Genomic DNA, 70008 nt, shown 5'->3' on the forward strand with positions numbered 1-70008 from the left:
GACAATAAGCCTGAATACTTAAGGTGAAGAAAAAAAAAAGCCTGAGCTAGAATTAGAAAATGATGATGGGAAAGGAAATTGAAAAAGAATAGGAGATCGAGGTCTTAAATGTTAATGTCAATTAATATGTTTTTTCTTTTTAGTATAACAATTCGGAGATATAGGGAATTGAATTTCAGATCTCGAGGGAAGGAGTACATGCAAATTAAAGTTGAACTATGCTCAGGTTTGTATGTCAATGAAAATGTTGGTGGAATTATTGGTAAAATATTAATATCAGTGGATATTTCTAGCAAAATTATAAAAAATGAAAAATTATTAACAAATATGAAAGGAACAAATAGCATTTCACACTTTTTAAAGAAATTAAAATTATTAATATTAATATTTTGTCAATACGTTTTAGTTTCAGTGATATTATGTTGGTATTTTTTATATTTTGTCGAGTTTGTGCGAACTATATAAACATATCATTCGCTATTTTTGTTGATGCTGAATCATTTACATATGAAAATGCCGATAAACAATATCAACATATCAACAAAAATTTAATAGCCGGGAGACTACCAACCTTTTTTCACCACATAAGAAAACAATAGATTGAGTAAAGCTAAATTTATAACAAATATTTTTTATAAAAATTAATAGTTTCCACAGCACCATTAAATGTTTGACAATTAAGATACAGAAGTGCAAAAACAAATACTTTTCATAAAAGTCAATGACCTATCAATTTTTTAACGGCGATTTGGTCCTCACCGTTAAGAGCTAAGCATTTTAATTTCCATAAAAATTACCATGTGACGATATGCATATCCTTAACTCCAACTTAATAGTCAGAGTGTTCATATCCGCACACGAAAGAAAAAGAGAGGGAGAGATGCATTCTCAAAATTTTATTATTCTTTGGTAACAAACCAATGTTGTTCAATTTCATTGATTTTATTAAGAAATTTAAGTATTTGACAACTATTTATATTTCTTGTTTTTCATTTTTTTGACACGTTTTCAAAATTGTATAGAAATTTTGGAAACAACAAAAACAAGTTCTTTGTTGCTTGTTTTCATTTTCAATTTATTTCAACATAAAAAATCTTGATTAATCATTCTTGCGTCCATGAAGGTTAGGGTTATGCAACTCTTTTTTTCTTTATTAAAAATAAGAAACAGAAATGTTATCAAACTAACTCTCAGCTCGTTTTGTGTTACTTGTTATGCACATCTTCGAAGAAATTTGACGGAGAAGTGTTCCTTTTCTTTTTATTAAATAGTTTTGAAACTATCATTTTTTTTTTTCGTAATTTTTTAAAAAACTAACTCTTCTCTCTGAAAAAGTTCGGCTCAATGCATAAACTTGCTGAAGTAGAAAAATGGGGACACAGCTAAACACTTGCATTGTGTTGTCGTACGATTCTTATTTATTTTTTGGTTTAATTAAAATGATTTTTTGGAGAAAAAAGTTTAGTTTTATTTTTCACCTAACTCGTTATTAAATCCATCACCTTGCGAACCAATTTTCTTGCAGCATTAAAAAGCTCCATTTATGAAATAAAATACATGGACATTATTACTATCGTGCATAGGACATTAATTATTATTATTATTATTGTTATTATTTTCAGTTGCATGGAATAAGATTTTTTTTTTTAATTTAAATCTTGATTTATGAAATTTTAAATTTATTTTATTTTGGTCCCTAAATTTCTAAAATACCTTGACCCTTGTAAAATTGTCAGTCTGTACCCTAAAGTTTTTTCTTCTTTTTCTAAATTTGGTCTTTTTAAAAAAAAAAAACAACGCGTAAAGTGCACTTTAAAATTACTTTTCTACTCCTTCCTCCCCACTTTTTTTCTTTATTTTTTAACCTCTCTAAAGAACAGAATATTTTTTTTCTTATACCAAGAACTTTAACATATTTCTAGATTGTCAAAATTTTTGTTTAGAGAGGTTAAAGAAGAAACGAAGAAATTGGGGTAAGAATGAGTAGAAAATTAGTAATTTTCAAAGTGTAATTTATGTCAGAAAGAGCCATAATAATTATCTTTTAGAGAACGACCCAAATTTCTAAAACCAAAAACTTTGTACATGAAGACAATTTCCCTTGACTCTTACCATTAATTTATCTTTTGTTATCAATTTTTAGTAAATGGATGATGTGACTAACACATCGATGTAAACATATATTTAAACCATATAGATTAGGTGAGTGTTTCTTTTAATTTATTTTCTTGAGTTCGACGAATAGTAGAGAATGTCAATATTAAACATACATCAGCAATATATTTACTCTTTATCTTGAGGTTGATAGTTCAAATCTCTACAATTATATTAATTGTAATAAAGAAGGTAAAGGAGAAAATTCAAACCTCCAATTTTTTTTTTTAAAAAAACAAGTAATGCTTTGACGGATATCAATTATCATTTCTTGAGGGCGATGGTTTGATCTTCCACCCGAACAGTTCAAAGCTCAGATCTTTAGAAAAACAAGTGATACTTTGACACGTATAGTTTATCATTTTCCAAGGTCGATAATTTGATCAGTTGAATTGAAACCATGGGTTGTTAAAGCACGTAGAAGTTGCGTGTTCATTACGTCGATAATTTGATCTGTGCACTTCTATTCATGAGGTCAATCCCATCTCCCTCGACTTTCCATTTTCACCGTTTTTTTTTCAACGCTTTCCCATGCCAAATTACACCATGTGTAAATTCTTCTTAATTCTCGAAGTTTTTAATGTCGACGTTGTGGAAATATTTAAAAATCATTTGATAACGTTTTTTTTTTCTTGTTTTATTAAAAGATTTAAATTTTTGACAATTATTTATGTTTCTTATTTTTCATTTGTTTTCCAGATTTTTAGGAAAGAACAAAATCAAATTTCTTATTTGTTGTTCTTATTTGTAATTTATTTTCAAAACATGAATAAAAATATTGTTTTATCATTCTAGACTTATAAAGAATAAGAAATAGTTATCGAATGTAATTATGTTTGTCTTTATTAAAAAGGAAAAAACGAGAAATGAGAACGTTATTAAATGGGCCCTTAAAATCTCGATTTTACAAAAAATGACTATGAAATATCGACAAAGTGTCGATGTCGATGAATATTTCTAGAAAAATAATGAAAATAAAAATTTTAAAAGATATATTTAAATTTGTTTAAATTCCTTATTATTAATATTAGGTTCATATCAGTGATATTTTGTTGATAATTTTTATAATTTGTGTATTTTTTGCCATGATATTTCAAAAATATCGATTAATCCCTTATGTCAATGTCAAATCTATGAACATATGGAAATGTTGATGATAGAATACTAATATGTTGACGAAAATTTAATATACCGATTAATTCTTCATGTTTTTTTGGTTGAATATCCGATTTGGTTTTTGAACCTTGAGAGTTGTGTCTAGTAAGTATTTAAAATTATAAAGTGTCTAAAGAGATCCCAAAACTACTTTTTGATATTGTGTTTAATAGGTTCCCAAAGACTGACAAAATTTTTTATAAGTTAGTATCTATTGAATATGAAATGAAAAGTTTTAAATGACCTATTAAATATAAAATTTTGATGTCTCAAATTTGAAAATAAAAAACAAAATATGTTCTTCTATTTATTTTATTTTTAACAAATAGATAACTACATATATTAATACGAGTATGAAAATAATAGCATATACCAAAATAATTGATTTTTTTAAGCATAGAGAAACAAAATAGACAATTTACAAGTATGACACCGAAATAGTTATTTTATAATTCATTTAGGGAAGCAAGTAGACATATTTTGGTATTTTAATGATAAAAAGATTTAAACTTAAGTTATTACCACATATGGCACAGCCTCAACCAAAATTAACTAATAAAAAAAAGTTCAAAAATTATATGTATAATTCAACTTAAATTTTGTGTCTTTTAAACTTTTAAATGATTTGTCTTAATGATTAAACTTTGTATATAATTGTTAATAAATTTTGGTTAATCCTTTTAGTGATCTACATGCACAGATAACAACAAATAACTAAAAAATGATGTTTATATGGAGAAGTTTAATTATTAAAATATAATGTTTTGACAGTTTATGAACTACAATTTGTCTTTAAATTAGAGTACAAGTTGAAGAAAAAAAAAGATTAACTTAATTCAGCTCATTATTGAGTTGCTTCAATTAGTCACGTAAATCAGAATTGATTGGTTAGATTTTGAATTTTAATAATTAAAAATATAACTCCTATTTACGGATTAAAATCATGTGACAAAACATGAAATTAATAATAAGATTATTATATTTCAAGCCTTTTAAAAAAAGTGATCGTATTAAAATAATTGGTAAAATATAAAGCTTCATTATTTACTCACGTTCCGCATCCCCAATCTCATATATATCTGAAATTTAAGAATAAAATAAAATCTCATATATTTCTTTTTATATAGAGATAATCGGTTTCGTATTTTTAGCTTTGTTCATTTTGATATTTTTAAAACCTCCATTTTAATTGATGTACTTTCAATTTTTTTTTTCATTTTTGTCAATGTATTGTTAAAATATCTATTTTAGTCACTGTCATTTTTAAAACTGACTATTTTGATATCTTTATTTTTTATATGAGATCTTTTTAGAATTAACACTTGGCTCCTTAAATATTTTAAAATATAACCATAAATTTGTATCGAAAGATTTTCATTGCGTAGAAAATTTGTGTTAAAATTTTGTAAAAATAAACTAAATTATTCACTTTTTAAAAATGTCACAAACTAAAATAGTCCGAAAGTACCATGACTAACCAAAGCCTATAAATTGGGGGACCCATTGTATTTTTCAGGTACACAAATCTATTGCACCTATCCTGGGTGATAGATCAGACCTAGACTGACTTGAGCATCTCTCTATGCACAAAATTTTGAGCATAGGTTTTCTGATCTTGTGTTTGAGCTTCGTCAGGACAATCCATTTTTGTGATTAAACAATATTGATGTCGATGGAAATATCAATAAAATATTGATGTCGATAGATATTTACAAAAAAAGGTTATAAAAAATTTTGTAAGAAATATTTAAATTAACAAATAAGTCTTTCATCATTTTTAAATAAGCTAAAAATAATTAATATTTTTTTTTCTTTTAGTATGAAAAATGATTTAATATCAATACCATATCAATGTTAGTAATATTTGATTGATATTGTGTTTATATATATATATTCTTTTTTTTTGCAATATATGGTAATGTCGTTTTATTTTTCACATTGATATCGAATCCATAGATACAGAGAAATATCAATAGAAATGTTGACATGAGGAAGAAAATTTAATACCTTAATGTCAAGAAGTTTGTGATAAGTCTATAAATTTAATTAGTTTAACATTTATTTACAGTCGAAATTAACTCATCATCATAAAATAAAGTAAAAGATGAAGATTCCCTCTACAGTCTACACTTCCACTCCACCCTCCCAACTAAATACGGCTGTTTGTTTTTCTCTTTAAAACGTGTCGGTATCATTTATCAAACCCCCTCACTTTCAAACTATTTCAAATTTAACCCCTCTTTTTCCCCTTAATTAACAAACAACCAAAACAAAAACATATCCCTCCCTCAGTCCCTGCCTGCTACTGTTCCAAAAGAACTCCACTTTCTCTCTCTAAAAACCTTCCATTCTCTCTCCTTCAATTTCAGTTTCCCCCATAAATTATTCACTCCAATTCCCCCTTTTCTCTCGAATCTGGTTTTTTCCCACTTCCCCACTATGGAAAATGGTGCTCCTCTGAGATTCCTCCTCCCTCTCGCCGCCGTTCTCCTCATTTTTCCGGCCACATTGTGGTCTCTTCCGGCCACCGACCGCCGGACCTCCGCCGGGGCTGTCTCCTCCAAGTACCAGATCGAATGCACAATGTGCTCTGCTTGTGACAATCCCTGCGGCCAGTATCTGTCTCCGCCGCCGCCGCCGCCGTCCCCTCCTCCTCCCGTCAACTGCCCGCCGCCGCCGTCTCCCCCCTCCTCCGGCACCTACTACTACTACTCCCCGCCCCCACCGGCCCAGCCCACTTACACCTACTCTTCCCCGCCGCCGCCACGTGGAATCATCGGTGGGTACTACCAGCCGCCGCCGTACAGCAATTACCCGGCGCCGCCGCCGCCGAACCCGATTGTGCCGTATTTCCCATTTTACTACCACACTCCGCCGCCGGGCTCCTCCGCCGCCGCCCATTTGACGGCCACTTCCGCTTGCTCTGTTTTTACTGCTACTTTATTTACTCTTTTACTCGCTTTGTTTTAGTGCAAATTACAGGGAAGGGGGAAAAAGGAAATTTCAATAATGGCGGATTCGCAGATCTGGGAAATCGAGAAAGGGGGGTTTCGATCTTCGAAGAAGATGACGAGAAATTGCAGATCGGGAATTTGCATTTTGGGGTAAAGAAAATTTTCTCATCCCAAATTCCCCCAAATCTCCATGGGCATTAGATTGATTTGTAATCGGCTGACTACGTATAAAATTATATAATGTGTTTTTTCTTTTTTTTTTTCTACTTGTATTCTAAATTCAATTCGTCAAGAAAAAACAAAAACAAAATTGTATGTATCGAATCTTCTTCTCCATTGTGTTTTTTAGTTTCAAGAACATAATAATAATAATAACAATGTTTGGTAGAATGATTTTTCGATGTTCTTGCTCTGTTCATCAATGGCGAATGTGGGTCTAATTTGTTTTCAGAAGTTCATTAAAGAAAATTTCTTGAAGATTGAGAGAAATTGAATCGGTGGAAATTGTTGGTGGGTTCTGAATTTTTCTGATTGATTCAGTGGCATGAAACTGTGTTCTGTTCTTCATGACAAATTTGTAATTTTCTACTCTCTCTCTCTCTTTATTCTCTGTTTATATAATTTTGATTTGAACAAAGCCTTTAATCATGGGCTTAAATCTGGGGGTGTCTCTAAATCATCTTACAACTTACAAGTTGTTTTTATAAACTTTTTTTTTTTAATTTTTATTTTGGAGGTTTAGTTGTCTAGAATAAAAATTCAAACATGTTTGACTAGTTAGTAAAAGTTTTGTTTTTCTTTAATTTGTTTACATGGAAGATTCTGGATAGTTACATAATAACTTTAACATTTATTAATTAATGAACAAATATTTTTTTCTTATAAATGTTTTGGATAAGAAGGTGGCAAATAATCTTTAAAATTTGGTTGTTTGTTTTTTAAAGTAACTGAATTTTTAAATAAATATCGTGGGAATAAGTAAATACAATGTAAAAAGAAGTTAAATATGAAACTATAAATTCATTTCATAAACTTCAATATATTGAATTATTTGACGATTTTGTCGATTTTTAAGTAGTTTATGATACATCTTTAAACTATCAATTATCTTTTTAATAGTTTTTGTTATAAACATATTAGTGAAAAGTTCATTGAGTATAAGTAAGGTTTAGATCTTTCATAAATATATTTACCAAATTAAAAATATATTGATAGAAGAACACTAACATGAGATATCTATTATGTAAACTTTAGGACAAATAGTTTGATAGACTTGATAAGTTAGCATTCTATTGAGAGGTTAACCAAAAAAAAAAAAAATGTCTATGAAACTAAAATTTTTTGAGATCCAAAAAATTATATAAATACGCTACTCAAAGTGGAATCTGCAAATTACAAAAATAACTAAATGGAATATTATGTGTTTGGTTTGATGTAGTTTTTTTTTAGGGTCTTTTCTCCTTTCTTGTTTCGTCTTTTTCCTTTCTTATTTCTTAATAAAGAAAAATAGAACTGTATTGATCACTCTTATTATTTATTTTTCTATTTTTGATCATTCTTATTATTTATTTATTTTTTATTTTAAAAAATAAAAACATGTTTAGCAACACTACATAATTTTATGTTAAAATTAAATATTTAAAATGTTACCTTTTATTTATTTTTTAAATATTTATAATACATTTTATAAGTCAATGATGATAAGATACTATTTTTATTCATGTTTTAAAGAAATAGAAATGAGAATATAATTAAAAAACTTTGATTTTGTTGCACAATTTCGAAAACACATTTATAAGAAACGAGAAAAAAACAGAATATACTTGCCAAATTCATATATTTTTTAAAAATTAGAAGTTGAAAACGTTACCAAGCATTGGTAAGTATTAAAATGACTTGTTTAATTCCCATTATTCAAGAAATATAAAAAGATTCATTAGAAAAATCGAATCAAATATAACCGACGAGAATCTTGAGAGATCAACCTTTTAGTGCAAAAGCATATAGCCATATTTTCTAATCAATTAATCAAGAAATTAGAGCATGCTTTCAATATTTTTTTAGCAAAGAAAATACCCTTTTAAGGGAATTTCACTATTCTGTCACGAACAAAATGTACCAAAAGAAAAATTAAAAATAGAAAAATTCCAACTTTATTCCAATCATAATTAATAATCGCATGTGCCACCAAAAAGCCAAGTCCTTCTTTTTTGATATCAAAAGGAGGTGTGAAAAGACAGTTTGCACTTTTTTTGTCGAATTGCGTTTTAATGTACCAAACTCGTTCTGCACCGTCCGATTCATCTTCACATTCTTTTAATTTAAGATGTAAAATTACAAATTTGGTCTCCCATCTATCTCATTAATTATAGAACTTCAAATTATGCCCCATAAATTTGTGGAGGTTCAAAATCGTCTCTATAGATTCTAAATTTTGAAAAGTATCCAATAAATCATAGATTTATGAATATTTTAAGTTGTTTCAAAAGTTATTAATATATTAATTACACTTTTTTTTAATTTTCAGAGATGTATTTTTGGAAGTGGAGAGATTCGTTAAATATAAATTTGGATTAAATTTAAAATTTAATCAAATTAGAAAGAAGACAAAGAAGAAGGGCATTTAATGTAATTTGTAATAGTGGAAGGGACAAGGACAAGCTGTGGGGACAGGATTAGCTGGATCGCACGCATAGTAATGTGTGGTGGACCCTTTTTAATCGAGCATCCTATGAATTTCTTTATGGTTGTTATTTATTAATTAATGTCGAATTTCCAAGAAGTAAAAAAAAAAACAATTCAGAAAGAAGAAAAAGAAAACAGAAAGTTAAAATTAAAAACCGCTTAAAAAAAAGGAAAACGGAAGGTTAATTTTGGTATTTTGAATTTTATATTCATGCAAACGTCAGCATCATCGGAGGGACAGCCTGGCAACGGTTCTGGAGCGTGGTCGAAGACCATTTGTCAACGTGATCTTTTCTTTTTGTCAGCCAGCCCATTTAAATACACCATATTTTATTTACTAAATTTTTTGAAATTTTAACAATAAATTTATATTAAAAGTTTCTTTTCAAGTTTAAACTGGAGAGTATATTTTAATATACAATTTAAAAATACAATAATCAAAAATCAAAAGTAGATGACCAAAATAGTATTTAAACATTTATTTTAAAACTTACATTTTTTCTCTTTTAAAATTTTATGCCTATAAATTAACTTTTTTATCTAAAATTTGACTAAGATTTCATTAACAATTTTAATAATATGCCATTCAATTTAGAGCATAAATACTATTTTAATTTCAATTTTTGAGGCTAAATCTTATTCACATTACTATAGTTAATTCAATATAACTTAATTTAGATGCGTTAGACTCATGATTTATTCAAATTCAACTTTCATGTGTATAAATATCATTGTCATGAATGACCTAGGTGCACATTCTACCAAACTCGGTTGAATTTTACCTAGGCTTTTTTCCATCGAAGTTTCGTTATTTGATGTTTAAAATCACATCAACAAACACTATTATATAAATTAGTTGAATGCTCAACCATTGTTTTTTGTATTTTAGGCTATAAACTTAATAATATTATAATAAAATATATTTGTTGACAATGAATTTTAGAGAGGACCACATGTTCTTCGGATAAGCATTTTTCTATCGAGGGGCAAATGAACCTACAACTAGAAAAATCAACGTTGGTACGGTGTCCCGCCTAATACACTCCGACAATCAATTCAATAATCTGAGTAAAGAAATAGGAGTAGACACCAAGTGTTTAGTAATAGATTTTTTCAGGGACACCCCGAGCCGTACAAGGCCCTGATGAAGGAAGGGCGGACGTCCTGACAGTCAGTGGGTGGTACATCCGCTTGATGGTTTGTCCCCTTGCGGTTGTAAGTTGTAGTCCTTGACGTCTCATCTGTACAGCTATGATGGTGGCGTGTCCAGCTTGAATTTCTCCCTCAACGATATTAGTACTTAAAAATGAATCTTAATATTTAATTAAATTAATGAATAATTAACCAAATCAAAATTTTAAAAAGGACTAATCACAATCAAGAAATACAATCAATTATTAACATTGGAAATCAACATATGAAATGATCTACAGTTTTGAAGACTTGTGAGTTAATGCAACTTCATAAATCTACAGTTTTGAAGTTCAAATTTTGCAGTTTCCTTTTTCTTTTGAAGAAGAAAATTGAAACCCCATTAGTGTTAAGGAGTTGCATTCAATTCTTATTGATGTTTTAAACAAGACAAGTTCTGATTGAAATGAAAACTGAATCATCTAAAGCATATATATAAACTCTCTCCTCCAATTCCTTTTCACCATCCCTTAATTTCTTTCTAATCTTGATTTTGAGGGTGTGGATCCATTTTTTCTGTTGTAGCACCAACCAGTTCAAGGACTCCTACACCACCATCATAAAGGTAATATCTTTACAAATTTTCCAATCTTCTTCCATTAAATTAAGTCCAAGAGCATCAAAATTTAGATGAAAAACTTTTGATTTACTTATCTACTATAGTTTCATTTGTTTCTGCTCAATATTTGACAGGATTTTGACAATGGAATGCCACTTCCTTTTGATTTTCTTTCTTGCTTTTATACCAACCATTTTGGCTCGCAATGTTACGATCGGTAGGATTGTGGTTAATGGAACCACAACGATAGCAGAAACCGACGAAAATTACATCTGCTTGACTATGGATATTTGGCCCCATAATGAGTGTAATAGTTGGACGAAACTTTGTGCTTGGGATGGCCGTGCATCTATGCTCAATGTGGTGAGAATCTAGCTACGGGATCAAAAGAAGAACAAAAGAAAAAAATACATTTTAAATCGTCGTATTTTATTAATTATCTCTCTTCTTCCTTTGTTCTAGGATTTATATCTTCCTATCCTTGTCAATGCAGTGAAAGGTTTGGCTCTTTTCAACACATTATTAATAATCTCTCTATTCAATTTAACTAATTAAAGTTGATATTATAGTAAAAATCTAACTAAATTTTGCTCTATAATATCATTAGCTTTCAAGTCTCTAAGGATTAGAGTAGGAGGTACTTTGCAAGACAGATTGATTTATAATGTTGGACCCTTCAAGGGACTTTGTCACCCATTCCAAGCAAACAAAGATTTGTTATTCGACTTCTCCGAGGGATGTTTGTACGTGGAAAGATGGGATGATTTGAATGATTTTTTCAACAAGACAGGGTATGTTATTCTAGAATATGATTTTTCTTAGTTCTTTCCTCTATATCTTCGTTTTTCCTCCTACTCAATAATTTTCTTCAGGGCCATTGTGACTTTCGGCTTGAACGCCCTTCTCGGGAAGTACAAGACAAAAGGAATTCAATGGGAAGGAGATTGGAACTACAGCAATGCCGAAGCGCTTATTCAATACACGGTCGAAAAGAATTATCAAATAAATTCATGGGAGTTTGGTAAGTTAAATAATACTACAAATTGACTGTTTTGGTTGAGTCGTCGTGTGAGATTATTTACTTCATGCTCACCGAGACACGTGGCGCTATAACATGGGTGCAGGTCCGCTATTCTACCAATCCCATTACACATTTTACGCATAAATTATAGTTTTCCAACATTGAGAAACCCCTTTTTGATTTGTAGGTGATGACCCCAAATTGATCTATAGGTTCGTTGATCCTAGATACCTTAGCCAAATTTCAAATGTATTTAAACAACTTGAGAACACAATTAAAAGACATGGCCCTTGGTCTGCTGCTTGGGTTGGAGAAGCTGGTGGAGCCTATCATGGTGGCAGTCCTCATATTTCTGATGCATTTATCAACAGTTTTTGGTAATTAAAAACTCATGCAAACTGCTTTTTTCTTTTTTTTTTTGTGGGTAATTTATTTGAATATGAACTGAATTATAGGTACTTGGATCAACTTGGGATGGCTGCTTTGTACAATACCAAAGTATATTGTAGACAGACTTTGATGGGTGGAATCTATGGTGTCCTTAAAGCCTCAACTTTAGTTCCTACGCCGGATTACTACGGGTAAAGCGATTAATTTTTTTTCTCGATCTTTAAAAGAAGTCTGGTTTAATTTGGTGTTGTGTTTTTCATTAGGGCACTTCTCTTTCACCGACTCATGGGTCCGGATGTTCTCAAGGTTCATAACAATGTCTCATCATATCTTCGCAGTTATGCTCATTGTTCAAGAGGAAGAGTAAGAAGCTAATCCTTTTAGATATGGTTAGATTATAAAGAAATAAAGACACTATAATGTGTAATTGATTTATGTATTTATGATCATCTTCTTGTAGTCTGGTGTAACCTTGCTTTTCATCAATCTGAGCAACGAAACCGACTTTGAAATCAATACTAAAAACCGCATCCACATGAGTTTGCATAAAAGCAATCCCACGAGAAATGGTTCTCATCCAAAGAACAATCCAAGTGGAGGACTCTCAGAAGATGGAAGAAAAATATCATCTCATAGGGAAGAGTATCATTTGACTCCAAAAGATGACCTACTTAGAAGCTCCACCGTGCTTTTAAATGGGAGTCCATTAGAGATCACAAAAGATGGAGAATTGCCAGATCTTACACCTATTTACCGTGAGAGTAACTCCTCAATATTTATTACTACTTGGTCGGTTGCTTTCATTGTCATCCCTGACTTTGTCGCTCCAGCCTGCAAGTTGTGATTTGGATGCACCCTTACTTTATTTCAATTTCAATCCACTCTTTATTTTACTAGTGAGCAACGTAGTATGCAAGTTAGAGTTGTGTATCGTCTAAAATAAATATGAAATACACCATACATTATGAAATATAATGCATTTTCTTTCTTTCTCAATACTATGTCATTACATATATCATACTTATTCCGCGATTACAATCCTATGAATTCAAATATTAAGTTGGAAAAACTTTGGCAAAAGATTAGACTTTGATTATTTATTTTAAATAGAAAAAAAAACTTTTATATATTTTTCCAAAAATAATAAAAATAATAAATACATTTTTTCCTATTCTCGGAGAGACGCTCTGGCAGTGGATTCTTTTGCATTCCGTCTCCTTCCTTTTCTCATGTCTATATTGCGAGTTTACAATTGTGATATCAATCTTCTAATCCCTCGAGTAACTCTTTTATATATATTGCTACTTGGATCCATCCCCATTCAATATTCTAAATTATTGATTTGGGTTCACTATTTCATTTATTTTATTGAAATTATTTTAATCAACTCAACTAAAAATTATGTAGTGTTTAATATAAATATGAACGAAAGGCGAGACAAAATTACGAACCCAAAAAACTAAAAATAATGAAAAATGAAAACGCATCAAGAAATACGACGTCGTATTGCATTTATTCTCATTAGACCATAAGCCCATACCAGCCCAGATCTATTTATGGCCCTTATAGAAGCTCTAGGGAAATGAGCCAATGGAAATTTTGGGGAAATAAACAATATATATATATATATGCACTACGGATAAAAAAAAATTACTTGTTTGTAGTAATAATTAATTTATAAGTATTGATACTTAAATATTTAATTATGATAAAATCAAAATAATTGACTGAGTATGCCTTAATTTTTGTTAATGTTGCCAAATTATACTTCAATCAAACAAGTTTTAATGGTTTTTAATATTAATATTCAAAATTTATTTCATTTTAGTCACTAAAATTTCCAAATACTAATCCACTGGACTTTGCATAAAAAAACCATATGGGTTATTATTTAAAAATTTTATAATTATCTAATAAAAACTAAGGTAAATACATCTTTTGTATATTTATCTAATTACTAAATGTTTTTTTTTTGGTAAATAAATGCTGAAGTCACATGTGATAGAGTAAGTCACGTCCAAATTTTAAACAATATTTAAATTTTTATTAAATCAAAAATAAAAAATTTGATGACAGCGACTAAACATGTTTTGTTTATTTACCTAATTAATTGATATATAATATTAGTACACCGGGATGGAGGATTCGTACTCAACCTTTCAGTCAGAGACAGATGACAATTACCGTTATTTCCTTGAGCTAAATTTATGTTGGTGGAGAATAATTTGAGTTTAAGTCATAATTGGGTCCTTTTTACAAAATACTTAACTTAATATAGACATGTTTTTTATTTATTTACCTAATTAATTATATACCTAGACAAATACTATATTAGATATGATTGTTCTAAAAACATTTAATTTGAACTAAAAATAAATATTTAATTTATTGCCATTCTAAAAAAAACTCTTGTTGAATGAGTCAGGGTAAAAATTAAAATAATTTTTTTATACATAGTTTAAGGACTAATATAATATTTAAAGTGAGATTAAAATAATTTATTTCAAACATAAATCTTTTTTCTCTTAAAGAAAATTTTTTTCAACCATCAAAATAAGATTTAAACCCATAACTATAAAAGTTACCTTTTTTTTTTCTTTTATGATCTTAAATATAGAATAGAAATGATGAAAAAGACAGTTATCCTAATGATAACTTATTTGGAGCAAAATGATTGGATGCAAAAATCCATTCCCTTATTCTCCACCCCATGCATCACTGCCACAAAAGTTATGGATAACATTTATTTTCTTATTACTATTTTTCTTTTTCTTTTTTTGTCAAAATGTATATTTATTTTATAAAATTTATGTTTTCCAGCTCAATTTTAAAGGTCTTGTTTGGTAATTTATAAAAATATCAGTAGAAATGTCAATATCGATAAATATTTTTTAAAAAATATAGAAAAATATTTTGACAATAAATATTTTTAAATATCAAATAAACACCACTTTTCAAATAAGTTAAAATGGACTAATATTAATATTAATTATATCCATATTAGTGATGCTTTTTATATTTTGTCAATTTTTTTTGTAATACTATAAAATGTTGATTCACATCGAACGTATGGATAGAAATGTCAATATATCAATGGAATTTAATAACCTATTACAACTCCATATTATTTTATTTCGTTATTTCTTTTTTCTTTAGAATAACACCCCATGGTTTTTTCCTATAGGTCATACAATTTATTTAATGATAAATTTATTTTTTCGTTGTTTTGTTTTAAATCTTATGATTATTTATAATAATTTTCTTTTATCTTGTTTTCGTTTAAAACAAAACTTTCAAAATGTTGTTTATGGAATTTTGATTAAAAAAAAGTATACCATTTATTTCAAAGTATGTTTTATAACAAAAGTAGTATTCTATTTATAAAGAAATATAACTTTAAAAATTAAAAAAAAAACATTTAAGATGGATATCAAACTAACTTTAAGATGTTATTTAATTTAAATCATATATTTGGCCTTTAGACTTTAGTAATTAATGATGTCGGTTTAGTTTTTGAACTTTCAAACATTATACGTTAGTTCTAAACTTTGTATTTTTTTTCTTAAACAAACTATTTTAACTCCTAACATTGATATTTCATTAATTATTGAACAAAACAATTGAATCATGTCAAGATAACAAGCTAACATTCTACATTTAACTTCAAACACAAGTCCATGAAATATTTATTAATAAATTAGATGAATAAAAGACATGTCAATGTCAAATTTCTACTAATTAATTTTTTAAAAAAATAAAATGGTTGTATAAATTTCATATACTGAAAAAAAAATCAGAGTTTAGAAATCAAAACAATGCAGGGAACATATTCATTATTTAATAATATAGAGTGTTTGAAATAATTTATAATTTCAAAATTTGATAATGGAATCCCAATTTTCCTTTTAAGTCAAACTTCTAATTGACAAACATTTTATTCTATCAATGTATTATGGACTCTTAGAAAATCTAAACGTGAGGATGAATTCATTCTGGCATGAAAAATGAGGGCTTGACTTTCCAAATATGCTCTTCCCTTTTTCTTAGAACATTGAAATCCCAAATAAAAAGTACTCCTATCGCAACTAAATATCTTTAAATTTCTTACAAATGGAAAAGAAAAATACAAAAAAAAAAATAAATTTTTTTCTATATTTTAAAAAAATTAGGGAACCTTCAAATTTTTAGTAGTAGTCAATGACCCATTAACCTTCCAAATAATATCATATTTCTCATCCTTGAATGCAAAATCATTCCCTCCACTTGTATTAATTTGTTAATTTTATAAACTCCCTTTCAAAATGGCCTAAACATAACCCAAGTGGGTTATCAAATATTAATATGTGCAACTTCAGTTACCTTAAAACAACAATAAATGAACACCCAAAACCACAAACTAATTAAGAATTGCTACACAAATCTGAAATCACCAATTACAAGTTCAAATAAGGCTTGGTTGAAGTTGGATTTTAAGCCCTTTTTCTTTTTCGAATTGAGATCAAGATCATGATAATCAGTGACAGTGTTCAACAAAAATTCATTCATTATCCAACTCTTCCAACACAACTACATTACTCATTACTCTCCAACAACTAAAGAACAAATGGTTAGTCAATACAACAAAAAAAAGAGAGCTATAGGGAGGGAGTGAGGGGATGAATAATAAAGAAAAATTTCACTCAATATGTGGGAGGGAGAGGGAAAGATTTAAACAAAATGGAAGAAGATACACTTCAAAGGGTCAGATTTTGCTGGCTTTCTTTGTTTTGTTTCCTTCTTATTGCTCTTTTTTTTCTGATCACATCATCATCAATGGCTCTTTTTTAAGCATAAACAGAGCCATATGAGAGAGCCATCAACAGAACAGCAGCTTGTTCTTCCTCTCCCAACTTCTTCCTCTGCCTCTCCACAGTAGATCTCTGCATCAAAACTTCTCTCCCCAAAGCCAAAAGCCTCTGTTTCAAACTATCCCTTAGCCTACTACTACTACTGTTACTGCTTATATTGCTACTGCTTTTTTTGCTCTTCTTGTCCTCCACAACCCCTTTGCTCAGCCCCAAGATCGCCCTCCTCTTCTTCCTGCTTCTGATCCCGCACGCATTGCAAAGAGACTGTCAAATCAGAGTAACAGAAAACAGAGATCAGATATTTGGATCAGCTTGAAGAAATCCTGTGGGGTGGTTTGGTTTGGTTTATTAGATTAGATCAGTTGAATCTCCTCACCTTGGGGCCGGCGGGGCCGCCCCTCCACAAGGGGGTTTTTGAAGTGCCGCAGTCGGCGCAGGTCTTCTTGTTCTGCTCGTTCACTTGGCTCTCCTCCGACGAAACCCCGCCGGAGTTCTTCCCGGACATGTCCTCCGACTCCGATCCCTGCACGATTAACAACGCTGATCAGAAACCCGGAGAGAAATCTCAGAATCAGAAGCGAATCGAGAGAAACAGAGGGTGTTTACTCACTCTGTCACTCGGATCCAGCATCATCCGGCCGCTAATGGAGAGATCTGAGAGAAACCCAGATCTCAAGAACCCAAAACTCCAAGTGGGCAGTGAGGAAAACGATCGGAAAATCACGGAATCAAATGTGGGTGTCCCGATCAGAGGCAGGGGAACGGGATCGGAGAGAGAAGGAAGGCACCCAGAAGCAGGAGAGGAAGGGATGAAACCCAGAAAGCAGAAATGAAGGCGGAAACTGAAGGGGAAGCAAAATGGATAAGAGGGAGCGAGAAAGAAAGAGATAAGAGAAGGAGAGGCTATGGAGTGAAGAGAAAGCAAAAAAAGTAGAGAAAACCGAGGGAAAACGAAAGATTGAAAGGGAAGGAGGGAAAGAAAATTGAGATTGAGAATGAAAATTGAAATGGGAATGGAACCGACACAAAAGCAGTGGCCGCAGCGGATCTGAAAAAACCATCCTTAAATATACGCACAAGAGAGGGAGAAGAGGGCGCCAGGCGAAACCCTAGCGACCCTCTCGCTGTTTTTTCCTTAATGACGGAAATACCCCTGAGTGAAAAAACAAAACCCCGCCAAAAACTACCCCCAAATCAACAAAAAGGGCGCCACTCCCTCCATCTCTCTGGTCGTTTTATTTGATTTGTATTTTCTTTTTATACGTCTTACTGTTCGTGTCAATTTGTACGCATTTTGATTAATTTCTCTAGAAAATCATTTGATCTTATCATATTTAGTGTCGAGAAAACAGAGGAATTGGATCTTAAGGATGGTGGCAATTATGAAATTTGAACTCATTCATTCTTAATTAATCCATATCTTTTTTTACTAGTGAACCACTAAGGATGCTTATTTGATTTAGATTATTTTGACTCGGTTTGATGACTATTTTGTTTTTTGTTTTATATTTTTTAACCAAATATGCTTTTTCGGTCACAATTTATTTAATATATTGCTACCTTTCTATGCTTAAACTCTTGGCCAATTTTTTCAAAAAAAAAAATCTACTTTTTTAAGATTTTAAAATTTGACTTCAATTTTGAAAACAGTTCAAATAAGCATATGCAAAACAAAAAAAAATATGGGTAGAAGTAGTGTTTACCAATTTAATTTTCAAAAACTAGAGAGTCAAGAACAAAATATTATCAAATTGGTCATTAATGAATCGCTAAATATATGTTCTAGTTTTAGTCCATATTGTTTAAATGATTATCGCGTTAGTTTTCAATTTAAAAAAAAAAATTCAATTATTGTCTGGTGAGTTTGATAGAAATTAAGAGGGGAGAAAAATTAAGCTAGAGAATAAAAGCTTTAAGATTAGGTTTCATTTCTTATAAATTTGAATGATGAATTAAAATATTCCTCTTCTATATGCAGTCTAATATATTCTCTAAATTTATGTTTTGGTTTAAGTATGCGTTGTTTTAAAAAAATATACTATTTTCGTGGTTAAATATTAAAATTGGTTAATAGTAAAAAAGTGAAAATTTCTACCTAAGTTATTTAGAAATTTGAAGAGAAATGAGAAATTTTACCTTTCTAAATTCTCTTATGACTCGCTTTTTAACGTTCCCGTTTCTTGTTCATGTTTCCTCATTTTTAATTAAAAAAAATAGAATTGCATGACTCCAACACCCATGAATTTAAGGGTTATCAAATAATATTTATATTTATGTTTTTATAGCAAATTGGAAACGAAAACAACACACAAGAAACTTGTTTTGTTGTTTCGAAAATTTCTATATAATTTTGAGAATATTTCTGACAAATGAGAAACAAGAAATATAATTAGTTGCAAAATGTTTAGGATTCTTAATAAAATTGAAAACGAGAAATAAGAAATGAGAATATTATCTAACAAACCCTTAATTTTTCTTTTTAAATTTTTAACAACCCATGAAGTATTGTATTTCTTAAGTTTATTATCAACTAATCTCAACATTCAACGAGAGAACATGTACGATTATAAAAGTTAAATTATAAGAGATTAAATTAAAAAAAAAAACACTCAATTAATTACAATTAAAGGAAAACCAAACTTGGACTTAATTCAGCATTCAGTTGCCACGTTACATCTCCACCGTCTGATTTCAGATTAGTCAACGTGGGCTCTACTTTTGGGAGTTTGAATTTGGCGGCAACTTCGAATTTCACATTAAAAAAAACAAAACAAAACAAAAAAAAAACAAATTTTGACCTTATGAGAAAAAATAAATAAATAAAGAAAAAAACAATTTTTGGTCTCAATATCACTCCATAGTCCAAACGCTGTCTTAAGAAAATATGTGATGGAGAGAACACCACTTTTTTTTCCTTTTTCCTTTTTCTTTTGTTATATTTAATAAGTGGTAATCTTATAACCAAGTTGCTTACTTAACACCACATAAAAGAAAGAAAATAGATTAGATTATGTTATCTTTTCTCGATCTCTAATTAATCCAAATCAATCAATTATGATCCATTAATCTTACAAGTAAGAACACGCAAGATCGATAGACTTATCTCTTTTACACGTCTCATCATCATGTAAGATAGAAGATTGAATTTAGATATCAATTAAACGTCAAAATTTTTTAGTTTTTCCAAAAATATTGATATGGTTCAACCATTAAGTGAATATTTATAATAATTAGAAAAATCGTATAAATACATAAAGAGTTGACATTCAATTTTTCTAAATGAGTGGTTTGACGTGAGCTTAACTTAATGGTCAAGTCATCTCCACCTTCCTTAAAACGAGGTAGGTGCGAATCTTAACCTACAAATTTGTGGCATAATATTAAAATAAAAATCTAAAATCGATGAGTTTCTTTTTTTTCTTTTTTAGTGATTACGAGATTTAAATCTTTCACCTCACGGTATGTTATTCTATATCTTAATTCATTGAGTTTTGTTCAAATTAATCCATTGATTCATAAATCATTATTGCTAGTATCTATATATATAATAAGGTTGATTATTCAAAATTTTTTAAATATTTTTAACATTAAAATAAAAATACATTTCTTCTTAATATCATTCGATTTATTTAAAAGAAAAGCATATCGTGCGTGAGATTGCAAATTAAAATATAAATAATTAATAAAATCTATTGAATTTGACTAACACCCAATTGAGACATCAGTTGAATTTGTTTGACTGAGGAGTTGGTAACAGTCGATTTTAAGCATATTAAATAAATAAAAAACATATATTTTAATTCAATTAAAATTTTGTTTAAAAAATTATTAACTACACAATCTATCTATTTTCTATTTTAGTGTTTTGAAGTCTAAAACTCTGAATTTGGTTCTCAAACTTCTTATCCATTGGTTTTTACCTCAATTAAAAAAAAATTGTAATTTTGGTTCTTCAAAGTTTTTATTTTTTATTTTTAACTCCACAATGTAAAAATCGTAAATTTAATATATCATGATAATAATCATATCAAGTTCTAATTAATTATTTTTGATACAGGTCAAATTTGACGTTCAATAAAGGTTTAAAATTAGGTAATAAATACATTTTCAGTACATTTGCACAATATTTCTATCAAGTCTCATAATTCAAAAAACTACAAATTATCTTTTGAGACCGGTTTAAATGGTTGAAAATGGTCTCTAAGCTGAATTATGTATGTATGGTTTTCACCACGAGTGAAAAAAAAAAAACCTCAAAATGTGCCTTTGAGCTACGAAAAATATTGATATTTCAAGAGGAGCATCGTGAGGTAATACTTACCTTTTCTTCCCTTGTTACTTCAATTTCTGAGTATCCATTAAACTAAGTATTTAGAGCTAGCATTAGTTTTGATCATAGATGAATAAAAAACTCTCAAGTTTTCATTGAAAGAAGGAAGATATTGATAATTTCGAGAGGTATTAACATAAAAAGGGAAGAAAAAAACTAATTAGCTAAGTTAAAGTATATATATGCTAGCTTGATAATCCAAAATGTACATATATACTAGACAAGAGGTAACAAATAAAAAGAAATAATATACTTAATTACCATTAAAAAAAATTTGTCTCAACAAGAGTTGCTTCAACTAGCTCGAATGTAATTGAGGAAGAATTTCAACCACCCATTTTGTGAAGAAGCAAGGGCATTAAAAGCCAAGCTGGAAGATTTTGTATTGAAGAGAAAAATAACAATGAATTTGATCAATTAAAAACAACATACCAATATAATTCCACTGTATCATGATTGAGTCAGTCAGATCAAATATACTATTTTAGACCAAAAAGATTTTACGCTCACATTAAATTATAAGATAAATAGTCACGAAATCACTATCGACTTAATGACATGAAATCATAGAGATTTAGATCATAAAAAACGAAAATAAATAACACGACATAATATATATGGTCCCTAGTCCCACGAACCATCATAATGAATTAATCATCATTTACTATATTCTTTTAGATAGCTCCAAACTAAAAAAATATGATGTTATTCTCGAACTACAAAAAATCAACAGTGACAATCAAAAGATATATGTGAAATAATAATTGGTATGTCAGAACCATCTAGGAAGATGACGTTACCATTCAATTACCTAATTATAAAAGATATCTCATTCAATTTTATGTATTTTAACATCATTTTAATTTAGTGTGATATTTTCGTAAACATTTAGTGAAATTTGAACCTAGCTCATATAGATAGCGTATCCATTATTATTCATGAATAGCTCATGTGGATAATGCATCAAAGTTGATGGTTCAATATTTCACCTTGCGATGGTGAACTAATAAAATAAATAAAGAAAATGCTAATACTTTTGAACATGGAAAGCTTCGAAATCTATTATAAACATTTTCAGTTCAACATGTTGGTGTGAAAATTTGGACCTTTAATATTTTAGTAGAAAAATATATGTTTTAACCAATTGAGCTATGTTTTTTTAAATGAACAGTATCTACTATAAATATTTTTTAGTAACCAAGTTTGTAATTGAACCTATCACATAATAAAATATTAAAAGAAATTTGAGTAAAATACATTTTTAGTCAATTGAGATTTAAGTTAGGATTCTATTTGGTCCCGTTTCAAAATGCGACAGTTTAGTTCCTGAGATTTTAAAAATAGTTCTAAATAGTCCCTAAATTACCGTAAATTTTTTTAGAGAAATGTGACATGGTAGCATTATATATATGTGTGGCATATTTTTTAATTTTAAAATATTTTTATTGGTGACAATGTGACATGGAAAAATATTAAAATTAAAATATAATTTTATCCCCATCTCCTATCCCTTCTCCTCTCTCCCAATTTGGGAGGCTTCTTTCATCCCCTCTTCTCAAGTACTCCACCGTCCGCCGTTGTTATGGGGCTGCCCACAAATGTATAGATAAAGAAAAGAAGAAAAAAATGTGGAATTTTCTATCTCCACAGACTGAATTTTCATCTCCACAGACTTCTTCAATTTCTGCTTCTTCCTCCTCTCTTGCCCTTTTACTCCTGTAACTTCATCATCTTTTTACCTTAATTATTTTTGGAATTGGAAATGAGAGTCCCAAACTGAGAAGAATCCGTAATGGTGGTGGTGTTCCAGAAGTGGAGGTGAAAGTTAATTGTGAAGAACAGATGGAGAATTTTCGATTTCGTGCCTTACGAGAAAAAGGCAGGGGAAGAACAAGATAAAGAAAATGAAGAGAAAGACGAGATTTGAGAAAGCAACTGAAGCAAGATTCAGAAAAAATGGGGGAAAACGAAACGAAACCAGGGGGGATAGAAGAGAAGGAAATGAGAAAAGATTTGAGAAAACAAGTGAAAATCGATTTCGTCAATATTTGGGTCGAGTCCATGGAGTTCGTCAGGGAGTTTGGGGAGAGTATAATTCTCTGGTAAGCTAGAGATCCATCAGGAAGCAGTTGGAGGAACGTTGGAGAACGAGACGACAGGGGGAGGAGAGAAGGTGAGGGAGAAAGTTTTATTTTAATTTTAATAATTCTTTTTCCATGTCACCAATAAAAATAATTTAAAATTAAAAAAATATGTCACACTGTCATGTCATATTTCTGTTAAAAAATTAATAATTTTTTTCCATGTCACCAATAAAAATAATTTAAAATTAAAAAAAATATGCCACACATATATATACTACTGTCATGTCATATTTTTGTTAAAAAATCTAACGATAATTTAACCCGGACCATTTAGAACTATTTTCAAAACCTCACGACTAAAATGTCGCATTTTGAAATCTAGGGACCAAATATAATCCTAACCTAAATCTCAGGGATATTTTAGCTAAGAAATTTTAGGATAGGATTTGATGTCATTGGAATCCATGGGACATCTTTAACCTCCCTAATGGGCTCGGACTCGCGCAAAATTAAAATTGCTAATGCATGATTTTTTTATTCTAAAACAAATTTAAAACTTGGAGTAAAGTTTGGATTTTAAATTATCAAAATCAAAGTTAAAAGGATTAACTAATATATTAAGTTTCCTCAACTAACATATTAAAGTTTCATTGCAGTTAGAAATTTTTTTGGCGTTGTGAAATTTCAATCACCACCACAATATGATTTTTTTTCCTTTTTCTTTTTTCATTCTACTTCATTTCACAATTTGCCATATCAGCAATATTTAAAAATAATGTAAGATCTATGAAATAAAATAATATATCGCTTGATGATATGACAAATTGTAAAGAGAAAAAGTATGTGGTAATACTACCATTCGAAAAGTGTGACTAACTTAAATATAGATAAACTTATCAACATATCGATAATTTCCATTGTTGCAACTTTGGAATATTATCCCTTATTTAAGTTAGTAATATTTTTATGAGAGGGAAACAAGACTTTTAAAGTACAAATAAAAAATGGAAAATACTTTGATGCTTACCGATCACAATCCATTTTTTATGGAGGATCAAAACGTTTTACAAGTAGGAGATAGAAATGTAAGGAAAAAAAAAAAAACAAACAAACAAAAGGGTTATATTTTTATATTTTGATACAGACAAATTAACCTGTCTTAGACCTTCAATTTGAGCCTTTTTCATATGAGGGCCAAGGCCCAGTCAGCCCAACGCAAGCCAGGATGGGCTTATATTGCTGTGGTCCATTTCAATGCTCACAACTTGGATAGTTGGGAAAAGTTTAAATTATCTTAATGATTTTTTTAGGTTACATTGCATTGCTTTAATTATAGTTCCACGCTTTTAAATATTTGGTTTCTATTCCGATTAAATCTTGTTTAGTATATGAGGTAGAGATGAGATTCGAATCCATGATTTTTTAGATGAAACCATGCTCAATTTAGTAATTCAAAAAATAATTTGTAACCACCTTCTACTCGTAATTCAAAATAATATTTCAAAACCTTACCAAAATTAAAATATCACATTATTAAAAAAACGTAGTATCACATAAAGTTCAGCTAAGCTATTGTTTGCTTACCATGATTCAAAAAGAAGCTAAGATCCATTTCTAGTACCAAAGTTTTTTTTCTCCAAGAAAACGCACTCACATATATGGAAGAGTCTATATCCACGTGAACATAGCTTGTGATTAAACATCTCTTTACTTTTTAAAAAAATTCGTAAGTTTGAATTTTTATTGTACCTGTCATTTTTTTCATGTAATATTATAAATTCTACGACAATATTATATCTCATATGTTTGGAATTTCAAAACACTAATTTCTGTAAAATTGCATGTGGATTTCAAGACCATACCTTAGAAACCACAACTTTTACTTTTATTGCACTCTCCACATTAGTTGCTTACATGACCCAAAAGCACAAAAAGAGGGTGGGTTGAAATGAAAACAATGGTTGCATCCCAAATCATTTGCAGGCTGGAGCTACAAAGTCGGGAATGACAACGAAAACAATAGACCAAGTAGCAATATTTATGGAAGAGTTACTCGGACGGTAAACAGGTGTAAGATTTGGCAATTCTCCCTCCTTCGTAACTTCTAATAAATTTCCATTCAAAAGTACGGTGGGACTTTTAAGTAGACCATTTGTCGGAGTCAAATGGTATTCCTCCCTTTGAGCCGACAAATCTAACGTTTTTCTTCCACCTTTCGAGACTCCTCCCATTGGACTGTACTTCAAATAAGAATCCCTTATCTGGGGATTGCTGGTATGCAAACTCATGTTCAAGTGGTTGTCAACATCGATTGCAAAGTCGGTTTGGTTGCTCAAATTAATGAAAAGCAAGGTTACACCAGGCTACAATACAATGAAAAAAATGCATATTAATTGGACTTTTTTCTAACTATTATATATATGAAATACAACGTTTCTTTATTCACTTAAAATCTAAAAGAGATTTCTTACCCTTCCTCTCGAGCAATGAGCATAGGAACGCAAATAAGCAGATACATTATTGTCAACCTTAAGGACACTCGGACCCATAAGCCGGTGAAACAGAAGTGCACTAATTAAAAAAAAAACCAAATAAATAAGAATTCTATTAATTAAAAAACATATTACCTTTTATAATTTGAATTGCCTTAATTACCCATAGTAATCTGGTGTGGGGAATAAAGTGTAGGGTCTGAGGACACCATAGTGTCCACCAACCAAAGTCTGTCTGCAATATACTTTGGTATTGTACAAAGCAGCCATCCCAAGTTGATCCAAATACCTATTAATATAACAATTCATATTCAAATTATTTCAAAATAAAACTCACATTATATATTATTATTTCCAAATATTTAAATTAAATGGAGAAAATAAGAAACTAAAATGAATTTAATTAATTACCAAAAACCATCCACAAATGCATTAGAAAGATGAGGACTGCCACCATGATAGGCTCCACCAGCTTCTCCAACCCAAGCAGCCAACCAAGGGCCATGATTTTGAATTATGTCCTCAAGTTGTTTGAATACCTTTGATTCCAAGCTAAGGTGTGCAGGATTCACAAAATTAGGAATCAAGTTTGGGTCATACCCTACCAAAAAAAGGAAAAAAGGTTTCTCGATATTCAAGGTACTGCGTTTATATACGTATAGATAGTGTAATAAGATGATCGGTAGAGTACTGACCTGCACCCATGTTATATATGTGATGGGTGAGAACATTAACAACTCCCGTGCCTGTTTCTTTGACAAGATCATCGTACCACGAGTCATCGAAGAATGCACTAGGTGCCACAATCAGGGGTTTTTGTAAGTGAGAATTATTGTACAAACGATTGATGATTTCTTGAAGCTTAATCAAATCTTTCGCATATTGTGCAGTAGTAACACTTGCCCCAATACTATTATATCCAGCCAATTCATTGCCTGCAGTGACATGCCTCAATGAGTAGAAATCAAAATCGATCATAAGAAAATTGCCCTTTGGTATTATTTAACTTACCAAACTCCCATGAATGTATTTGATAATTCTTTTCGATGGTGTACTGAATCAACGCTTCGACATTACTATAATTCCAATTTCCTTCCCAGTGAATTCCCTGTGTCTTGTGCTTTCCCAAAAGAGCATTCAAGCCAAAAGTCACAATCGCCCTACGTATCACGATCATTATATTACCATTATCTAACTAATTTAAAGTACGTTCGAGAAAATGAGAGTGGATAAAAATAACATACCCTGTCTTGTTGAAAAAGTTGTTCAAATCATCCCATCTTTCCATGTACAAACATCCCTCTGTGTTCCCAAACAGTAAAGTTTGGTTTTTCATAAATGGGTGGCAATGTCCCTTGAAGCTCCCAACATCATAAATCAATCTGTCTTGCAAAGTACCTCCAAGCCTAATCCTTAGAGGCTTGAAAGCTAACAATACAAAGCAAAATTAAGTTAGATTTTTACCATATCGATTAATTTTAGAGAGATTCATAATATGTTGTGAAGAGTCAAACCTTCCACTGTCTTTGTAAGAATGGGAAGAGACAAATTCTGAAGAAAAGAGAGAATTCATTAATAAATACTAGAATTTGAGTTTTATTTTTAATCTTAGATTCTTACCAAATGGAGCATAGATGCATTGCCATCCCAATCACAAATTTTCGGCCAACTTCGGCACACGTTATGAGGCCAAATGTCTAAAGTCATGCAAATATAATTCTCGTCGGTTTCTGCTATTGTGGTGGCTCCATCAATCACAATTTTACCAATCGTAGTATTGTGAGCAAAAATCGTTGGAACAAAAGCCAGAAGGAAAATCAAAAGAAATTGTTGGCATTCCATAGTTGACTCGAAATCGTCCTGCCAAAAGTTAAACCAGAACAAATGAAATTGCTCCAAATAGGTAGATAAAAAGCTTAGTTTAAAGGGAACAAGATTGAGAAATGGCAACCATTATTTCACCTTTCAAATGATTGATGAGAAAAAACAGATAAAGAAAAAAGCTCTCCAGAACCCAAAAAAACCCTCAAGATTGAATATTATTAGAAAGAAAAAGAGAGGAAATTGGGTGGTGAAAAAAAAGTTGGAGGAGAAGAGTTTATATATGCTTTGAGATTGTGCAGTTTCCATCATAACTTAATTTCTCCTATCAAGAAATTAATGGGTTTTAATTTTCTTCTTGAAAACAGAAATAAAACTCCTAAATTCAATTTCAAATCTGTTAAAACACAAACCTTGGGGTTTTTTTTTTTTTCAATTAATGTGTTGATTAATTAGTCTCTGAGTTAATTTTCATTATTATTAATTAATTATGTGTCTCTTTTCTCCAGACAAAAAACGTGCATTAAAAATTCAAAACCTCAATCTTACAAAGGTCCTCAATCCAACGAGAGAGAGAGAGGGTTACACATGAGAAATGGCATTAATTTTCCACAACCTGATCATGTGCTACATGGTTAAAATTGTCTACTAATATGGCTAAAAAGAGAAGAAAAACAAAGTTGAAATTTTGAAGAGTGAATGTTTAAAATAACATGGGACAACATCAGCGAGAACGACGTAGTCGATGAGATCTTTGGTACTACTTATCGGTACTTATCAGTCAGCATCCATTTCGTTGATCTCTATTACATTTTTAACGAAAGAGAAAAATGTAGAAAAATATATTTTTTTCTATGTTTTTTAAAAAATTAAAAAAACTATCCATTTTTATTGCAATTTTTCTATTATTTTCATTTTCACATGCGTAATAATGAAAAATTGAAGAAGGACCCAATTCCAAGTTATTCAGTGCTTATATAGAAATCAACTAAAATAAAGTGATGCATTACCTTTACTACTAATATTGGAAGTTAATCCACGTATTACTAATAAGTGCAAGGATTGGTAAGCATTTACATACGTGACTATTAGTCCATATCTTGAATCATATATTTCTTTTTTTTTCTTTTTGGATATAACATGTGGGATGAGACTCAACCTCTTAAAATAGTGACTTGAATCTCAGAAGATTCTAGAAATTACTAAAATATGACACAAGGAGTCTAATCTAATGCTTAACCAATTAATTATATCATTGCTACATATGTATATATCAAACTTGAAAAAATCTTAGCATAAAATTTCATCTTCTATTGTTTCATTAATTTCAACCGAAGAAAAAAAAATTACAACGTTGATCCTTGAAATTTAAAGTAAGTATCTACTTAGTCTCTCAAGTTTTAAACGAAGAGATATTTTTGATCTTTGAGATTTGAAAAATAATTCTAAACGGTCTCTAAACAATTTTGACAATTGTATGACTAACATTAAAATGGTGGCCGGTTAAATTGGTGACTGTATTTTATCAAATCAAGGCTTGATTTGAGTCCAGTCTTCCTATGTCAGAAAAAAATATATTTATTTTTGTCAATTCTAGAGACCGAGTGTATCTTTTGCCAAAAAAAAAAAATCAAATAACAAAACAAATCCATGCTCGTAAAATTTTGCAATCTCATCCACGTATTATATACAAATTCACAAAGAAGAAGCTTAAAAGAATAATTATCCATCTCCCTTCACCCAAAAAAGAGGAGAAATTAAAATTAAAATTAAAAAAAAAAAAAAGTACTAAGGAGAGATTTTGGCGAAAGCGGCGGGAGATGGAAGGAGGGACAAAAATGGGAATTCCTGATGGGTGTAATTGTAATTCTGCCCAATTACAGGGTCCTCTCTGGCAATAGGCGGCATCGGGTGCAGCGGCGGCGAGGCTTGGACAAAATCGTAACTCTCCGCCACCTCTCTCCTCACGCTTTCTTGCTCTTCAAACATTCTCTGCGCTCGCACCGCCGTCATGTACAGCCCGGCGGCGAGGAGCACCGCCGCCAGCTCGAAGATTCCGGCGGCCGAAAAAAGACCTTCCTTGATCACGAGGCAGCTCTCTTTTGGAGTGGACCAGTTGTTGAGATGACCAGACTCAACGCTCAATCCTACCAACAACAAAATCTCTCCCACCGCAAAACTTATCCTGTCATTGTTAAATGGTCATTAAATTTTGGCACAAAATCCGAAGACTTATTATCAATATCGTTACCAACACAGAGTCTAATTCACATCTGACAATCTTCCACGCCACTTGTTGTATTGTCAATATCGTTAAATTAAAAATTTAATCATTGAATCTTTTAACTCGTATCTAATAATGTCTCAATTTAAAAAGTGTCGATTTTAGTTTAAATTTTTTTATTTTGGGTCTAGAAAGTCATTGGAATTTCAATTTTGTGTGACCTTGATATTTTAATTGTGTCTAACACATTTTTTGAATTTTTAAAATAATTATTAAATAGATCATGGATCTATTAAATGCATAATTAAAATTTTAGAGACATTAGAATTTTTGAAAGTTTAGGGATTTTTTTAGACAAGTTTAAAAATTTAAGGGTTATACTTGTAATTTATATAAAAATGATTGATAAGTTATGATATATTTAAAGGTACGGTGTGAAATACAAATTTGGAATTTGGAAGTTGGAGAGTTAGGAAAAAAAAGAAGGTAATGTAAAAAATGATAAAACTTAGGTGACGAGTATTAGTAGGAATTCCAACCCATAACTATTAAAACATTGACAATAAAAACAGATAAATGTATAAAAAAAAAATCTTTGGCTAGAGAAATATTGTCCTCACCACCCTTAAATATTTGACAATTAAGAGAGAAACATAAAAATAAAAAATTTTTATAAAAATTATCTCATTAATTTTTTAATGGCGGTGACGACAAGGAGCCAAGTATTTTTCTAAAGAAAGGAAAGAGAAAATATAATAAATAGTTGTCAATTATTTAATGACAGTAAGTATGAAGATGCGTGAGAATTTACCATGTTGAAATGAAGAAGAAGGCAGCTTGATAGGTAAGAGAATTGGAAGGGGAGAAAGTATGGTCCCAAGCAACGAGAGCAGGAGGCGGCGACTTACTCACTGCAATCAACACATACAAGTGTTGCACCAACATCGTCACCGCCATCCCGAGAAACGCGCTTGCCCCACACAGCAGCGGCGTCTTCCCGCTCCCGCTGTATGAGCATCTCCTTTTTCCATCCTTCTTATCGTTGCCTCCATTATCCAACCATATCACCTACAAAAGATACAAAGTTTTGAGAGAGTGCAAACAATATCTCACGTCCGCTAGAAGAGAAGAAAAATAATAATACTTTCACTAACTTAATACAGTGAATTTTCATCTCCCCAATTGTAATTGTAATTATAATGCTATTAACAACAAAGGTTAACTAGACTATTTGTACTATTAAAAAAGTTAAAACTAAAAAGCAAGGTCGTCATGTGTAGGCTTATATATCTAAAATTAGATAGTTGTTAATATAAATCATTAACGACGCGAGAATTTTTTTGATGAAATTAAAGAATAATAGTTTACAAGCTATATTAAACCTTCAACTTTCTATTTAACGCGGTATTTTCATTGATAGATAAGTAGATATCACTGAAACTTTTAAGTATTAAGAGCATAACGAGAAAGAATGAGAAGTTTTTTACCCGAGAGCGAGTGGACTCAGCGACAAGGCAGAGAATGAAACAAGCAAGGCCAAAAAGAAGGGTGAAAAGCACAAGATAAGTGCCCATTTTGGTGCCCAATTGAGGGCTCCTCCGGCGACTTGGCAGAAGATCCTCATGAGTCACCGCCATTGTTGTCTTTCTCAGATGACTGATCACATAACCCATCTTCATTTGTTTGCATCTGTTTTTAAGATTATGAATAGGGAGAGAAGAGGAGAAGAACACGCAGAGAATTATAGAATTGCTTGGAGCAAAGGTTGCTTAAAAGCTACAAGATTCCCACACCCCAATGTACATAAAAAGCTTCTTTCTAAAAGAGTTTTTCACACACAACAATCTTAAATCAACAAATAGTTAGGGATCACCACTCATATTTTGCTCATCTCTATTAATTTTTTTATAAATAAGAGGGAAATGCAAATAATTCGTCGAGTATCGAAACGAGAAAGAAAGGAGAAAAAAAAAAAAAACTTCGTCCTCCCCTTTCGAAGTTCAATTTTTAGCAATTCAAACTCTTTTTTTTTTTTTTTGTTAAGGAAAAAAGTTCAAAAGAGATTTTTTTTTTTTACCAATTTTGTTAAATCAAATTAAAAGGTTGAGGAGATAAGGAAAATATCTTTTTATTTATTTTATTACTAAAAAGAAGAAACAAAAATCACTTGCCATAACGATTAACAAAACATTCTAGGAAAGAAATTTATTATGGATAGAAACTAAATAATAAAAATAAAATAATGAAATAAAAAGCTTGTTAAACTTAATACAGGCTGCGGATCAAATATTAGTTGACCTTCTTTATTACTTTACGAATAGATGTTTCTTCATATTGTGTGTGTTTTTATTCTAATTTAATGCAAGCCACAGGTTTGGAATATGATTAATTATAGCCACCCCTCCGATAAATATTCTTCTATGAGATATTCATATATTAATTAAATTTACTTAATCTAAATTATTTTTTAGTTAAAGTGATAGTTTATTATACTTAAAATTTCATTCAAAAAGAAAAAAAGGTTAGTATTTAGGTTTTTCTCAAATTCATCTTCAACGTTTAGAATTCTTTTTCAATTAATTTCCTATATATATCAGTAAATATTAAAAGAATAATATATACGAATTTCATAGAATTAGGGATGGTTAGAGGATACTATATTCTAATTGGTCAATTGTCTCTAGTAACAACTAATTTTGAGACAACCATCATAAATTAGTTCATTGATCTAAAAGGTCGACCGTAAATTCAAAGAATTGAGAGGGAATGAATTTTCAAACCGACGATCACTTGTCTAGAAATTAATCGTAAAAAAGTGTTAAAAATCCTTTTCCAAACGTATAAAATTAAAAAGGATCGTCTATTGGGCTAAATTTACATATTTAGGGAGAGAAAAAATACTCCCACTAAAAAAATGATTTTTTTTCATCAAACAATGAAAATATATATTCCAAAACGATAAACAAATAAGATTAGATTTGGGTTAGGATTTTTGTAGTGGAATCTTATGTTTCTTAGCTTGTAAGAGAACAAAGACATATTCCCACAAGTGAGGATTTTAGAAGGTGTATGTGCTTCCTCCTCATCTCAAACTGCACGAACAGAGATGAATTCTGAGAAAGCCAATTCCAAGAGTTTCGACCTCGGCTGCAGTGACGGTGGCAATAATCAGCCCCCGACGAAGTCCGAGAAGATCGGGAACCCGAAGGGCAGCTCGAGTAATCTGGGGAAGGTTTTGGCAGAGAGAGCAGTGTATGGACCTCAACAGCGGACAAGAAGAAGAAAAAACTTCATCCATGGCGTTAGGCTGCTGCTGCCCAGTAGGCTGAGCAAAGTTTCTTTAGCTGATAGCTCCTCATCCTCTGGCTAGATAGATACCAAACTTGTAATCTCTAAAAACTTTACCGTAATATTTGTCACTAACTAAAATGTGAGTTTAAATTTGTATCTGTATTTAATTGTTTGTTTACAATATGATATACGTTTGTATAATATATATAGTGTCTGTTTGTATAATATATATATATGGGTAACAGGTAAATTTTAGCCTTTTAACATCTTGAGGTATGAGCGTGATATTTATTGGGTCAAATAGTCTTTTTAGTTAACGTTGACCATTAATTAATTGACTAATACAAATTTTTGTGACATTGCTTAAGTGGCAATTTTTAAACGATGGGTCAATTAATTTTATATTGTTTTATCTCATGTGGCATTTTTTTCTTTATTTTCTCCTCTCGTCTCCTTTGTTGATCTCTCCCCAACCTCCATTCTTCTTCTCCTCAGGCAGGTGGCGCTGCCACGTCAATCTTCCTTTTATTCCATTTCTAATTTTTCACCCCTCATTTGGTGTACATAAATAAAAAAGGCTGGGCTTAGCTTGAGTCAACCATACATTTCTACCACTTTAACTGCAACACTTATCTTATGATGAAATTATTTCATTGGTAAAAAATTTAATTAACAGCATTTTTATTTTTAACTTTTTGAAATGTTTTATTGTATTATAGGATGTCATAAGTATGGCATGACATTTTTTCAAGGCAGTCAATTACAAATTTTATATAAAACTTAATTATTTATTTATCATTTTACTCTCACCCTCTCCACCTTTTTTTTTTCAGAAGGATCTATGTTTTGATGCATGCACCACAAAATGCCAATAATAAAAGTAACTAGTAAGTCCAAGCTTTTAAAAATACTTAATTTGAAATTGTTTAGACTTTTTTCCCATGACAATTTTATTTTTAATATTTATTTTCTAAAAAATTAACCAAGCATTCAAATCTAAAATTTTCTTTGTTTGGATATTTTCGCACTTAACCACATTTCAAAACAAAAAACACATCATCTTAACCCAACTTCTCAATAAATACAATTTTTAAAACTAAAAAGGTATCAAATAAATTTTATCTTATCCTCCGACAATAGCACAGTTAAACGATTAAGACATCTCTACACGTTTTAGGTCGTAGGTTTAAATCCCAACAACCAACTAGCATTTGAAAATTCTAACTCTCGCTACACTGAATCAAGATATCTATCGTCAGGAATCTCGATCGCCTCCCCATAACCAAGATGAAATATCTTGAAGCTCCCATTGGTCCAAAATTTCTTCGACAGATCCAACATCTTCCCAAGCCCAATTCAGGCATTGCTCATTTTCCAAAGCTGAATTCATTGAAGAGGAACATGACCCATTCTGATGATGATCTTCATTATCAGTACTACTTGTCATCACTTTTGTTTGATCACTACATAAATTCCCACTTGATTCCACCACTCCCCATTCAAGAATTTCATTATTGAGTCTCATTATTTCACCATCTAGCCAATCATATGGTCCCCAATTCTCCCCATGCTCCATTATGGGGCTCAAAACCACTTCATTATTTCCCAATAATAATGCCTTTCCATCATCTTCTTCTTTGTGTAATTCTGACCTCAACACTTCTCTTTCTCCTTCTTCCTCTTCCTCTTCCTCTTCCTCTTTCTCCATATGATCAGGAGTAGGGATTGTTGTTTTCCCTGCTTTCCGATCTGTGGTGCATCGTCTTCGCTTGGTCGTAGGAGCGATGTCGAGGATGGCAGTGACAACAGACGAAGGAGCGGATGATGACTTGTCGGATGTCGGCCATGTCACAGTGTAGATTTTTCTACTCAGATGGGAATTCCAGTAGTTCTTTATTTCGTTGTCCGTTCGGCCAGGCAAATGTCCCGCTATTAAAGACCACCTGAAAAATGAAATCAAATCCAAAGACCCTAATATACACCCGTGAACCAACATCAAGAACCAACATCATTTCTTTGATACGTGACAAAAAATAATAATAAAAGAGGAAATCAACCAAAAGGGAAGAACATAGAAGTGATTGACAAGATAATCCTAAGGGCCACCAAATTTTAACTCATAAGTTGGACATATTAAATTTCTTTTAGCTAGGGAGACAAGATTATCGACATTAAAATAAAATAAAAACTAGGGACCGTTCAAGTGGTGGAGTGGAGTTGATTTAGAAAGTCTACTCCGTGTTAAATAAGGAATTAATAACTCACAATCTTTTGATTATAGATATATGTTAATTATCACTGAAATATGTTCGTTTTGACATCTTCTATCTCTCTTCAATTTCTTTGTTCCTCATAAAATCACATATATTTGGTAGGTCCCACGTCCTCTCAAATTTAGTAGGTCCCAACATTTTTCTCTCTTCTATAAATTTGGTGGGTCCCATGATTTCTCTCCCTTTTTGTTTTATTATTTTAGTGAGTTTTACCATTTTCTCTCTTCTTTTTATTCTAACCCTTCACTAATCTCCTATCTTATTTTCCCATTTTCAATTATTAATTTTTTTTCAGTTTCAGTTTCAACTCCCTACATACTCACAATTATATATATTAAAATTTTCTATACTATAATACAAATATATTTTTTAATTCATAGGGATATATAATTTTCAATTATTATTGAAAAATATAGATTCATATGGATTATAATTCAATTGTATGTATACCTATTTTTTTAAGATATTGTATACGTAGTTATGTCTTGATATAAAATAAATTTAAAAATATCAAACTTAAATAATTAAATTTAAAGATTTGATGTAATCAAAGTAATTAAATACTTAAATTTAATTTTAATTCCTTAGTGACTTTTTTAATTATCGTTCTCTCTCTTCCTCAATGTTAAACATGATAGTGTCCAAAAATATATGATTTTAGACAATTGATTTTAAAATAAGAATGATAATTTATTTTGAATTATATTAAAACAAATATACTTAATTTCAAGCAAACAAATATTAAAGTAAAATAATGTATTCATTTTTCAAATTAGTCATATTCAAAGAAATAAATAAATTGTATTGTATTTTGAACTTATTCAAATAAAATCATATTCAAAGAAGTGTTTCATTTCTAAATTAGACACACTCAAAAATAGTAAATATAGATGTTTTTTAGTACACCAAATATAGATATATAATATTCATTTTGAACTTATTCAAGTAAAATGATATAAATATGTAATATTTTATTTGAAATATAGTGAATTTAAAAGGTATTTTATTTTCAAGGTAATCAAATTAAAATAACAAAAGAATATGGAATAAATAAAATAATTTACTTAAATAAAATTCTAAGATTATCCAATAAAAATAAAGAGAATAAACAATATATAATAGTAATTATAATTTATAACTCATTTTACGTTTAAAATATTTCATAAAACAATATAACTTAAAATTTCAATTTTAATTGTTCGAAAACAAATTCAAATAGAAATCAATTTTAATTCGAAAGTTTATTAGAATCTAACTCTAATTTTACCTTTCCAAAAAAGATTAGCCCGCCAATATAGACTTCAAAACTTGAGGCTAAGAAACTTTGTAACTTGAACACGAATTAAACAACCTCAGACTAATTAACTTCTCAAAGATAACAACTTCGAGTTTTAACAACTCCACCATATAGCTTCAACACCCTAGAATATTTTGGTTTTGGGATTTTAAAATTGTAGTCCGAGCTCAATATTAAGTATATTAATTACTAGGAAAAAGATTAATCTTACAGTTGGAGATCAAGATACAAATGAAACAAAGAGAAGTCAATGGTAGCGAAACTAAAACAAACAACGAAAAGAACACAAGACAAAATGAAACAAAGAGAAGTCAATGGTAGCGAAACTAAAACAAACAACGAAAAGAACACAAGACAACGTGTCTCATAAATGAAACATAACATAACAACTGAATAAAAACAAATACCTGTTGCCAAAAACATTATGCAGCTTTACAATCATTTGTTCATCCTCACTGGTGATGTTCCCTCTCTTCAAGTCTGTCCTTAGATAGTTAATCCATCTCAATCTGCAGCTCTTTCCACACCTTAGCAATCCTTTAATATGTAACACCATAGAGATGTCTCAAAACATATCCAAAGAGGAAAGAAATAGCGGCATTTGATAACCATTTTATTTTAAAATTTTTTGTTTTTCAAAATTATTGTCTCATCATTTCTACCTTTTCTTAAGAACATGAAAAATAAATCTTAAAAAAAAAAACTTAATTTTGATTTTGAAAACCAGATAACAAAACAAAGAAACGTGGAAGTACAGTGTCTATAAACTTGATTTTAAAAAATTAAAAAACTAAAGCCAAAATAGTTATTAAATGGATGTTTAAAGAATTGTTTGGAATATCGTTAAACTGTCATTCTCTGACTCTCTTTCTTTCGACTAATTAAAATTTTTCTTGATACACAAAACATGTATGAAATCATAGTAAGTGTTTAATAACAACTTTTGTTATGGATTTCACATTAAAAAAGATAAGAGATCAAAAGGTTTATAGTATAAAACTCATCTAAAAAAAATAGGTAAAACTCAAATGTGACTAGAATCCAGTTATATTTCGGTTAACAAAACAAACGTAAGTCATTACTTTGGAAAAAAAGAGTAAAAATTTATGACATTTTTTAAAGTAAGTATAAAATTTACGCCATGGAATGAAATTTTTCAAAGAAAAAACACGCGCAACTAAGAATCAATAACACAGTTTTTCAACTGAAATGATCAATGTCACACTCAACAAGGAGCACCGAATCAAAAAAGAAAACACATCTATTTGGTTCGAGTTCGTTGTTAACGTAATAATCATATACAAAGAAGAGAAAGTGAAGATGATGACCTGCATTTTTGGGTAAAGATCTCCAAGAGCCTTCTCCATTGGCTTGGATATACTTGGTCAAAATCTCATCTTCTTCAGCTGTCCATCTTCCCTTTTTCAGCCCCACTTTTTCACAACAAGGAGCTCTCACCATGGCTCCAAAAAACACAGAGATCACAGCAACAACACAACAACAATGGCGACAAGATCAAACAACTCTTAATTTGGCTAACCTAATATTGAAGATGTTGTGTAGAATAATTGTAGAGAGAGAGAGAGGAGTGGCACTGGCATTTGGGGAGGTTTCATGAGTTATAGGGTTTGGATTATTGAAGGGGCAAAAGCAAACTGAACGTTGTTTAATTTCTCTTCTCCCCACTTGTTTGTTTCACCCATATGGATCCACAAGCCATAATTGCCACAACTGTGAGGGGAGAGTCGCCATTGCACTTAATGACTTTTCAGGCTCAAAAAACAAAGGGGAAAAGGGGGAAAAGAAAGCTTCAATTTATGGTTGGCATTGATTGTTATTTTTTCTTTAGGGTACGTGGGTAGCGATTGAACTTATAACCTCTTAATTGGAGATATATATCAATAATTACTGTTTAATTATGCTTGCTTTGACATAACTTGATTGATTAAGATATTGATAATATCTTTTTTAAAGAGATTATAAATTTGAAATCTCCTCTTCTAGTATTTATTTGAACTTGAAAAGAAAAAAAGAAATGGGTTACAAATGAGAAATGATTCGAGGGGTTCAAATAGTGTGATTGTGGCGATTTGTATACCGTTAGATGAGAAAACAATGTGGCTGATGAATTTATGACGTTAGATGGTAAGAGGAATAAAATTAAAATGGTATTTTTAACATGAACAGCCACATTGAATAATTTTTTGTTTTTTTGTTTTTTTGGTACAAAGACCTGTGAAAAGGCACATATGTAGTAATTATAAATTTTGGTTTCGGACGCACATGCATAAGTGTATTACAACGGTACCCTAATCATCTCCACAATTGTATGATATTTTCTGCTTTAAGCATAATGTCATAACGACTTTGCTTTTGGTTTTACCCAAAATGCCTCAACTAGTGGATATTATTGTCCCACAAAATATATACTCATGATCTTCTACTTATTTAGCCAATGTAGGATTTTGGTCACATTCCCAACCTATGTCTTAGGGTTTATACTTTTATTGGGAAAATTAATGAATTCGCAGATTAGTTTAGATGTATTTAAAGCATTGTGTGGTTCTCTTAGGTCGATATGCTAATTGAAGAAGGAAAAATAAAAGTGATACACATGATTGTATGCAACTTTTATTCATTTGAGAAAAAACGACAAGCATAAAAACAAACTATAGGAGATCGTAATGGAGAAGATCCACCGACTTGAAATAAAGAAAAATGTTAAGATGTTTTCTAGCAAATCTATCAATTAACCGTCTGATCCTACAACATTTGATACTGAAAACATATTGAAATTACTAATTATTTCTAAGATAAGAGGTCATCATGGGGTTTGAACTCATTCCTTTTTAATTAATCCTAGCTTCTTTAGACCAATAAGTCACCCATATGATGGTTAACTACTCCATCAACATAACTAACAGCTTACTTTAGATGTCACTTAAAAGAATAATAATGCATTTAACTCTTTGTTAGCTAGTTATTTATGGTATTAAAATTAGACTTTTAGTCGTCTTTACTAAAGAGTTTCATAGAGCAAAATATATTTTATTACCATATAGCAAAAGACTCATTGTCATATATCTCAAAAAAAAAGTTTTCATACGAGGGAGATGTCAATCTGAACATAATTCAAGTATGTCATTATGGTGTTGAGTTCAAAACAAAAAGAGAAACTAATAGTTTTTTTTTTGTTGAGTCATGTCATAAGGTCATCAATCCTTTGATCTCTACCCAAAATGGTGAAATTCCAAAAAAAAATAAAAAAATCATAGATTACAAGAGAACAATGTATAGAAAAAAAGATCTTTTAAAATAATTGTCATGATCATATGTGATGATATGATAGTATCCACTTGAGACATAAGTCTTTATAGCTTTACTTTTAATTTTACTCGAATTGTCTCGTACTAATGGAGATGTTTGTCGTCTATTTATATACGGTACCCATGAACTTTCTCCTTGTGTACCAATTTGGGACTTCCATTTCATTCTCAACAATCAAAATATCTGGAAACTACAGTAATTCATTAGAAAAATCCGAAAAAAAAAAACCATAGGATTAATGATACCAAGGATTATTTACTCAATAAAACAGCAGCCATATTATTTTCATTATAGTGCAGCCATCTTCACTAAATTCATAAGCATAAAACGAGCTAATGGCCTACTGGCAGCTCCTAGCTTGAAATATACATGCCCAAAAAATGGCTGAAAATTCTATGAGATTTGCTCTGAAAAAGCTACCAAAAGTGGAAAATCATAGAATCTCTGTTGCAAATATCTGAATCCTTACCAAACAATATTAAAGGGGAGGAAAAAAAATTTAAAAACTTTCAGAGATTGGAGTTAAAAAGAGACTGGTTTTTTTAGAAATCCCATCATGCAAAAAAGGTCTAAAAAATAATTGAGGGATTGAAACATTGGGGCCAATTAAATTACCTTCACAGGAACATTTAAGGCATATTCCTTTTCATACATTGAATGGTTTCACATGCATTGTTCGACTGGGAATGACCCATTGTACTGGCTAGCTGTGTGTGAGGTACGTTCTATTTGATATGGGAAAAAGTTTAGCATTTGGTAATTTATTTGGCTCATTTGTAATCTTGAAAGCCATTTCAATCGATAAACTTTCTTTCTCATTTATAAATCCGGGGCTCTCTTCGCTGTCAATACTGTTAAAGTACAGATAAAAATGTTACTGTTGAGGTCGAAATCTGGCTGGTCGATGTGTCCTTTGATCGGAGGCCGTCGGATAAGTTAACCTGCAACAACAGACCTCAATACCGGTGCGGTGCCCCACCTAATGTCCTCCCATGGTCAAGGTGATGGAGTTGGTTAGAAAGGACGTCTAGCATTGGCATGAGGTATGGTGGGGCCCACTAATCCACTCGCATGCTAGACTCAGCATCATTCCCTTCGTTAGTTTGTACGTACATCGAAAAGTCCTGTCATCCTAACCCATTTCCCTAACTAATGCGTGAGACTTTGTTTGCACTCCTTACAAATCCAACATTTTCCAGTTTCCAGCTTGTTTTTCACCCTCAACATTTATATTTACTAGAATTCATCATCTAAAAAATCTTTTGGTTTAATGATGGCTAGACATGGTATCAAAACTAGAGATCTTATATTTAAAATTTTGTAATGTTATCTCTTGTAGTACCTTTCAACGTAACTCGTTAGTTTAATCTTTTAGATTCAATGATAATTTAGTAAATACGCAAGGTTGAGATAATTATCCTTTAGTCTATAATTTGGTTTTTTAATAATAAATTTTTCCATAAACCTTGTGTATTGTACTTATTTATTTCCTTTGAACTTTATAGAAGTTTCTTCAACATTTTCAAGTTTTATATGAGCTTTCTATTTGATATATTTCATATTAACATATATCATAGATTTTATATTAACGTATATCATTAAACAATTGGCATGACATATATTTATCCAGTCTCATATTTGATGAACGCGTATCACGATCATGTTCAATCAAGAGTATTAACAACAATGGGATCAAATGGATACCATGTTCAAAATTCGAGGACTAAATTTAGTACATTTTATACACTAATTTAACATTTTTTTTCCTTCTTTTTTTATAACCCATATGGGATTATTACATGGCCAATGTTCCCCTCTTGGATCTTTGAGTTGGATTTTCAATCGACTAATGTAAGGGAAGAGTTGTTCTAATCATGAAGTGAAATATATAGTGACATGACATGTTCATATTTTTGTCAATATTTCATAAATAAAAGAGTATCATTAATATCTAAAGAGTCAATTTTTTCGTATATAGTATCAAGAAAAATGTTGATAAATTCTTATTAATGGATAAATTTAAATGGCCAAAACGAATAATAACTCACTAGTAATTAACATAATCTCCAACCAAGAAGTCGTAAGTTGAATTCTCACCTCACATGTTGTGTTAAAAAAATGGATAAATTTAAATGAATTTATTAATTTACATTATTTTTTCATAAATATTCATTAACATTAATAAGAATGTTTTCATCATATTTTAATTCTTTGGTGGGTTCTAATACCATTTCTTATTGATAAATCGATGACCTTCTCATATGCCAAACTAATTTTAACGTGGGGTTTCTCTAAGATGTATAAATATTACACGTGTAATGTATTTTTTTAAGTTAATTTAGAATTTAAAATAATAAATATTATTTTAATTTTCAGGTGCAGATTTGAGTTTTAAAATTATATAAAAAACAAATAAGTCTAAAAATAATTCTCTAACTATTACACCTTTTAATATGGTAAAAATTATAAAGATAAATTAACGGCATTATTAAAATTACCAATTCAAATTATCAGGATAAAATTGTCTAAAAATGATTATCAAACACTAATACAGTAATGAAGGGTAATGTTAAAAATTTTATTTTAATGTCATTTAACCATAAAGAGGTTAATGTAATGAATCGTACTTTTAGCACCAAATTGTGCTCATGATAATTGATGAAAATAATTATTGTATATAAATGGAGGTTTGATAAACACAAAAATTAAATGTAGTAATAAATAATGAAAATATCCAAACCATAATAATGAAAGAATGTACATACTTTACAATAACTACGTGAGATAATATAATTAAACCTTGCTAATATTAGCTTTTCCTAGATTGGTTTATTGACACTCTTAGGGCAGTTTGTTTTTTTGGGAACGACATCTTCAGATACCTAGAATCTCATATGCCTGGAATTTTAGATGTCCGGAATTTCAAATAACCACGTTTGTTTTGCAGGATTTATTCATTGGGAATATTGTAAATTTATGTAATGTTTCAAAAATGCCCTTAGCAGTCGTCATATAATTTATATGTTAAATTTAATATTATTTGAATTCTTAATTTAATATTATATTTTTATGTCAATTTTAGTTTATGTGGGTACTATTGGAAGAGTAAAATAAATGAAGGATTGCACCCTAAATTTGAATTAAAACAAATTAAGAATATGTTATACTATTAACTAATGTTTATTTTATATCTAAATGTAGTATATAAATAAAATTATATTTAGATATTTATCAATGAATTAGTGCATACATTTATTTTTAAAATAAGATAAAATAAATGAGAAATAAATAATATTGATGAAAAAATATTATAGAACAAAAACGATGAGGGACAAAATTGTCAAAAGAAGATGTCCTCAACACGGGAATCTGAGAAACTCATATTACAAGAGGGCATCTAAAATTGCTCAGATGTCTCCCGTATAAGCATCCTAGAATGCTCGGGCATCTAAGAATGTCCGAGAATCCAACATTCGTATCTAACAAATACGGGCATCTAGATGACCATCCCAAGATTCCCATGAAACAAACGGTCTCTTATTATTTTAAGTAGCAAAATTATTAGTACAGGATGTTGATAAGATTTTTGTTTCGTGTTTTTTGTTTTTGGTTTTTGGTTTATGGTTTTTTTATATTTTTTATTTGTTGCTTTTAAGAAAAGAGGAACAAAATTGTATTGTAACTCAATGTGTCTTTTGTTCTTCTTTGGCTTTTTTTTTTATTGAAAAAGTTGGAACAGTATTTTATAACTATTTCTAGTTTTCTACCCTCGAAATTATGTGTGTATATATATATATTTCTAGTTTTCTTGTTCTCCAAAATTTAAATTAGAAAGTATGAAATATTACTGAGAAACATTTCTTTTACTTAGTTTTTTAATAGCAAGAAAAAAAAAACATAATGTGATTTTCGGTGTGTTTGGTTGTTAATTCAAAAACAAAAATATGAAAATAAAGGATTCATTAAAATAAAGTTATATTACATGTTTGTGTTTGACCGCAGATTTGAGAATTGAATCTCAATTTAAAAAAAATATATTTTTTTTAGAAGGTTGAAAAAAATTGTTTATATATTAGCTCTATCACACATAAGACAACGATATGCATTCTCAAAAACTTTTTTTTTGTCGGAAGAAGCATTCTCAAGAACTTATTACTCAGCTTTTAATCACGATTTAGATCTTCCTCCGATGCTCAAACTGAAAGTTGACCTACACAAAACATGCATAGAGAGAGACTCCAATGCTCTAGTGAATCTATGTCCGATCTATTACTCAAAGAGAGAAATAGTATAACACACTTGGAAAGTAGAGCATGTCCCCTCTATTCATAACCTTTGATCCACATATTGTTTTGAAGAATGGTTAAGAGCAGTAAAGTGCAAAGTTGTGATCGTCAGCTCGTCCTTTATTAAGATCGACCATTAAGATCTATATTGGTTAGTCCAATCATTACGAAGATGTATTTATGCAATAAGTTATTATGGTGACGTACCATGCGACCAATGGTTCATTGACACGTGGCAGTCACTAAATTGTATCCAACATTCGGAGTTACGACCAAAGTCTAATTTTGAGCGACAACAATGTGAAATAACAATGAATTCACGTTTTCGAATAAAAGTAGCAAATCCATACACTCCGATTAATCTCAGATCTTTGCAAGAAATCCAACCTGCAAATCATATATATAATGACATTGAAAAGGAAGAAGAAAGCGACCAGTAGATCATTGCAAAAAGATGTACTGAATGAGAGGTCATTGTTGGGGTTTCTAAGCTAAGTTGGAAGCCTTTTTTTTTTCCCTTTTTGAAGTTGGAAGCTGTTGATGTCATCTCCAACCTGTCCCAAAAAGACAAAAATAAAGCACATGTCTCATTTATTTCACAACACAAAGGCTGGAAACTCAATTTCAAAGAAGAAATTCAATTTCTTTCCTCAAAAGGGGTTTAAATTTCACCTCAGTATAGCTGAAAAGATATTTGTGACATTACTCCATTAAATTGTAATATTCTCCAAAAGTAATAATGATAAAGACATAAACTTCAGTTAACACATTGTGAAGAGTGTTTATTACAGCGATTGAATACGTATTTGTGTCGATCGGATTGATATTATGTACATCTAAACAATAGAAAGGAGATCATGTAGGTAGGAGAATCCAAATAACTGACTTTTTTATAAAAAAGTTTACAGTCTATGATTGTGAAGAAGGTAGACCATGCTGAGTTAGACTTATCATAAGCTTTAAGATCTCGTCGGTTAAGAGTCGTAGTAGATAGACGATTCTACGTAGTGTTGCAGCCTTCATTTCTAGAGCTCACCAAGTCGGAGTAAACTTGACTGAAAAGCAAGCCAATTGACTCATGATGTCAAGACTTTCCGCGGTCTTGAAGAGACATCATCGAGTGAAACATACCAACTTCTGTTCAAGCCCAACAGATTCTCCTTCGCCTCGACGAGTAACTATCCCTGCAAAAATGCAATTAAAGAGAACTTTCATAAAGTTATGGTGAAAGAATTCAAGTTGCCGAGCAAATACAATAAATACAAAAACCCACTTGCAGAATGGCATTTAACCAAAATGGATCAATGCGGTGGTCCTGATTTAGCAAATAGACAAATATTCCAACAAGACCAAAGGAATGTCAGTTGCTAGCCATCAATACATTGAAACCTTTTTTCATCATCAACTTGATGCATAGGCATCGGCCCGATGACAAATTGCAGTCGCAGCCTTGATGGGTAGGTTGCTAATACGTAAAACTGATCGTGTAGATGGATAGATGACTACATTTTAAAATCGGGTTAATATGGAAGTATCCCAAAATACATTTTGCAACCAAGGTCATCTCCCTTTAACCTTTAAAATGGCTTCTGGATCATATACCTAGACCGTTAACAACGTACGACCTTTCATTAACATAAATGAAGACACGCAACACGGCCCCAGAAAGAGCAGTCGGACCAACACCAGGGCAAAATTTATTTAGAGAAAAAAGGAAGCCAGCTGTTGGTAGAAAAAGTGAATGACAACTACAAAAAGAAGTCTAGAAGTATGAAATCTTATAGAGGCATTAAAGCGGGCCAACTCTCAAACATCCATTAAGAATCCTCTACGTCTGAAAAGACCCTCTATTTCCTCTTTTTTTATAAGAAACAGCACTTTCATTGAGAAGACCCTCTATTTCCTTTCCAACCAAATACCCTACAAAAGTGCAAATAGACCACTTGCCAAAGAAGCACAGAGAATTTGTCCATTGTGTCATAACATCAAACCTCAAGACAAAAAGAACGTCTCCATACAACAAATGATTCAAATCTTCCCACGCCTGCTTATAGAGAACCTATCATTACACGTAGAAGCAGAAGAGCCACAAACAGATTCGATATTTCTACTAAGCACAACAAACCAGGAAAGGAAACTCACCTTTTCTCCCTTCCATTTTTGTGGGGTGAGACAAGGAAAGTGAAACCAGTTGAGTAAAAACATAAATTTGCAAGAGAAATAATTGCTAATCACCCCCCCAACATAAATAATAGAAGCTATTGAGCAATCTTTAGCAATCAATTAGTCCTTGAATTTGATTATGCCACAATCCTCTATATAGAAACTAAAGGAACCAGGAAGAGGCTTAGAGATTGCGAGTTATTAGAACCCTCATTAAAATCTAACCAATGGCCGATGGGGTTAACCTTCTATCTACTTAATCCAATCTCACAATGGCATGTGGTTTTAGAGAGGAGTCATAAACACCAACACAACCACTTGAACAAAACAAAAGGGCCTTAATCTCTGGTAATTCAAATTTTCAACCCACCCCCCTCAAGAGATCTTGACACTGACTTCCGACTGACTGAATGGGGACAACCCCTTTTCTTCTTTTGTTTAATGACTACTTAACAATCAGCTTCTATTGTTTAATGACTACTTAAAGGAGCTTAAGAATGAGGATGTTCTTGATGATTTTTCTTCTTCAAATCCTTCTTTCTTCGTCTAATAATTGGAGATTTTTGGTACCCAAGTTTCAATTCTGCTGTTATTGAGCCTTTCATTGGTGGTTCTTGGTTTTTTAATGTTCTTTCTTATTCAATCTGATTGTATTGCTCCTTGAGATTGTCATTTTCTAGTTTTGACTTTTTCTTTCTATTTTGCTCCTGGGGCTTGTATCCTAAACAATTTTCCTTTTCCTCAATCAATAAAAAGTTGTTTTTTGTTAAAAAGAAAAAAGGGGGGACCTTTCCACAACCTCCCATAAAAAATTCCTCTTTAAGCCACTTGTGTTTCTGTTTAATGTCAGATAGAATTTTGAAAAGGGGGATTGCACTCGAGATTGCAAGATTAAAGTATGCCTCCCTCCTTGAGAAAAATCCGTCTTCTTCGAAACTTTTAAAATATGAAAAGCAAAAGAAGGCAATTCCACCCAATTGGTCAAAGTCCTCAAGTTTATCTTCGTCACCGCTTACACCTATGAACAAAACATTTTACCCTTTGATTTTTTCCCTTCCCATCCGCAACCCTCAAGCTCAATGCACCCGCTCTGGGCATACCTCTCGCTAAAATCCCACTAAGATCATGGCATGAAGCTTTTTAACTAAAAAGCAATCATTTTTTTAAGAAAGATCTTTCATTCAAGAATGTAGGAATATAAATGAGAGGACAAAACATGGTCATAAAAGGCCAAGGAGCTTACACAATAAAAAACACCAATTGGCACAAATAATGAAATAGAATAATTATAAAAAAAATTAAAAAATAATTAAATAATTACAAAGAGAGCTCCAATTAGAGGAAGAGGACAGAATGATACCCTATCCCAATAACTGAAAAGCATCACCAGTAATTTCAATGTCTTAGAAGGTTCTATTTCCAATCAATAATCAACCATAATTCCCACAGAAGCCTTCACAAATTCTACTTTTTCCTTTGAACAGAGACCACCATAATGTTTTCTCTATGGTTTCTCTTATGGTTCTTGGAAAACACCACCGAAAATGGAAGCTTTATGGCAAGCATGCCACCACTTGAGAGTAAACTCACAGTTGGGAAGAGATGGACTGGACAATAGTTTCTACATGTTCCTTGCATAAAATGCACCAGCTAGGACATGTTAGGGTGAGATTATTGGACTTCGTCACTGCTATTGACTCCTCCCTGCCACGAAGACCATACAAAAGTTTTGGTTTTCTACAGGGTTTTACTGCTCCAGAATTCATTGCATAATGTGGTGGGGAAATCTCCACGTTTTTGCATCAAGAAACTTACTGTACTGCAGTCTAACTAAAGAAAATATGATAACTAACAGCAATCTTAACACGATATGAGATGACATTATGGCAATGTTCCACGACTTTTTCAAAAAAGGAATCATCAACGCTACCCTAAACGAGACCTATATTTGCCTCATCCCCAAACGGAGAGATGCCAAAACAGGACACGATTACAGACCCATAAGCTTCGTTCTATGTGCTTGCAAAATTCTTGCTCGGGTTCTCTCTGAACGGCTTAAGAAGGTCCTTCCCCTCACCATCACTGATCACCATTCTGCTTTCGTAGAAGGACGACAAATCCTTGATTCCTCTCTCATGGAAAACGAAATTATTGACGTATGGCTTGTTAGAAAAGATGAAGGGATCGTTTTTCAACTGGACCTCGAAAAGGCATTTGACATGGTTGACTGGGATTTCTTGGATATGGTTATGCACTACAAAGGTTTTGGGGTGACCTGGAGGAAATGGATATGAGCATGTATCTCCTCTACAAGTTTCTCCATCATCATCAACGGAAAGCCTAGGAGAACATTCACTGCAACGAGAGGTTTGAGACAAGGGGACCTATTGTCCCCCTTCCTCTTCATCATGGTTACGGATGTCCTAAGCCGGTTGCTTCTTCATGGAGAGCTCAAAGGCCTTTTAACAGGTTACACTTCTAGTTGTGGCTTGGTTCATATTAACCACCTTTTTACAGATGACACGCTCCTTTTTTCTAAAAAGGACCCAACACCATAAAAAGTCTTCACAAAGTCATAAAGTTCTTCGAGATGGCATCGGGTCTCAACATAAACTATAAAAAATCCAGCGTGTATGGCATCTCTACCTGTCCACAAATTACAAAACAGATCGTCAAGGATTGGGGCTGTGCATATGGGAGCTGGCCAAGTACCTATTTGGGTCTTCCTCTGAACGGTAACCCTAGAAGGGAGGCTTTCTGGAAGCCGATTATAGAAAGGATCCAAAACCGGCTTAGCAAATGGAGAAATCTATCCATTTCAAAAGGGGGAGACTCACCCTCACTAATCTGCCCATATACTATCTCTCCATCTTCAAATTATCCAGCAAAGCAGATGAACATATTGGCAAGGTATTCAGAGATTACAAATAGGAAGCCTCATCTCATCAGTTGGTCTCACCCCCAACTCCCAATTTGTGAAGGTGGCCTTGGTGTTGGGAACCTCAAACAAAGGAACCGAGTTCTACTTTCCAAATGGATTTGGAGATACATCACAGAACCAAACCAACTATGGAGAAAGCTCTAAATATACAGGGTCTTTCTCGTACACATGGCCAAGCATATGATCTAATGTTTACAAAGGCCCTTGGACTGGAATTTATCAACAAACCAGCTTTATCAAGAGGTTTGCTTTGTGTAGAGTTGGAGAAAACAGTCCAATTAGTTTCTGGAAGGACAGATGACTCAAGCGTGGAACCCTGGACTGCCTTTTCCCACACTTATACGCCATTTCGACCAACAAAGAGGCAGCCATCACAGACTTATGGACGAAAACATCTTCTTCATGGGATTATAATTTTCGTTGACCCCTTAAAGAGGAAGAGTTATCGGATTGGCTGCGTCTCTCCCACATCCTAAATGAAAACACTCCCACCTCCCAATCTGACAGATGGACTTGGCCTCTTGATGCAACCGGCTCCTTCTCCACCAAAAAGGCATTCGGCGCCCTCACTACCAATGCTTCCCAACCGGCCTCCACCCTCTCCCTCGCATATGGCAAGGAAAATGCCCCAAAAAGGTTAAGTTTTTTTGTTGGGAACTTAGTCATGGGGCGATAAATACCCAGGACAGGATCCAAAGAACACACCCACACATAGCTCTCTCTCCAAATTGCTGTCTTTTTTGTTTTGGGGCACAAGAGACTCAAGGCCATCTCTTTATCCACTGTTCATTTGCATCTCGTTTTTGGAACCACCTCCTCACTTCTTTTGGATGGAAGACAGCCCTTCACAACAAGCCATCTACCTTTCTTGAACAACTCTTGGTGGGACACCCATTCAAGAAGGAAAGAGTAACTTTATGGGTGCAGTTTGTTCGAGCTTTTCTGTGGAAATTATGGTTGGAGAGGAACAATAGGGTCTTTAATGACAAAGTCCTTCCTTTTGATATCTTTTTTGATAGAGTTATATACTAGCTCTTGGTTGATGTAAATGTTTCTACCCCTTTAATAGCTATTCACTAAATGCCCTTATTACAAGTTGGCAAGTTTTCTTGTAATTGTCTATATGGCTTTTTGTATATTTCATACCATCAATGAAATATTGTTTCTCATCAAAAAAAATCATAACACGATATGAGTATTAAACCATCACCCTCCTAGTACCCAGTAAGACTACAAGCAAAAGATGTTTAATATCAAAAGTAAGTTTTTAAACAGAATTCATGTAATGTGTTGCGTAATCAGTAATTACCTCTATCCCGACGTCCTTGCGAGACCCAAACACATCAAGTTCTTGGACAAATTTCAACAGGATCAAAACCTGTGGCATCCCTTTACACGTACAACTTCATCCACTTAACCTATCAAAAGTATTAACCACAATCAAATGGCAATTATAAGAGATATAATTAAAGGAAAATCATATAATCCTCTGCAACATAGCCATTCTGCATAGAGAAAAAAAGTGGCAAATAATATGAGGGTCAATTTGCAGAGTGGAAAGCTATTAGGACAACTTTAATACCGTAATGTTATCTCCATAAGAGCTAGATGCGAAACTAACAGACCAAATCCCCCTTCAAAATCCAAAAGAAACAGCCATGTCAAGTCCTTTTTATAACACAAGAAACTAATGATATCAAGATTGCTTGTAATTTTGTTTTCAATCTGTTGGTGATAGAAGATCCCCAATGTCTTACATTATAATAGTTCAAAAACCTGATTTACAATCGGCAATGGAGTGTGCAGTCCTCAAATCAAGCATAGGTTAATAGTTATGGTTATAATCTTATAGAGAAATCAAAGTAATAATTCTTTAAAGTTGGACTCTTCTTTGCAAAATAAATACATAGGAAGATAACATCTGGTCCCCTTTTTACATTGGCAACCAATAAAGTATTTGCCTCTTATTAAAAACCAATAATTGGCAACCAATAAAGTATTTGCCTCTTATTAAAAACCAATAAGCTGTATCAAGGTCACGTGAATGACAGATGAACATCCATCATACAGAACTTTCTGTTTTTCCTGCTGTAGAAGAAACTCCAAGACTACAGCATAAATAAGTTTCCAAAATATGAACACCTTATTGTGCCATTTGGGATGATGCAGCAGGCAGATGGTAAGTTCCGTTCCCCCAATTAATGACCCTTGGAGTTTCTACTACACTGTAAGAGAATAAGAGAAGCCAGAATGGAAGTGATCGTGCCATACCACACACCTATGTGTAATTGCAAATTTGCAAATGAAGATAACAATAGCAGCTTGAGTTTTAGCATACATCGCTCTTAGTGTCAAGCATCAAGATTTAGGAAAACACCATGATCATTTTAATAACTATGGACATTCAAGCTAGCTTTGTACACCTTGGTTAATTCAACAAGAATCTCGTCTGTCCTTACAACGTTTGGAGTCTGAAAACTCACCGGACTTCATCAACGCATCAGACAAAATGTGAGTCACCCATCCACCTATCTCTGAAACAATGGATGCTTTTGATTTTGTCAGTGCTTAAAACAATGTAGCCTTCTATGTAAATTCATATGAGAGAACATCATGAGATCAGTACCAACAAATGGCCAATCCCCAATTTCCAAGTCAATTATATGATGTTCTTCTTCTCATAATTCTCCAGTCTTCGTAACATCATCAGCATTGTCATAAAGACCTAAATATGGGCACGAGCATCACTAATAAGACTGCAAGTATAAGAGTCAGGAGTACAACCGTTCACTTTCATTGAGAGAAGCATCTCCTTCGCTTCTTCATGCCTACCTGACTTGCACAATGACTTGATAAAAATGTCATACGTATAAGTGTCAGGCTGTATACCCAATCTTAACATCAAATTGAAAAGCTTCTCAGCTTTATGAACTTTATTCATTCGAAAATAGCTTTGGATAAGGGCATTGAAGGAGAAACTATCGGGTTGTATACCATTGAGTTGCATTTTTCTCAAGAGTTGAGTAGATCTAGCAACATCTCCAATCGCACAAAAGGAATGAATTAATATGTTATATGTGATAGAATTTGGACTGAGACCCCACTCAACCATTTCAGTGAAACAACCAAAAGCATCCTCATACTTGTGTGCTTGACAGAGGCCATCAATTACTGAATTAAATGTGAAGATATCTGGTCTAAAACTACATTCTAATAGCATTTCAAGAAGTTCCTGAGCTTTATCCATATCTCCATTTCTGCAATACCCACCTATAAGAGTATTAAAAGTTACAATATTTGGAGAAATGCCTTTATACTGCAGACCACTGAAGATTTCTGATGCCTTGTCCATTAATTTGCCTTTGCAAAGGCAATCAATGATCATATTATATGAATATATGTTGGAAACAAGACCATCCTTTATAATCCAATCCATATATTGGTTCCCAATCTCCACTTTTCCCGCCTTGTACAGAGCTTCAATAAGTGCAAGATAAGTACTGAACCCTGGCTTGACACCTTTCTGTATACAAATATCAAATATATCACATGCTTCCTTCAGGTCTAGCTTCTTTAATACACATGCCATGGTGACATTGAAGGTTGAACTGCCCGGCACATAACCTTTCTCCCCAGTTCTACTCAAAAACATTGCAGCCTCACTGGCCATAGAATTCATTGAAAGACAGTAAAGAATATTGTCACAAACCAACTGAGATACGCCCTGTTTCTTCTCAACAAATTCCAATAAAAATTCAAACGCCTTATCCAGGGCAATACAACGGAAAACTCCGTGAACCAAGGATCTCATAGTAGCTGCATTCGGAACCACATTCCTCTCCTTCATTTTCTGTAAAACTCTGAAGGCTTCATCAGCCCTCTTGGCATTGAAAAATCCATCAATCAAGATTGTATATGTGAAAACATTTGGAAAATATCCCAATCCCTCCATTTGTTTGATCAAACGAAGCGCCTCGTCCACCACCCCGAGCCTACAAACACCATGGATGAGAATGTTATAAGTGAACCTATCAGGAACACAGTTATGAGACGGCATTTGTTGAAATTTCAAATAAGCCAAGTCTAATGAATTGGACTTGATTAATGCATCAATTACAGCATTGTACAGTCTCGTGCTGGGATTAAGACCCATAAACCCAATTTGCCCAAATACTTCAACACAGTATTTTGCCAAACCCAATCTACCCCAACTGCCAATTAATATGCAAAGCAGTTCCTCAGTCACTTTAAGACCAGACTCTTTAATTTCCTGAAGCAGATCAACAGATAACAACATCGGACGGTCAGGGCCTTTTCTGTAAAGGTTGCGGCCAAGGACTCCCCGAATCGCTTGTTTCTTTGCAAGTAATGGGTCGACGTTGGAAACCCAGATATAAAATCTTATGGCATTCAATGGGTTTTCTTGATTTTGCAAAATACTAACCACAAATTGAGGAGCTAAAACGATCCTGCTGGCCTTAAACTCGTGGTTTAACAAAAGAAGCCAGTCCTTGCTCGAAAGAACTCTAGAAATATATGAATGATCAATTGGTTCAAGACTCGAACTAAGTTTATCAGCAAGAGGAGAAGGATTGGGAAGCCGAACCAAGTTGGGATTTTTTAAATGGGTAATTAGTGGAGCAGGATTACCTCTTGAAGGGCTCTGCTTTGAAGTTCTCTGGATTGTATTCGAAGGGAATTGTCTCCGATTCTTGCTGGTCAGTCGATTTCTTAGTACAGGCGTTGCCCTGAAAGCCGAAGAAGGAAGCCCTCTCATGTCCTTCAGGAGCTCACCCGAAGGCTTGCTGCTCACTTCGTTTATAAATCTCGAACCGAATTCCCACTGATTTTTTATCTATGGAGAAAATGGATCTGTTGTTGGAAATTAGGATTCTGCTTCTCTTTTTTCCAGATAGAAGAATACAAGCATGGTAGAATTTGGAAGATTCTTAATTACATATTATACACTTATCTCTATTAATAAAACTCGTAAACTCATTTTATGTTTGTTAAAATTAAACAGATAAAAGATAAAATATAATGTATTGTAAATTACGTAATAATATAAAATTTATAAAAAATGTTAATAAATTAATTAATATAACTTTACAATTAAACTAAATATTTAGTTTGTAATTTCTTTTGGTTAGATCTCTAACGGGATTTTTTTTTAATAATGTTATTTTCGAAAGTAATTACAAAAATATGCCACTTCCTAAACTATTTCCAAAAATAATGTTAAGGCAAAAACAAAACAATTATTATATATATATAACACAACGTTTCAAGATAAAATGTATATTGTGGCACAGTGCTAAGAGATTTTTTTGATAAGTTAAAGGTCACGGGTTTGAATAGTGATACTTGAGTTGAAAAAAAAAACTCCAATATCACCACTCGAACCCATGACCTTTAATTTATAAAGCGATCTCTTATCCACTGCACTACAGTATTGATTTCATTTTAAAACATTGTATTATATATATATATAATAATAGTTTTGTTTTTGCTTAGAATAATATTATGAAGAGACGATCATGTGGGATTTTTGAAATCCCGCGATATATGTCGTCTCTTGAAGAGACTACCAAACCTTATTTTTTTAAAAAAATTAACGTGGCGGTTTGTAAGCGTCACGTTAGCTGGTCGTCTTTTCACGACCAGTATTTGCCACTTCAAGAGACGACCTGCTATTTCCAAAACATTATTTTTGGAAATAATTTGGGAGGTGGCATATTTTCGTAATTACTTTTGAAAATAGCACTATTAAAAAAAAATCCTCAATCAAACACATCTTTATTATCTTATTGCAAGAAAATTATAAAATACGATTTCAAAATGGCGCACGTACATTTGACGTCTATTTCTTTTTTAGCATATAGATTTAAATCCTACTTTTGTGTTGGCCTAACATAATTTCTATGAGCTTTCACTCATTTCGAACTCAGTTCATCGATCCTCTTGTGATCCTCTCGATTATTTTGTAGTTCGATTCAAACCCGTCTCAATCTTGAACACATCTAAAAAGTTCAATCTTCTTTTTCATTCTTCTTTTTTTCTTTACAATAACACATGGTCTTGTATGTGGATGGAGATTCGAAGTAAGATTTTTCTTAATCAAACAATATTTATGTTCGTGTTTAGTTCAATTTAAAATATTGTTAATTAACTTAATTTGATATACATTTGCCAATATATGAATTTAGTTCAATGATAATTAACACACGTCTTTGATTTAGAGATAATGAATTCGAATATCTCACCTCTAATTGTTGTACTGAAAAAAAAATATATACATTATACATTTTTAATAATTGCTATTTTATAATATTATTATGTTTCACCTGTTTTTATTTTTTTTTAAATGAAATAATTTAGAACAATGAAATAAAATAGTATATTGAATAGAAATTTTATCTTTCTTTTAATATGATTCTTCATCTGGAAGTCTCAAATTTAAAATCTAAAAATACAAAAAGTTGAAGTTTCACTGTTTGGATTATATAATCCAAAAATAGTCTAAAAAAAATATTAACAATTCAATAAATCTGAAAATAAGAAACGTGATACATATTTCATAGTAAATAAACCCTAGCAATCGAGAAAGAGCTCTTTTGATAGCACAAGATTATAATAATTGTGTTCCGTGCTTTTCTTCCATCTCACTTAAATGAATGGTTTCTATTGCGATATGGAGGATAAAACATCAATTTTTAGTATATTATATCCTCGTTGCCAAATATTTCACAAAACATTTATACTATCGCAACCCAAGGAGTTACAAATCTTTTTCTTGGTTTGCATCCTATCCCTATGGTTTATCAAATCTCTCCCACTAAAGCAAATTTCTCTCTCACTAAAGCAGCTTTGCAGTGTCGTTGTGTAGTTTAGTTAAATTTGAATCGTTTTATTTAATTATTAATTCCAATAAGAGTGTAAATGGTAAAATTAATGACGTGTCAAATATCATAGATTGACTTATTGGTCTAAAAAAGTCAAGGTAAATTAAAATAATTTAGAGGAAATTAATGACATGTCATTTCTCATTATTTTTTTTATTTATTTATTAAGTAAGAAATGTATACTCTAATTTAATAATTGTTTTTTTATTGAAAAATAAAACTAGAAACAGAAGTATGTGTGCTATTTCCTCTTTGTTTGTTTAAAAATTTTACATTAAACAAAACATGAAAATTATGCTTCAAGTATATAATATTGTAGATTAATATACTGATTTCTTTTTACACTCAATATGCTATTCTTTAAGTGAAAAAACAAAATAGTACTATTCTTAATATTTTAAGAAAACTGAAAACATATAAAGTAAGAAAAACAAAATTCAAATTTTATTCTTTTATAAATAATCTTTTATTTTTTATTTTAGGTGCACCGTGGGACACAACCTATAAGTTTAAGATATAAGTCAACAATCGCTAAACTATATTCGTATTGGTTTATATAAATAATTTTTAAAACTTGTATATTTTTAAAATGTCGTCAAGATATTCATTAATTGTTACTTAATAAATGGTTCATTTACACATTTCCATTCAACTAAGCATGGAAGAAAAAGACAAGTGCGCCCAAACAAATTAAAATTAAAAAAAAAAAAGGGCTCCCACTTGATTTTCATTTTCAATTATTATTTTCTAAACTGATGCACTAGGTCTCAATCTTCCTGCAAAAGAATGAACGATGAACAAAAATTAAAAAAAAATATATTAAAGAATGTATTTAATTATTTGTAATAGAAAAAATATTTATAACTGAAATTAAATTACTTTTTATGTATTTTCAATATGGTATATATTAATCTTTAAAACATTCATAACTTTTAAATTATATTAATCCTTAGTCTATGTTACACTATTTTTTTAAAATTAGATTAGGTGGGCACAATCCAAGAACTAATTAGACCCGATAAAATAGATGGATGAGTACTCAAGAAAATTCAATTAAAAAAAATAGATTTGAAATTGATACAAATTACGTTTTAGATTAAGTAACATATTGAGTACCTAAACTTTGGCTATCTTACTTATTTACAATTTAAACATTAAAAAGTTTCAATTACATTTGTGAGTTGTTGATTTTGATTATTTTTTTTACATAATAACTTAAATATTGATTTTGCACAACAATTTACTCGATTCAATTACATGCCTAATTAATCTCTGGCGCCACTTTATCTAAACTACAGATAATTTAAATTTCAAAGATTTATTAAAATTTTAAAAAGTTTAAAAACAAAATTAACTGTGAAATATTTATAATTTATATAAAACAGAATTTACCATTACAAGGTTGTCCTGTCCAGACGTGCAAGCAGGCTGCCGAGGAGGAAGCTGTTGGCGCTGGGTCCTCTGCCAATTATAAAATTAGTTTCCATCAATTAACATAATACTCTAATTAAATATGCAATAAAATAATATTAATTTAATGAATGGAATTTTTTTACGCGAAATTATTATTTATTACCTGTAATTTAGGTCGTAGAGTCTCAACCATTGCCATTGATTTTTTATGTACTCCAGGAGCCCCTTGCTGCAATTTCCATTTTAAAATAAACACGCACAAAATAAATAAAAATTTAAATTCAATGCTCAACTTATAATTTTTATTTTTAGTTTTTGGCAAAATGTATTTAGAGAAAAGATCATTTCTACCTCTTTATTTTACTTGTTTTCTTATACCTTTTACGGCTGGGCCAAGCCTTAATTACATTTGGGCCAGCCCAATTTTCTATCTTTCAGTTAAGAAATAAGATTGGGCCCAAGTTTTTATCTTCGGGTTTCAGAATCACCTTGGATAGGGCCCAGTCCGCTGAATCAAAGAAGGCTCGTTCGTTATCCTGCATCCAAACATCACTTTTAACTCCTCTTATTTTCCCACCAAAAAGAAATAATAATTTTCACTTTCCAAACCCCCCAAAAAAAAACCAAAAATTCCACAACAACCTTGATAATATATTAAAATTTTAATATAAAAATATATAACCTTTGAAATCAAGGGCTTCTTCCTTGGCACCAACCCTCCGTACTTCTTTCCCGTGGACATTGCCTATAAAATAATCAACCCAAAAAGAAAAAATCTCATAAATTAATTAATTAGCAAGTAAAGAGATAATTATTATAATTTCCAGGTTGGCAAACGGGTGTCGTTAAAAGGAGGAGACACGTGTACAGGGTTGAAAAACAGGGCTTCCACGTGATCGGGTTTTTGACAGCCCAACGACCCGATCCCAATACGACGTCGTGGTACGCGAACCGCCGACCCACGCCAGGACGCCGTTGGTGAAAAGAAAACGGAGTTCGACATATTTGTGCCGTTTTTTTCTGTCCTCTAGCCGTTGCAGATTCCGGGACCCACAAAAAAGAAAAAGGAGTTTTGAAGCTATAAGGAAACCGACATGTCGTCGAGATGGAAATGATCCGGTGGGGCTGAAACCCAGTCGGGATTGGGTACATCCGGTGTCGTGGCACCGTTTGATTGGAGAATAGAAGTCAAAGTCAACGGACATAATCAAACGGACGCCAAATATGTGTAATATGGTTTGTTTAAAGTAGAAATCAGACGGTTGGTTGAAGAGAGATTTAAAGAGTACCTCATGATCGTGAGATGCACAGAATCCCTCCCCACCATTGAATTCTGCCATATCTAGAGAGAGAGAAGTTAGAGAGAGAAATTTGAGCGAGAGATGAAGCAATGGGAGATTGAAGATGAAGAGATGAGGGGAAGGAGTGGAACTAGGCAAGCAATTTATAGAGAGTTTTGCCAAAAAAAAAATCAATTTAGAGAGAGAGAGAGAGAGATTGTGAACAATATAATAGCTTGAGGAGGGAGGAAAGGGAGAGATGAAAAAGAGAGGGAGAGAAGTGATACAAAAGTGAGAATAATGGGACCGATCTAGAGAGACGACATATATGAAAAGAGAGTTTCAAAAGGTATAATGGAAGGAGTGAGAGGGTAAGATAAGAATATATATATATAAAGAAAAAAAAAGATACCCTCGTCACTTCTACACGTATAACATATTTTTTTCTCACTTATATTCGAATCTGAACATAGGTCAATTGATTAAAATTAGAGGTTTGAATCTCCATCTAATAATAAATTTTATTCTGGTGTCTGATTAGGTTTGTATGTCGTTAATTCTAATACTCTAACATAGTACATTTATTGCATGACGAGTTGAAATTAAGTAGACATTTAGTATTTGAGCGTTGAGTTGAATGAATTAGTAGAGATTTATTAAACATGATATCGAAAGTCTTTGGAATATTTTTTTATAATTTTTTTAAAGAGGAATAACTCCAATGGAGAAAAAACAAATCAATTCTCATCACATTTTTCAATGCACCTACTTCCTCTGTGATTCACATTTTTTAATGCAAATTTTCTCTTTAAAATGTTTTTCCACCGTTGAAAATTAAAAGTGACATCCATTTATATGATTGAATTACGACAATATTTGAGATCAAATGAACCATATAATATTTTCTTGTTTTTTGTTGTTGTTTTTTTTTGGCCCTTTATGTAGGAAATATTGTTTCGTTTGCTATAAGGTTTAGGTTACTTATAACGGCGCTGTCAAAAAAAAAGTTACTGAAACGGCCGTCAGTTGGTCGAACGGAAACGCACGCCAGCTCGTGCTTCTCGCACGTGCCAGCCTTCTAGCCGTTACCGACAACGTTCAAAACCAACCCCCGTTACCACTTTCAACCTTTTACGAATTAAAAGGTTATTTTATAAATTTATAATGACGAAAACTATAACAAAATTCTGCCAAAAGCACACTTATCACAATTTTTTTCTTAATCGTATCCCAACAAAATATATTATAGAATATTCTTTTCTTTTTCCTGCAATTTCCATGGCTTTAGTTACAATAATTGGTGAACTCAACCAAAAAAATAAACATATAAATAAATAAAAAGTTTCAATAATTGGTGAAATGTGGAAGGAAAGATTCACGTGGGAACTTATTGAAAAATCATGATGATGGTGCATTTGAATTTATTAGGAAAAAAAAAACAAAGTGAATGGTTGAAAATTAAATATGATATATATAATACATGAACTAGTACTAAAATTAGACTTTCATATGTACTAACAAAAAAGAAAGCTGACATTCATGTATTGGAGTCATTATAGTATAGTTTTCACTTTTCATCTAGAGTTCTAATAATAATGTTTCTGTTTGTTGTATTCAAAAGTCAAAGTAAAATTTATATAAACCCAATCATTTATGGTTCATAATGTTATGATTTTTATTGGTTGTTTGTCGGTTTTTTGTTTTTTTCTTTCTTCTTTATTTTTTTCTTTTAGTAAAAAAATACAATTGCATTTGATAAGTGTTTATTATTTGGGACAACTAGAGGAATGACTATATTAAATAGTTCTACTTGAAAAATGACCAAAAGTATCTAATATAACAAAAATGGCTATGAGAGAGTTATACTTCAATACTAGAATTTAATATAGACAAATATACCTCCCACCAAAATAGCTAAATTATCCTACTATTATCCCTTAAATTTTGTGGCAAAAATATCCTCGAAACAACTTTTTACTATAGTTTACTTTTAGGAAATAAAATAGTGAATTAAAGTTCAAAATTTTCAAAAATAAAATCTAGATTTAGAAATTTCAAAATTTCAAAAACAAAATCGGTTAAATGAATGATTTGAAAAAAAAAAAATATATATATATATAATGTAGAAAAATATGAAAAATATATGGTCTAACAAAACGTAAATAAAAGTGGAAAATGATTAGAAAAAATAAGATTGAAAAATCAAATCCTATTTTTAAAACTATGGAGGGGGTAGCTACATTGTGAGACACGGAAATTAATACCAAATTCGCGAACCGTCTCATTCTTGCAAAAAAAAAACGTAATCTATCAAAAAAGAACATACAAAAATGGCTACAAATAAAGGTAATGACAAACTAGAAACGTGGTGAAGCACCTGGACGAGGATGAAGCTAAGATATTTTCTTATTCATACGTCGTATATAATAATACTTACGTGATACTGAAAATAGTTTACTTACACTATAATGAGTGACTTGCTTGCACCATTTCATTACTTAGTTTTTACCATGGTTAAAGATAATCTCTATCTAATATAGGGTAAATAAGCGTATAGACAGAATAAAGAAAAAATGCGTTAGTCAGAATAAAGACAGAGTAAATAAAGATACACACAGTATCTGGATTTTTCTTGACTGCAAAAGACGAGATGAGATCATACGACTGCTCACTATAATGACTCATGAGGAAGGAGACTCATTTTCCTTTCCAATCATCTTCCCTATCTTCTACTACTTTCTCTCAACTCTCAATAATTAGATTACCTTAAATATCGATTATTCCAATGTTTGCTTCTAATTTTTGCAAAGTAGGACTCAAATGCACAAATTAAAATGGGATTCAAATGACACAATCCGCACATCCAAAGAATCAAGCTAGAGTAGAGCTTCACTTCAAATGAATATGACAATAAACGGTTTGGATGACATATTTTGTGGCAGAAAACTATCAAGGAGAAGAAAAAAAAAACCTTCAGTTCTTGTATTGTTGAGTTGAATTCTTCTTATAATCTAAATGCTTACCCGATAAATTTCGATCACAGAATCGGAGACTCGAACTTTACAAGTCATTCTCGGCTCCATTTGTTGATCCCTCCATGTCTGAAGGAACTTGAGATTGTTGGGTTGATAAAAAATGGGGATCGATAAGTGTAAGAATATTTAGAAGATGTGATTACAACGGAATTTACTACCCAATTAGTTAGGTTTGTTATAGATTTTAATTAGATTATATGTTGGAGACAAATTAATAATATTTTTAAAATGTTTGAATGATATAAGTAAATTCGGTTGTTTGATAATGTAGATTTGATAGCTTTACAATGTAGAGATTTTGCTGGTTTGGTTACGGAGAAATTTTAGGGATTTGGTAGTTTAATAATGTGATTTATAGAACGTGGGTTGTTGAAAACTGGATGGGTAAAATGGAGAAATCATAAAGAACAATATGGACATGAAATGTGCGGAGGGGTAAATATGGAATTCTACCCCTCCCCTAAAATTCAGGAAATCAAGTATGGTCATATATCCAATTTATGAAAATTTTAGTCATTTTTCATTATTATGATATTCCGTAGGTAGCCATTTCTTAGGATTTCCCTTATTATTTCTTTAACTTGTTTCAATTGGAAAAGAAAAAAAACAGGTTAAGTAATCATTGGTTGGTTCTTGTTCTCTTAAAATTTTATATTAAAATTAAAATTTTAAAAATTATATTTTATATTAACTTTTTTATATTCAATATGCAGTTGTAAGTCAAAAAAAATTAAAATAATACTTTTTATTTATGTTTTGGAAAAATCGAAAATAAAAAACTAGATTTAATTGTTGCCAAAATAAAAAACTTGATGGCTGAAATTCACTGTATTTTTTTTAACTGTTTTTAGTTAAAAAAAAACTGATTTCACACTCCCAAAACAAAATAAATTTAAACTAATAAAACTAAATGTACTCATGGAAATTTTTATGAGTAAAATCGTCAGAAATGCCTTTCTCAAACATTTAAAAAAAAAAGATACAAGAAACAAAAATATTATCAAACAAACTCTTAAAAATTAATATAATTTTATGGACCTATTTCGTTGATGTATCTTCAACACTGTTACTTTCAAGAAATTATAGTGCTCAAAAGAAGTCTACGCTCTGTATAGATAACATCATACGATTTCGATTCTATTCTATTCTATTGGCCTTCAGAATCAGGGTAATGATTAACAAAGACAATCGAGAGCATTCGTATTTCATAGTCAGAGGTGAAATTATTGGATTTATGAAAGACGAACAACTGCGAAAGCATTTACCAAGGACATTCGTATTTCATATTCAGAGGTGAAATTCTTGGGTTTATGAAAGACGAACAATTACGAAAGTATTTGTCAATGATGTTTTCATTAATCAAGAACGAAAATTAGGTGCTCGAAGATGATCAGATACGGTCTTAAACTCAACCATAAACGATGTCGTCTAAGGATTGACGGATGGTTCCATATGGATAAATTTGTTACCGTAAGCAAATATAATTAAATAGATGAAATTTGAAATACTATAACCGTAGAAGGAAAATCGAACGATGATTAAAAAAATAATCTTTTTAAAAATAAATCATGCACTAAATTTATCAAATAAATAAACAATAATAATAATATTAAAAAACAAAGTGTTTATAGAGTTTCAATATTATATAAGTGACCTTTTTTCTAATTTGTTCGAGTGTCCACTGTCCACCTCACCTTTTCAACAGCAAAAATAATAAAAACTAGTGTTTTATATAACCTTAGCATAATTAAATTAAAATTGTGAACTTGAAAAGACTTGGTTAATACCTATATTTCCGACAAAAAGTCATGAATTTGAATTTAAATTTTCACCCTTACAGATTGTTGTACTAAAAAAAATATAATTATGAAAATTATTAAACACCTTAAACATACATTTTTATCATAATTAAAATTAAACTTAATCGTTAGAGAATGTTGGTAATTTTTGTGTCCACTATCTGGTTCGTGGGACTTTCGAATTAGAGGAATCGCGAATCAGTGTCTTATTTATTCTTAATAAAAGTTTATTCTTTTCTTAAAACAAAAAAACAAAAAAAAAAACTTAATCTTTAAAGTAAATTTAACCTGTCTCAAAAAAAAATGTAAATTGTTTAACCTAAATTTCATAGCCTTTTCTGTTATATCTGCACTAATTGCAGAGAGAGAAAAAGAACAAATTCATTAAATTTACTTGACATTAATACTAAGTTGTTTTACATCCCTACTGCTTTAATTAATTAATTAATCAATTGTTAGATTTTTCTTAGTGAGTTTATTTATTAACAAGTAACAACCTCTCTCTTTAATTTTCATTTCAATGTTAATAATATTCGCTTCCAACTGATTTCTTCTTCTTTTTTTTTTTTCTTAGTTTTCATTTTAGGGTGTTCTCGTAAATGATTTATTTTTTCTATATAAAAAACAAATAATATTTTCTTCCTCTCCGAAACAAAGAATTTATGAATATTGATTTGAATGTATATAAAATAATTTATTAATAACCATATTGTTTTTTATTTTTTTAATTTAGGTTATAAACACTACTCTCAAAATTTTGTTCCTTTGTTTTGGTGCTACTTGTCAAATATATATTAAGCCAAAATTTTAGAACTTTAAAAAATACTTAAAAAAAATTAAGAAATAGATATAAATTTTAAAGAGATACAGTGAAAAACTAAAAACTCAATTATTTAAGCCTCGTTTTAATCATGTTTTTCTTTGGTATGTTTTCATCTTTCTTGAACGTACATTTGAGTTTGAACTTAACAAATTTTTAAAAATTACGCCCCATTTGATAATTACTTATTTTTAGTTTTCTATTTTGAAAATCTCACAATTTTCTTTAATATGTTTTAACGCTTTTAAAAAACATATTTGAACTCTTAATCAAATTTCAAAAATAAAAATATATTTTTGAAACTACTTTTTCTTTACTTATCAATTTAACTTAAATTTTTAAAAACTCTTTAATATGTTTTAACGCTTTTAAAAAACATAGTTGAACTCTTAATCAAATTTCAAAAACAAAAATATATTTTTGAAAACTAATTTTTCTTTATTTATCAATTTAACTTAAATTTTGAAAAATGTTTTTAAAAAATAGATGCAAAACAGAAAGGAGTGTTTCTGATATACTCTTAAAAATAGAAAACCAGAAACAAAATTGTTAGCAAATATGACTTACTTTTTTTAGTTTTCAAATTTCAGATTTTAGTCTACATTTTAAAGCATTTTGAAAAAGTTCATGCAAAACAAAAACACGGGACATTGGAACAATCAAGTCTTTGGGATGAGATGCCCACGTGTGAGGAATTCTAGTCTTTCTTCATTAATAGGCTGGCTACACAAATAAGGTGTGCAACAAAATATACAGTGAAAGCAGTGTTTACTAACTTTATTATTAAAAAAAAAAACATGGTTATTAAGTGGAGCCTAATTTTGGTTTACAACCAGAGCTAAAAGTTAAAAAAAAAAAGAACTTAACAACAAAGGTTAAAGACAATTCGAAAGTGTCTCTTACCGATCTTTATTATAATTATATACTTATATCCGTAGAAATTCAAACATTCGACCTCTAAGAAAAGGTACAAATGACTTGACCATGAATCCTGAACCTATCTTATTAGAATGTAGTGAAACTGATAACAACTATTTATAAACTTGGTTTGTGAGCTGTGTAGTGTGTATTAGAATTTAGAATACAAACTCAGTACCTGCGGAAGCAGCTCATTCCGGTGGGGCTGTCTAAGCTTGGCTCATATTACAACTTGCTGATCTTAACAGGCCCCATCTCCTTAGCCTTCGCTCTCAGCAGATGCTTTTGAACCTTCCCAGTTGCGGTTTTTGGTAGATCCCCAAATACCACAGATTTTGGGACCCAGTAAGCTGGCATCTTGGACTTACAAAACTTCATAATATCCTCAGCCATCCGCTGCTCATCTGCCTTATCTACCTTCGACTTCAACGTCACGAAAGCACAAGGAGATTCTCCCCACCGCTCGTCTGCCCTTGCGACAACCGATGCCTCCAGTATTGCTGGGTGCTGGTAGAGAAAGTTCTCTATCTCCACACTGCTAATGTTCTCGCCTCCAGAAATGATGATATCCTTTGATCTGTCTTTCACTTCGATATAACCGTCGGGATGCTTCACGCCGAGGTCACCGGAGTGAAACCACCCATTTGCGAAGGTTTCTTTGTTCGCTTCGGGGTTCTTTAAGTAACCTTTCATGACAGCATTCCCACGCATTACGATCTCTCCGACAGTTTTTCCATCAGATGGAATGGGTTGCATTGTTTGGGTGTTCACAACTTCTAGACCCTCCAACGCAACGTACCGTACACCTTGACGAGCGTTCATTCGCGCTTGGGTTTCTGGAGGCAATGAGTCCCACTCTGGCTTCCATGCACATACTGTAGAGGGGCCATAAGTTTCAGATAGGCCGTAGGTGTGGGTGATCCGGAAGCCCTTCTGTGCCATGGCGTATAATACAGCAGGCGGTGGAGCAGCTCCTGCTGTCATTACATGGACAACATGAGGAAGGGGAAGGATAGTATCTTCTTGAGGGGCATTAACAATGGTATTAAGAACCACAGGTGCAGCACAAAAGTGTGTTACTTTATGTTTCGCTATGGCTGAATAAACTGCCTTAGCTGTAACCTGTACCAATGACCGAAAAGAAAAACTTGCTGTCAAGAAGAATCATATAACATGGGCAATGTTCTACAGTAATTAGAAGCCAGGAAAATAACTTTCTGGTGATATTACACTAGAAAGCCATAAAAACATGCCATCGTTGAATTTCTCAAGGGAAAGGAGCTCTATTGAAAAGTATCCAATAGTATAGTAAAGCATTTGAAAAATTGAAAAGAGCTTTATTGCCTGATGATGAGCCATGAAAATGATGCCCTCCCGCAAAGTGGAGCTCATTGCATCACAGCGTCATGGAATGAATTGAGTTCATAAGAATCTTCCATTTTAATTTCCAAAACCTTTTTAATGTTTCTGTTTCTATTCGATCTATTATCGTTTGGATTTATCATACTAGGAACTATTCAATAAACAGCAAAAAAAATTCTTGTTGATACCTGTCGGAGGCATATACTTGTCCCGCAGAGAGCAGCCAGTGCCCACGTGTAACACCAACCATTGCAATGGAACATTGGCAGAGTCCAAAGATATATAGCTCCCTCATTCATCCCCCACACCAGGCCTGCACTCAAAGACATGACATATGCCCCTCGGTGGCTCAAAACCACCCCTTTAGGACTTGCAGTTGTACCAGATGTATAGCCAAGAGTAATGCTCTGCCATTCATCCTCTGGTGGTTTCCAAGCATACTCAGGATTACCCATTTCCAGGAATTTCTCGTATTCAATGGCCCCTTTGGATAAAGCATATTTCAGTGCCTCCGGATCGCAGTTTTCATCACCAATAACAATTAGAAGTGGCTTGTAATGGCTATGGCCTTTTTCAGCTAGGAGTTTCAAAGCTTCTTCTGCTAAGGGAAAAAACTCTTGATCCACCATTACAACTGCAGATGATGAGTGGCCGAGAAGAAAAGAAATTGTTGGTGCATTTAGACGTATATTAACACAATTCAGAACAGCTCCAGACATGGGAACTCCAAAATGAGCTTCATAGATAGCTGGGATATTCGGTGCAATTACTGCAACCTAAATGCAACATCAAGAAACCAATCGTTGTTTTATACAGTTAACATCAGTAACTTGCCTAGATAAGTACATATCGGAAAGATCACAAAACTCCCAGGATTATGCCCAAGAAAAGTTGATCTTCAAGCAATTTAATCGACTCTGCTCTCAAAGCACCGTGTCATAACTGGAATGTGCAATTTCCTAAAGTCAAAGTGAGAGCTCAAAGGAACATACGTGGAAAGTCATAGACTATTTTGTAACATGATCGTTGTATGATGAATTTCTGGAATTATTAACAAGATTACAGCCATTTCGAAGCATTACAGCCTGAAAAAAAGTTGAGTTATCGAATATTAGGAGCCAAAAAATCCCACGCCCACGCTTGTATGTTCAATTCAAGCCTATAAAGAATAAACCTTACTGTTTTTCGTTCCACATCATAAAGTAAGCTGCATGACAAGACCAAGACTAAAATCCGACCAATACTTCCCTAAAAAGCCAATTATATAATCGTCACTTTATGCTAGAAACGAGCCTAATGCGATTTTCTCCTCCATACTCAAGTTGACTTTTATCATCAAGAAGCAAACCGCACAAAAACTAATCCGTCCAACAATTACTTTCCACACACCGATTTGGCTATTTTACCGATAAAACCCAAGGCCAGTCTGAAGGATTACTCTCAGCGACGACAGTTAACCACCGGCAAAAATGATAAAAAATAAAAATAAATAAATAAATATACCGTGTGTCCAGCGCCGATGGAATGGTGCGAAAGAGCAGATGCCAGACGGCGGCACCGGCGGTAAGTCTGGAGCCAGGTGTAGCGGCGAGATCCATGAACGACCGATAATCTGGAAGGATGAACCAAGGCAGCTCTCTCGAGGAACCACAGCGGCGTTAAGGCCGTGTAGTTTGCTTCGTTCTTCGGCAGATCGTCTATATCTCCGGCTCCGGCTCCGGCTCCGGCCATCACTCGGCAATCGAGTTCCTCTCTCTCTCTCTCTCTCTCTCTCTCTCTCTCTCTCTTATTTTTTTCCTCTCTCTCTAGCAACAAATGTCAGGCGCTGATACAGTGAGAGAAAGCGGTCGAGCCGAGAGTTTATATAGCACCGGAGCTGTAGAGAGAGAAGCCATCGGACGGCTGCAGACGGTCCAGACGTTTTGAGTCTGTGATTGATCAGACTTTTTTCTTTTACTGCCCAATTCCCAGGAGTGATAAATTTTTTATTTTGTAAGCAACACCATAAATATTATCTTATTTTAAATCAGTTGTTTATTTTTTATTTACACCTCTATAAAACATGTTGTACCAAAAATAAAAACAAAATAGGAAATGTTTAAATTCCTGTAACATGTTGGATTCGAATTCATTATCTTTTGATCGAAGATAGGTAACTTAACTTGTCGAACTAGTTTCATGTTAGTCCAATCCTCGTTAACTTAATTTCAAATGCAAGTTTTTTCCGTTAACTTTTAATATTTGTATTTTTAAAAGATTCTAATAAATTTTTGAAATGACATTCTAAAAAGTAGCTATATTTAAAAAAATCTTTTATATATTTTTTTTTAAGTACAATAGGTAGGGTGAGAGATCGAACTCACAACTTTTTAATTATAGATATATGTTAGTTGATTTTTGGACGAGTCAGACAAACATATAGACTTATTATAATATTTTAAAATACAAATAAGTTTTTAAAATACACACGTCGAAATTAATAATTTAATATAGCTTTTATTTAGTTTCAAACTTGATGTATTAGTCTTGAAAATTTAGAAATTCATTAAATTGCAAAAATACATTTGTTTAAAAAACTCCTTCAATTATGTTCAATAATACTCTTGACATTTCATAAACGTTTTAAAAATACATATTGATCAAACATTTGTCAATATTTTAAATAGAAAGTTGACCTAACAACATATGGAACGACGTGACAATTAAATCCCCAAATTTACTCTAAAAATATTTTTTCTCCATTTTCAAAAGTTTGCTTCTCCGTTTTACCTTAGTTCTTGCATAATCTTCATTTTAAGAGCAAACTTATTTCATGTTTGCCATTTTCCGGACTTACTCTAAGTGAGCTTCCACATAATTATCACATCATCCCAATTTCTTATGCACTAATTTTTTTGTTCAAAATATCACCTGATGTTTATTTAAATGTGATAAAAATATTTAAAATTTTAAATTAGGAGTGTTTTTTTAAACAAATGATAAAATTGAAAGGTC

At 31.6% G+C, this 70008-nt stretch overlaps 9 protein-coding genes across 28 annotated transcripts; 2 read left to right on the forward strand and 7 right to left on the reverse strand.

The window, feature by feature from the left end:
- Positions 1-5552: 5552 nt before the first annotated feature.
- Positions 5553-6653, forward strand: LOC111009142 (hydroxyproline-rich glycoprotein family protein). Its single transcript, XM_022282098.2, has one exon. The coding sequence runs from the start codon at positions 5749-5751 to the stop codon at positions 6277-6279; it is 531 nt and encodes a 176-aa protein (XP_022137790.1). The 5' UTR covers positions 5553-5748; the 3' UTR covers positions 6280-6653.
- A 3712-nt stretch (positions 6654-10365) lies between these two features.
- Positions 10366-13105, forward strand: LOC111009315 (heparanase-like protein 1). 2 transcript variants are annotated; one of them, XM_088124380.1, is made up of 10 exons: positions 10366-10393; positions 10665-10704; positions 10833-11061; positions 11161-11197; positions 11306-11489; positions 11571-11719; positions 11907-12096; positions 12175-12300; positions 12373-12472; positions 12570-13105. In XM_088124380.1, the coding sequence occupies exons 3-10, from the start codon at positions 10843-10845 to the stop codon at positions 12951-12953; spliced, it is 1389 nt and encodes a 462-aa protein (XP_087980506.1). In that variant the 5' UTR covers positions 10366-10393; positions 10665-10704; positions 10833-10842; the 3' UTR covers positions 12954-13105. The 2 variants fall into 2 exon arrangements, with proteins under 2 accessions (XP_087980506.1, XP_022138056.1); XM_022282364.2 differs by lacking the exon at positions 10366-10393 and having other exon boundaries at positions 10400-10704.
- Positions 13106-16626: 3521 nt separating this feature from the next.
- LOC111009131 (GATA transcription factor 15) lies at positions 16627-18041 on the reverse strand. The gene is made up of 3 exons (XM_022282078.2): positions 17567-18041; positions 17333-17479; positions 16627-17220 (listed from the first exon to the last, which is right to left on the reverse strand). The coding sequence occupies exons 1-3, from the start codon at positions 17588-17590 to the stop codon at positions 16933-16935; spliced, it is 459 nt and encodes a 152-aa protein (XP_022137770.1). The 5' UTR covers positions 17591-18041; the 3' UTR covers positions 16627-16932.
- Positions 18042-25271: 7230 nt separating this feature from the next.
- On the reverse strand, positions 25272-27716 carry LOC111009126 (heparanase-like protein 1). Its single transcript, XM_088124508.1, has 9 exons — positions 27483-27716; positions 27377-27413; positions 27107-27290; positions 26874-27022; positions 26558-26797; positions 26274-26463; positions 26026-26151; positions 25842-25941; positions 25272-25733 (listed from the first exon to the last, which is right to left on the reverse strand). The coding sequence occupies exons 1-9, from the start codon at positions 27702-27704 to the stop codon at positions 25344-25346; spliced, it is 1638 nt and encodes a 545-aa protein (XP_087980634.1). The 5' UTR covers positions 27705-27716; the 3' UTR covers positions 25272-25343.
- Positions 27717-29321: 1605 nt separating this feature from the next.
- On the reverse strand, positions 29322-31818 carry LOC111009314 (transmembrane protein, putative (DUF1218)). The gene is made up of 3 exons (XM_022282363.2): positions 31395-31818; positions 30719-30975; positions 29322-29868 (listed from the first exon to the last, which is right to left on the reverse strand). The coding sequence occupies exons 1-3, from the start codon at positions 31584-31586 to the stop codon at positions 29472-29474; spliced, it is 846 nt and encodes a 281-aa protein (XP_022138055.2). The 5' UTR covers positions 31587-31818; the 3' UTR covers positions 29322-29471.
- Positions 31819-34240: 2422 nt separating this feature from the next.
- MYB111 (myb domain protein 111) lies at positions 34241-38472 on the reverse strand. The gene is made up of 3 exons (XM_022282490.2): positions 38097-38472; positions 37176-37305; positions 34241-35141 (listed from the first exon to the last, which is right to left on the reverse strand). Exons 1-3 carry the CDS (start codon positions 38227-38229, stop codon positions 34454-34456), a joined length of 951 nt encoding a protein of 316 aa, XP_022138182.1. The 5' UTR covers positions 38230-38472; the 3' UTR covers positions 34241-34453.
- Positions 38473-45060: 6588 nt separating this feature from the next.
- PPR40 (pentatricopeptide (PPR) domain protein 40) lies at positions 45061-54424 on the reverse strand. 17 transcript variants are annotated; one of them, XM_022282170.2, is made up of 4 exons: positions 51969-54424; positions 51068-51119; positions 50795-50903; positions 45061-45565 (listed from the first exon to the last, which is right to left on the reverse strand). In XM_022282170.2, the coding sequence occupies exon 1, from the start codon at positions 54260-54262 to the stop codon at positions 52211-52213; it is 2052 nt and encodes a 683-aa protein (XP_022137862.1). In that variant the 5' UTR covers positions 54263-54424; the 3' UTR covers positions 45061-45565; positions 50795-50903; positions 51068-51119; positions 51969-52210. The 17 variants fall into 17 exon arrangements, with proteins under 17 accessions (XP_022137862.1, XP_087980122.1, XP_087980119.1 ...); XM_088123996.1 differs by lacking the exon at positions 51068-51119 and adding an exon at positions 51628-51710; XM_088123993.1 differs by adding an exon at positions 51628-51710 and having other exon boundaries at positions 50795-51119.
- A 2518-nt stretch (positions 54425-56942) lies between these two features.
- Positions 56943-59401, reverse strand: LOC111009410 (uncharacterized). 2 transcript variants are annotated; one of them, XM_088123695.1, is made up of 7 exons: positions 59090-59401; positions 58669-58827; positions 58483-58545; positions 58289-58336; positions 57964-58029; positions 57780-57848; positions 56943-57163 (listed from the first exon to the last, which is right to left on the reverse strand). In XM_088123695.1, exons 1-7 carry the CDS (start codon positions 59138-59140, stop codon positions 57155-57157), a joined length of 465 nt encoding a protein of 154 aa, XP_087979821.1. In that variant the 5' UTR covers positions 59141-59401; the 3' UTR covers positions 56943-57154. The 2 variants fall into 2 exon arrangements, with proteins under 2 accessions (XP_087979821.1, XP_022138174.1); XM_022282482.2 differs by lacking the exon at positions 58669-58827 and having other exon boundaries at positions 59090-59376.
- A 6208-nt stretch (positions 59402-65609) lies between these two features.
- AAE7 (acyl-activating enzyme 7) lies at positions 65610-68852 on the reverse strand. 2 transcript variants are annotated; one of them, XM_022282381.2, is made up of 4 exons: positions 68518-68659; positions 68007-68099; positions 67203-67790; positions 65610-66774 (listed from the first exon to the last, which is right to left on the reverse strand). In XM_022282381.2, the coding sequence occupies exons 2-4, from the start codon at positions 68016-68018 to the stop codon at positions 65878-65880; spliced, it is 1497 nt and encodes a 498-aa protein (XP_022138073.1). In that variant the 5' UTR covers positions 68019-68099; positions 68518-68659; the 3' UTR covers positions 65610-65877. The 2 variants fall into 2 exon arrangements, with proteins under 2 accessions (XP_022138073.1, XP_022138072.1); XM_022282380.2 differs by lacking the exon at positions 68007-68099 and having other exon boundaries at positions 68518-68852.
- Between the last annotated feature and the right edge of the window lie 1156 nt (positions 68853-70008).

This window comes from Momordica charantia (assembly GCF_013281855.1).
Source record: "Momordica charantia cultivar OHB3-1 chromosome 5 unlocalized genomic scaffold, Mcharantia_2.0 BLBB01000005.1, whole genome shotgun sequence".
NCBI lineage: Eukaryota > Viridiplantae > Streptophyta > Magnoliopsida > Cucurbitales > Cucurbitaceae > Momordica > Momordica charantia.

Excerpts from the sequence above, each read along its gene's own strand:
- LOC111009131 (XM_022282078.2), bottom strand. The coding sequence starts at position 17,590 with ATGATGCTGGATCCGAGTGACAGA. Across the intron at positions 17,480-17,566 it reads TGCTGGATCCGAGTGACAGA|GGATCGGAGTCGGAGGACAT; the intron begins GTGAGTAAACAC and ends TTAATCGTGCAG. Across the intron at positions 17,221-17,332 it reads GCGGCCCCGCCGGCCCCAAG|TCTCTTTGCAATGCGTGCGG; the intron begins GTGAGGAGATTC and ends CTGATTTGACAG.
- LOC111009315 (XM_088124380.1), top strand. The coding sequence starts at position 10,843 with ATGGAATGCCACTTCCTTTTGATTTTCTTTCTTGCTTTTATACCAACC. Across the intron at positions 11,062-11,160 it reads GTGCATCTATGCTCAATGTG|GATTTATATCTTCCTATCCT; the intron begins GTGAGAATCTAG and ends CCTTTGTTCTAG. Across the intron at positions 11,198-11,305 it reads CCTTGTCAATGCAGTGAAAG|CTTTCAAGTCTCTAAGGATT; the intron begins GTTTGGCTCTTT and ends TAATATCATTAG.
- PPR40 (XM_022282169.2), bottom strand. The coding sequence starts at position 54,262 with ATGAGAGGGCTTCCTTCTTCGGCTTTCAGGGCAACGCCTGTACTAAGA.
- AAE7 (XM_022282380.2), bottom strand. The coding sequence starts at position 68,745 with ATGGCCGGAGCCGGAGCCGGAGCCGGAGATATAGACGATCTGCCGAAG. Across the intron at positions 67,791-68,517 it reads CCATCGGCGCTGGACACACG|GTTGCAGTAATTGCACCGAA; the intron begins GTATATTTATTT and ends TGTTGCATTTAG. Across the intron at positions 66,775-67,202 it reads CAAGTATATGCCTCCGACAG|GTTACAGCTAAGGCAGTTTA; the intron begins GTATCAACAAGA and ends TCATTGGTACAG.
- LOC111009410 (XM_088123695.1), bottom strand. The coding sequence starts at position 59,140 with ATGGCAGAATTCAATGGTGGGGAGGGATTCTGTGCATCTCACGATCAT. Across the intron at positions 58,828-59,089 it reads GTGCATCTCACGATCATGAG|AGGACAGAAAAAAACGGCAC; the intron begins GTACTCTTTAAA and ends TGCAACGGCTAG. Across the intron at positions 58,546-58,668 it reads AAGCCCTGTTTTTCAACCCT|GCAATGTCCACGGGAAAGAA; the intron begins GTACACGTGTCT and ends ATTATTTTATAG.
- LOC111009314 (XM_022282363.2), bottom strand. The coding sequence starts at position 31,586 with ATGAAGATGGGTTATGTGATCAGTCATCTGAGAAAGACAACAATGGCG. Across the intron at positions 30,976-31,394 it reads CTGAGTCCACTCGCTCTCGG|GTGATATGGTTGGATAATGG; the intron begins GTAAAAAACTTC and ends TATCTTTTGTAG. Across the intron at positions 29,869-30,718 it reads TTCTTCTTCATTTCAACATG|GATAAGTTTTGCGGTGGGAG; the intron begins GTAAATTCTCAC and ends TAACAATGACAG.
- MYB111 (XM_022282490.2), bottom strand. The coding sequence starts at position 38,229 with ATGGTGAGAGCTCCTTGTTGTGAAAAAGTGGGGCTGAAAAAGGGAAGA. Across the intron at positions 37,306-38,096 it reads ATCTTTACCCAAAAATGCAG|GATTGCTAAGGTGTGGAAAG; the intron begins GTCATCATCTTC and ends TACATATTAAAG. Across the intron at positions 35,142-37,175 it reads CATAATGTTTTTGGCAACAG|GTGGTCTTTAATAGCGGGAC; the intron begins GTATTTGTTTTT and ends TTCATTTTTCAG.
- LOC111009142 (XM_022282098.2), top strand. The coding sequence starts at position 5,749 with ATGGAAAATGGTGCTCCTCTGAGATTCCTCCTCCCTCTCGCCGCCGTT.
- LOC111009126 (XM_088124508.1), bottom strand. The coding sequence starts at position 27,704 with ATGGAATGCCAACAATTTCTTTTGATTTTCCTTCTGGCTTTTGTTCCA. Across the intron at positions 27,023-27,106 it reads AACTTTTTCAACAAGACAGG|GGCGATTGTGACTTTTGGCT; the intron begins GTATGTTATTTT and ends CGTGATACGTAG. Across the intron at positions 26,152-26,273 it reads GCATTTGTGGATGGTTTTTG|GTATTTGGATCAACTTGGGA; the intron begins GTAATTAATTAA and ends TTATATTAATAG.